Consider the following 72,089-nt stretch of genomic DNA (forward strand, 5'->3'; position numbering starts at 1 on the left):
TATCCTGGTACTCATAGGACTTGGGGAGGGTAAGGCCTTGGCTTAGGTTTCTTGTGGCTTCAGACTGGCAAAGAGGAATGGTCATGGAGTGGGGGACAAGATAGACCTGTTTTTCTTCCTTCATGGGCATCCTTTGAGGAGAGATACAATGAGGGCCCTTTGATTTCTATGTTATGAAATGGGAAGGAAGAAATGGAGAAGAAAGTGGCTGTATGAAATTTGAGGACACTGAGTTGCCCGATTTTTAGCAGGGACTTGCAGAGCAATGAATTTTTGCATATCCAGAAATCAAAATCATAGAATGGTTTAGGTTGGAAAAAACCTTAAAGATGAGCTCGCTCCAACTTCTGTGCCATGGACGGGTGCACCTTCCACTAGCCCAGGTTGCTCAGAGCTCCATCCAAGCTGGCCTTGAACACTCCCATGGATGGGACATCACATTCTCTGGGCAACCTTTGCCAGAGCCTTGCCACATCACAGTAAATTCATTAGATTATTGCCTGTTTCCCCTTTCTGTCAGATTTAAAAAAAGGTGTGTGTGTGGAGGAGGAGGGGTAGTGTTGTCAGCCTGCTTTTAACTGTTTGTTCCTTCAGGCTTGTCTGGCATGTTCACTACCAAAAGTAAGAGCTGTAATTAGAGAAGCAGAAGAAAACAAAGACAAGACAGTGTCCATTTGCTAAACCTCTGTTCCATAAAAGGGAAGCTGAATGTTCAATCAGGACTGGATAATTTCTCCTCTGCCCTACCCCCTTCTTTCCTCACCTCATTCAAAGTGCAAGAAGTCACTTTTTTTGGTTGGAAAGCATATTTGCATTAGGTCATGAGATGATGTGAAAATAAAACACGGGTAGTGTTCCCAGCACAAGGTAGAGATGGGGCAGTGTATTTTAATAAGAAAAATAAGTCGTGCTTTACAAAGAGTTGTACTAAAATATTTTTATTTTTAGACTAACATTCTGCCCAGTATTTAGTTTTTCATTGTGTAATTTGTTCTAGTAATATTCTTCAGTACTCAGAAATTCTATACTCATTTTTCAGCATGTAATAAGCAATTGGCATCTAAAAAGGTATGAAATAGCTGATAACAAGCTATTGTCTTCAGAAACATCTTGCTCAAGCGTTGACACTTGCAGCCAAATGCCATTAGCCTTTCCAAAGTGCTTTATTTTAGAAATTCTGACCATGAAGGACAATAAGTTTGTGTGAAATGGTGTGACACCAGGCAAGTGCATGGATTTGTGCAGAAACCTTCCATTCTTCAGGCCTGCTAGAAAGAATCTCTGGCAGTAGTTTGTGTCCTCTCATTCCTTAATTAATATTCCAGAATGAAGTAACATTATTACTTGGTGTACAGCTGAAAAAGGATTGAGGAAAATTTAGAATCAGGGATCACTTCACTAGTTTGAATTTAGACAGATAGAAGACATTCATACCCTCAAATGTGATGCCTTTATTACTTTGTAAGTGAAAGCAATTAGAAGTAAATTGATGTAGAGTCTTAATATAAGTTACCAGTTGACAACAGAAAAAAATTAATAAAAGCCTTGGAACTTGCTTCTTACTTATTTAAAACTATTTTGCCTCAGTTTTTGTTTTGTTATTATTTTCCACTATTAACTACCATATGTGACTGACATTCTCCAGGATCAAATTTCCTGCTAATAAAGGACATATTTTAATAATCCCTGATTTTGAATACTTGGGTTTACATCCTGTTGTTCTTCCAGTTGGTGGGAATTAGAGTTTAATGCTGGGGTCATGACAAAAATCTTGATTTAGAATTAAAGCATGTGGTTGTACTTCAGGGAATATTGCAGAGCTGGGTGTTCTTTCCCATCAATATATTGAATCCAAATGCTATGAATAATTTGGCATTAACTTTTTAATCCAGAAGTCATTGGTATAAATTTTTACTTCAAAAAACCTCCAAATAAACAGCCCCCACCCTATTTGTCTCAGCTAATTGGGCTTTGATTTTCTGGATTTTAACATACACTTAAAATCTTCAATTTGATGTACTTCAAGTTATTTTAATTTGAAAATAATTTGTCACCCTTGGTTTCTTTCTGTAGAACAAATGCAGTTCTCTGTAGTTACTGCAGCTTCTTTGCTGTCCCAGTTCTCTTGGCTCTTGCTGTCACATGAACAGATCTTTTTGCTGTACACACTGAGACCAGCTAAATATTTGGCCTCAGTGATATCTTCAGGAAACATTTTATTATCAGAGGAAAGGGGTTACTGTGCCCGAGGTTAGCACATCCTTCCTCCTGTTCTGATAGTATTGTAATATAATCATTATCTCACTCTCCTGGAAAACTGATTTGCCATAATGAATGTTTACTATGTATTAAATATGTAGGCTGCTTTAAAAGCATTTATAATAATAAGTTATTCCTACACGTATTAAGAAATTATTTATGCAGGCAGGATAGGTGATAAAATGGAGAATGTCTTAGATTATGAAATTTCCATACAGTGCTTAGTTAAAGTTATTTTTTTGGTGTTGGTGCATGTACAGGATGCTTGAGAAGTGAGAACTCTATGCTGTGCTGTGATCACTCTATCAGTTCTTTGTTTTGATGTGCAAGTCCTTTTGAGGAACTCAATTTTAGAGACTAACCCACCTTATTTAGAAGATTTTAGGGTTTGTTCTGGTGAAGGATCATGTCTAATGCATTAAACTGGGCTTTTTCAAAAGCAGCAAGGATTTCCCTAGTTTTAGAGAACTTTGGTAACCTTTGTAGATCCTTGTTTTGAGTAATCCTGCTGACATTGGTAGGCAGCTGTTCAAGCTAAGGCTACAAATACAACTAAAATTCAGCAGAAGTTGTAGTGTGAATTTGGGTAATGCAGTAATTTGATATGTACATTCTAATAATGTTATGTACTTCAGATTTAATGAAAAGAAGGTAAAATCTAGAGTTGGTTAATAATTTGTATTATGCACATGAACTATCACTGGTATCAAAGTGCCTTTATAAAATGTACCTGAAATTTGATATTCCATTTGTTTTAATAGAACACTTTACAAAAACAGCAAGAAAAGTACTTTTTTTCCCCAGTTTGTATACTTCTCTTGTTGTTATTATATAGTGCTTTAAGTATCTAAATGGGAGACTGATTTTGTTCTTACATTAGGATTATTTGATCCTGGATTAGGGTGGCATGTGAAGTGCAGTTCACTTTTATGTGAACAGTGTTTATAACTGGCAGGTGTTTTGCAAGGTGGACTAGAAGAGCAAGTTAAATTCAGAGATTTACATGACTAGGAGTATTTCCTAGGTATTATGTGGAATACGTTGAATTCACTGTGCACTTCTTAAATCTGAAGTAAACTAGATTTTGCATATAAAAATCTTTATGCCTCCTGGATTGACACAGGAGTGACTAAACAAGTCTGCTGTTTGATGAGCATGTGACCTAGTTAGTCATCAAGTAATTCCAGTTTGACCAGTATCAGACATCTGTGCTGCCTTTGAATGATACTTTGTTCTAAATACAAGTGGATATTACATGGGGGTTTAATTTCACAAGTATTTGCCAGCTATCTACTCAAGAGTAGATATCCAATCTCCACAGCATTGGTAGCCTGTGATTTAATCTATGGTATTTGTGTTTCAGTTTATTTGTTTTTCATTATGCAGGCAGAAAGTATTTCTTCTCTTCTGGAAACCAGCAAAAGAATGCCATAATCACATGAACTGTATTTTAGAATTGGGTAGAAAGGAGGATAGCTATTTTACTTGTGTCTAGAGAAATAATAAAGGTTAATTAGACCTTAGAAATTTAGTCTTCAGCAAAAACAGAGCTTTAAAAAGGTGCCAAATAGTGTGTAGGCTCATTAGAGGTATAGAAGAATACTAGTTACAATAAAATAATGCATATTGTTGCAGTGTATTACTTAATGCTTTGTAAGTCTTGAGAGAAACTTTTTTGCCTAAATGCAAGTCTCCCTGTTCAGTTGTCAGTTTAAGTCCACTTCAAGACAAACAGTATCATCTAGATATGATTTCAGGGAGTTTTTAGTTTCTGAAAGGGAATTTTCTTCCCAGTAAACTGCATTACTTTGTGACACTGACAAGTAAAAGGCATGCAGCATCACCTTGGTAGTACTACAAGTAACCCTATATATTATTATGACATTACTCAGTTTATTGCGTAATGCTTCAGTAGATTTCTGTTATCACTTTGTTAAATATTTTTATTCTTCACATACAGGAACATAGGAATCTGCCTTTCATGCGTGAATTGAGGTACCTGTTTGCACTTCTAGTTGGTTCAAAGAGAAAATATGTTGATCCATCAAGGGCAGTTGAAATCCTTAAAGATGCTTTTAAATCAAATGATTCCCAACAGGTAAATTCCGTATATTTTCAGTCAAGTTTATGCGTGTTTATATATGGTCATATTATAATAGGAAATACTTATGGACAACAGAATTTCAAAATGTTCACAGAAAGCAACTTCTAATTATCACAGGCTTTGACCTTTTCCCATAATACTATGTGATTTTTGGTTACATTTATTGGAAAGATTAAAAAAAAAATCCGGACAACACGACTACTTTATTCAATACTCTTTCTTCCTATTATTTTGGAAATGAACTAATAGTTCAAAATTCTTGCTTTTAGGATTTAATTTAGCTTCTAACTCTGGGGGTTTTTGAAAGAGAACTACTGTTCTGATCTAACAGTACATCCAAGGCCGTACTGTTAATGTACAATCTCATTATACTGCTTGTTTAGATACTGGTTTGGAGGATCTAAATATTCATAGTCAGGATTATTTCCCAAATCTCAATGTGCATATTCTGGGATTTTTTTTGAGAAACATTCTGTTTCTTCAGATACTTTGTTTTCCCCCATGAGGTTATGAGGCAGAGGTGTTTAATTACAACAGCACCCTGTATTTAGCACTTGATGAAAGTAACATTAGTCACTGCTTGCTAGATACCAAAGGGTTTGAACAATGGGATTCATGAGATGCCTTTGGAGACTAGCATGGTGTGAAAGCTGAGCCCAAGTAACAAGGATCACAGAACAGTGTCACTGCTGAGGAACACCAGAGCCACTCATAAAATAAAAAAAATCCATCATCACACAGTCTTAGACATGGTGTGATTTTGGAACACTGGTGGAGGGGGAAGGGAACTCTGCTAAACTGTTCTTGTAAGGTGACACTTTGTTGTGTTCTGTTACATATGTGACCTGATTACTTTATTTTTTAACAGCAAGATGTTAGTGAATTTACACACAAATTATTAGATTGGCTAGAAGATGCCTTCCAAATTAAAGCTGAAGAAGAGAGGTAAGATTGTTTTTCTAGTTCTGCATGTTGAACATTTGGATGAAAGAAAAGTAAACCAAATGACCAAAAAGCCATTTCTCTCTATGGCTGAAAAAAATTTGACTCTGTAGCTTGTTTTAGTTCAAGCATGTTCTTTTTTATACATGGCAATACTTCTGGGTTTTTTTCTACGAGTTGTCTTTTTTCACCTTCTTATTTCATGTTAGGAATTTAGCTCCATTAAGTCCCGAGTATATAAAGATATTTTGTAGATAATCGATTAGGCTTTTTTTATTTTAATGCAATTTTGCCTTTCAGTCCTGTAGTTAAAGTACTTCAAAACCTCTCTCCTCTATCTCATTTCAGAAGTAAATACTCATTGTAAATACTTTGGAAAATCTTTTGAATACATGCTTTTTTTCTATAATTTTTCAAGAAACAGTTTTTACAAGGGTTTTGTACAGTTTAACCACTCTTTATTGAATCTGGTTTGCAGAGATTGTCTTAGAATGTAGCACTTCTGAAAATTAGTTTTTAGAATATAATTTCCCCTGCAAATATCTGAATCCTTGTTATTGTCAATTGTCATTAGAGGAAAGTGCAAAAATAAATTAACTCTAAAATGGGCATCTTTTCTATAATGAATTCAGAATAGTCTGTTCATAGTTTTATAAGTGAAAGGTTGTAGCTTTGACTTGGATTGGTTTGCAGTAACACAGGTCCTGTTTCTCTTAGGGATGGAGAGAAACCAAAGAACCCAATGGTGGAGTTGTTTTATGGACGATTTCTCGCAGTAGGTGTACTTGAAGGTATGCACCAGAATTTAATTGGACTCCTCTGGTCATGTCTGTTCTGTGCTTGGCCAAGGTGTCTGATGCAGTTTTAGGGTTTTATCTGCTTCTGCAGAAGCAGATGTGGAAAATACACATATATACCATATATACATTTGTCCGTAACAAATGGTTGGTCAGGTATGAGGCTGAGGAGCAATGCAGTGAGCTGCATGGATCCACAAAGACTGTTTCCATAACTTTCAGGAGCTGAGTGTATATTCTCAGTGCACCAGAAGTTGAGGTGAGGTGCTGAGGGAAAATGCTGGGAAGAAATTATCGGGGTACTGTTAGCACTTACTGATGGTGTACAGAAGGCAGGATACTGTATTTCACTGAGCTGTTCTCTCATGCCCCCTCTGATTCATTAAATCCAATTTAAAACTTCAGTTATTGCATTTCCTTCTGCACAATTTCTCACATGGAAAACTCACCCTCCTAAAAGTTCAGTTTGTTGGAAAACAAGTCAGTGGAAACCTGCTCAAGGGCAGTGTTGGAGAGAACGCTAAGAAGGTACAACAAGCTTCCCTTTATTTTATCTGTATGTAATTAGTAGATCTGCAGAATTGTACTATTCTCTATTTCCTATGAAAGTATGTTTGAGTAATTTTAATGTTGGCGATTCTGCCTCCCATCCAAGTGAATGACTTTTGCATTTGAATGAAACAGGTATAGTCTTTAAAGTGGCTTCCATGTTATTCCATGACCTTGAACATGTTTCTAAGTTGTTGTCAGACTTCAGAACCATTCTGAAGATGCCTTGCTAGTAGCTAGCATTCTTGCTCCTTTATTTATATTTATATTTCATCCCTTATGTTCTCGTTTTAACAGAGGGGATATGTAAAAATCAAACAAATTAAAAGAAACTAGGAGATACAAGACTTGTTACTGACTTTTAGTTTGAAATAAATTGAAATTATAGGTTGAAATCACTTGTATCCCATATTTCTCCCCATGTTTGCACTGACATCTTTATACAGTGTTACCGAATTATAATCTTTTTTTGTAGTACAGAAGTGAATGTTCGCTGTTGTGTCTTTTTTTTTGTTTTGTAAAATGTACTTATACAAAGGGCTCTTTCAAACCAGCAATTCCACTGACTTTGCTGATGCAATATACATTTGTATTATGAAGCTCCTATTTGCAGGGAAGGACTTTGATTTATATGTGTAAAACTTCCCATATATCTGTGGTGCCAAGTAATTTTGAGTTTTCCTTGTTACCAAAAGATGCTAAAACAATATAAGAAATGGTCTAAAGAGTAAAATACATTCATTTTCTATATTGCTTGAGCAACATTTTTGAATAAATTGTCTTTGGGCATATAATTAAATTGTTCAATAAGAAAATGTGGGTATTGTTCAGTAGAGTAGGTCAATTGACCTAGCATTAACAGAGTATTTTTTCAAGGTAAATGTTTGTTCTAAAACATTAACTGCTTAATTTTTCATGTGAAGGTAAAAAGTTTGAAAACACAGAAATGTTTGGCCAGTATCCACTACAGGTTAATGGCTTTAAAGATCTGCATGAGTGCCTAGAAGCTGCAATGATTGAAGGGGAAATTGAATCTCTCCATTCAGAAAACTCTGCAAAGTCTGGTCAGGAGGTGAGTTAAGTGTTTTTGTGGACTTCTCTTGGGATGTTGTTGTAGTGCCCTTTATTTTTCTTTGTGTTTCATGTCTGGTTTTTATGGTTCATGGCACCTGCTGTATAGATGGGAATCCCCATTTCCTGTAAAGGCTGAGCTACTTTCTCTTCACACAGCTGTTCATGTTTCATCACAGTTATTTTAAGATGAGAAATCTTAGGAGGTTTTTTCCTACTCACATAAAAAGTTCAAGTGTGATTTCTTCCTTGATGTCAATCTTTTGCAGTAATGAAATTTTGTTTCCTTTAATCATATCAAAGTACACATGGGGTTTAATTGTGAAGCCCAGTGACACACACTAAGTTCATCCTCCAGTCTGAAGTTCTGGTGCCAATTCTGCGTTTTACAGCAATTGTTTAATGTAGTCTATTTTACAATGAACATAGTTCCTGGAATATAATCTGAGGAAAACAGAATCTCATAGATTTCTTGGTACAATCCCAAGTTTAGTTTCTTCATGCAAGGTGAGACCTTGTATGTACCTACTACAAGAGCACAATTGTTCATCTTATGAACTAAAGGTTGTCTTGCAGTTATAACCTGTATGTATTCATGCATTCAGTGTAAGTTCTGTTATAAATGCTTGATTAGAAATGTCAGACTTGGGTGTTGTGAGTTTTTGTGTTTTGGTTTTGAGGTTTTTTTTAACTTGTAATACTGGGAAACAGCAGGATAGTGATGTATAGGTCTATACTGCTACTCTTTGATTTCTGTGAAATTGTCAGCCTGGCTTCTTAGCATGTGACAATAGAAGTGAAATAGTCATGTGACAGATTGACAGTGGTGGAAAACCAAGAAAAGTAATGTGATAAGTCCTGTTCTAGAAAAAAAATTTGCTTCGTTATTACCAGGGCCAAGTAAATTGGTTATGTTTCCCTGATATAATCCGTAGGAATATTGTTTCTTTTAGTAGCTATGGTTAAATGTAATGCCTGAAAGATCTTACACTGCATTGGAAGGTTTGGAAGTACTAAAGAACTCTCCATTTCTTGTAGCTTTAATATAGTCTGTCTCAACTGAACAGAGGCTTCAAGTAACTTTTCTCTGAGCTGACTGATATCAAAGCTTAAAGAGAACAATGATGAGGTACTCATATGTGTTGAAAGATCCTCAAAGTAACGTTCTGGTTTTTTTCTCTATTCTCACCATTGACTCTAATGGGGTATTTAGCATGATTAGTAGTAGTAGTATTGTTACCATGATACCTGAAACCCTCAGTTATTGAGCAGGGTGTCAGCAAGTGAGCTAATGTAGGAAGAGAAAAAGGAGACAATCTCTGTCCTGAGCAACTTCAGTCCTTTTTTTCAAGAGAATTTTAGCCATGAGCACAGGAAGAAAAGGCTGTTTGCCAGGTACTGTATGAAAAGACTATTCAAGACATTTGGCTGGATAGCAGAACTTGGAGTGAGCCCTGAGTCAAATGCCACATCTGGGCTATGGCACTGATGACAAATACATGTCAATGGTGTCTGCAGCAATCATAGAAACTTCAGGTGATGGTTAGGCACCCAAAACTTATACATGGGTAGACTGTGGTTGTTATATTTTAGAATGGAGAGGAAAGAAAAAATCTTCAATGCTGGAACTGGAGCTGGATTTGTATTGTAGTTGAGAAACAATGTAGGTTAAAAAAAAAAAAAAAACGAAATTGGGAGAATGGTAGACCTCTGCTGAGTAGTCAAAGACAAATGGGATAAGATGATGATAGCAGTGATTAGAGACATGAGTAGCATCTTTAAGCTGTTAGTATGGCAGAAATGTCAAACACTTGTTGATCCTGTTTCAGGGGGGGTCATTAGAAGCTTTGAATGATATCAGGTGAACTAAAGGATCAGGAAGTTGAGTCTGAGAGAACTATAGCAGGAAGAGCACTTGCTAATAGCCCTAGGCTAAACACTTGCAGTATCATTGAGGAGTTAAGGGAACAGATCAGTTGTCAAGGCAGGTAGGCTCAGCCATGAGCTGATTTTTGTATGAGCAACATAAATGTGATGGAACAAGTATTTCTGCCTCCTCTGCTGGAACACAGATAGCAGAGCTCTTATGCAGCATGGGCAATAAATAATCTGTGTTTACACTGAAGGGAGAAGGTGGTAGCATTGGGAAACTTACTCTGACCCACCCTCTAAAACCAGTTTCTCTCACAGCTGTGTCAGTCTGCAGGTATTTTATCATTATTACTGAATTTCTGCTATTGGAAGGCATTAATTGTGGGGATTTCTTTTTCTCCATCCAGCACTGGTTCACAGAGCTTCCTCCTGTCTTAACTTTTGAGCTATCAAGATTTGAGTTTAATCAGGCTTTGGGGAGACCAGAGAAGATACACAACAAATTAGAATTTCCTCCAATTTTGTATCTAGACAGGTATGGTATAATAATATCAATAAAATCCTAGTGTAAACATAAAATAAATCTTTTAACTTTGTTAAAGTTGATGATGTGTCACATGCTCACTTGAATCATAGTAAATTTACGTTCTGTTTATACAAGTTGGTTTTCATGGGTTTCATCTGTTTCAGAAAATACACATAGATCACAATTTAAGACATACTGCTGCTTTGTGTCAAAAACCTGCTCCCACTTTCATTTATTGCTAGGTACTTGTGTACACAGGCAAAGTACTCTGAAAAATCACGCTGTTTATGGGTCCATTTGGGGAACAGGGTGACAAGTGGGATATTTTGTGGTGTTCCAGATACTCTTCAAACATGCACTCAATTCTCAGTGTGAGTGCATGCAGTTTCTCTGTAGAGCAGAAATATTAGGAATAAAAAAAATATTAGAAATATTAGGCTTTCAGTTAGCTGCTGAATGTTATTTGTGAACCTAAATAATGAGTATTGCTATGTTGTTGCCACTTAAACTACTTAATTTAGAGTCTCTAATAGTGGCTTTCCAATACATGTCTGTCATCCGTGGTATCAACAGAGCTTTTGACACTGGGGAAGAAGCATCTTCTGAAAGTTGTGGAAGGGAAGACTCATTGTCTTTTCAGTTCTGTTTTAGTGCTGAGTATATTGTAGGTTCTAGAGGGTGTGAGTTTTTATTAGTACTAAGCTGTATGGCTGATGGAGACAGACCTCAGTTTCATTTTTGGGGCAATATGGGCTGACACTGTATTCTAAATTTCATGTTTTACAGGTATATGCACAAAAACAGAGAAATAACAAGAATTAAGCGAGATGAAATCAAGAGACTCAAAGAGTACCTCACAGTTTTACAGCAGAGATTAGAACGGTACTACAGATAACTGTAAATGCAAATAGTATTGTGGGCTACATAGAATAACTATTTGCAATTATACTTTGTGTATAATTATTTATCTGAGATTTCCTTTCTGTATCTCTTTAACCCTTTCTTTGGAAGCTGTGTATAAGTGTAATTCTGATTCATGAAACATGCTAAGAATTGCTTTAACGAACTGCAGTCAATCAGAGAAAAATACAATTTTTTTTTCTTTTTTTTTTTTTTTTTTTTTTTTTTTTGTGGTATCTGTGAGTCATGGCATTAATACGTTTTGTGGTTAACAGATATTTAAGCTATGGTTCTGGTCCTAAACGATTCCCCTTGGTAGATGTCCTGCAGTATGCCCTGGAGTTTGCCTCCAGCAAGCCGGTGTGCACGTCCCCTGTGGATGACCTGGGTGCCAGTGCCCCCGCCAGCAGCACACTGCCACCACAGATCCCTCCCAGGTAAGGGCTGCCTCCTGCTCCCCGGGACAGAGGCCACAGCAAAACAGCCTCTGGGAGACAGGGAGCATGTTCAGCTGCTTTGTTCACCAGACAAATAAAACTGGGCATCTCCTAAAGTGGGGGAGTGTACAGTTTCTGCTCTTTTCTTTCAGCACAGCAGGCTTAAATAAACAAAAATGTTAATGACCTGGGTCTGTCTCACGCACTTACAAAAATGTCTTCACAAGGAGATTACCATTTTCAAGCACTGCCCAATTCCATCTACAATTCTAAATAGACAGAAGGTTCTGGTGAGGTCATTGATTCCCATGTGTATTGTTTAAGAATCTGAATTGGGCAGTGTGTATGTGCTGCATAGCATGAAGGTTTCTGGTGTGCAATTTATCTGTTTCTTTTTGCCTGGGAGTTAAGCTCCTTTTCTGCCGTGCAGTTTGCATATCTTACCAAATTTGTCAGGAACCTAAATAATTTGACTTCTTAAATGCAGAGTAGATAAAGTACCAGAGAGATAAATATCCAATAATGTTGTTTTTCTCCCTATTTAAGCTAGTAATGAAGTTTAGAGGCTTGAGTGTACACTCAGTCAGTTTGCAAATGGTGCCAGCGGAAAAGGACCTGGGGGTGCTGGTCAGCAGTGGCTGAACATGAGCCAGCTGTGCCCAGTGGCCAAGAAGGTCAGTGGTACCTGGCTGTACCAGCAATGGTGTGGCAGCTGACAGGACAGTGACTGTTCCCTGTGCTGGGAGCTGCTGAGGACACACCTCAAATCCTGTTTTCAGTTTTGAGGTCCTCACTGCAAGGAAAACATTGAGGGGCTGGAACATGTCCAGAGAAGGGCAATGGAGCTGCGGAAGGGTCTGAAGAACAGGTCTGATGAGCATCTGAGGGAGCTGGAGGGACTCAACCTGGAGAAAAGGAGGCTCAAGGGAGACCTGATCATCTCTACAGCTCCCTGACAGGAGGGTGCAGCCAGGTGGGAGCCAACCTATTCTCCCAGGTGACAAGTGACAGGATGCAAAGAAAGGGCCTCAAGTTGCACTAGAGGAAGTTTAGATGGGATACTAAGAAATATTTTTTCACGGAAGGGGTTTTCACATGTTGGAACAGGCTTCCCAAGGCAATGGTGGAGTCATCCTTGGAGGTATTTAAAATATGTTTAGATGTGGCACTGGGGGACATGGTTTAGTGGTGGACTTGGCAGTGCTGGGTTAAAGGTTGGACTTCATCATCTTGGCTTAAAGTTTTCTGCAGCCTAACTAATTCTATGGTAGTAGAGTATAGCTTTGGATGAGTGGACAGTAACAGTTTATAACGTAGCTTTGTATGTTTTATTTGGACAGTAGGGTTCTGTCTTCTGGGTCAGTCAAGGTTGTTAAATCTGTTATTCTGAGAACTACATGAATCTGAAAAGGCTTTTAAAAGATTTCCCATGCTTTACTAATAAAATGCCAGCAGAAATCATGATGATTGATAAGAGAAGGCAAACTTTTAAAAGTTGCAATTGCTTGCATGAAATGCAATATCAAAAGTAATAAACTGCTCAAAGTCCAGTATAGGAAGTTTGTTCTGTAGAAATGTACTGTGACTTTTTTGTCCATCTGTAGAAATACCACAGCATATAATATGGAGTGACATTTTCAGCTCTCAGTGTTCTCAGAACTTTCTAGACTCCTGAAGAATCCAAGTTCCTCAGGCTGTATCATGATGCTGTACACAAAGTAAAAATTCAGTGGCATGCAAGAAAGGTATTCCGATTCCTCTTATGGAGTGTAATTATATAGAGGTGATCTTGTTGATGGGAAGAGAAAAATCTGTAACAAGTCTTAATTTTTATTACTCTGCTGCTCTTGCAGATTTCTCTTAAGATGGCTGTTGCAGTTTGAGTTAGAGTGGTTTGGAACAAATTTAGATCGGTTGGTAGCACACTTGCAGTGAGGCATAAATATCAGAGGTCCCTTCATTATTACTGTTCAGCTAACATAAGCTGTAGGTAGGACATTAGAAAAAGTATGTCTGCTAGGAATAAGACACATGGAAAGAAGTTATTAAACTGAAAATTTGTGCTTATTGGATTTTATGGTCATTGGCCATAAGATAAACTGCTGTGGTTTCTCTTTCTGCCATTTGGCTTTCAGTGTTTCAAACCATGGTTGTTTACGTGTATGACATGATTTGAAATTGTTCAGTAGTGTTTCAAATAAAGCAAACGTTGTTGTTGTGCTAATATGTAACACACCACAAAGCTTTCAGAATTTACATGCTAATTCCATGTTCATATTATAGTTACCTGTTCTAGATTGCCCTTTAGGAAGTTGTTATCTTTTTAGGTGAAAAGTTTATTTTTATGGTGTAACTTTTAGTCTGTCTATGTGATGATTAAGTCTTTATATTTCATGTTTTAAATTTAATGCAGCACAATAGAGCAGCAAGGGCCTTCATCATCAGATGTCCCAAGCACATCTCCTGTACAAAGATCAGTAATACATAAACCATTCACACAATCACGGATTCCCCCTGACCTGCCCATGCATCCTGCCCCGAGGCACATCACAGAGGAGGAGCTCTCTGTCCTGGAGGGCTGTTTGCATCGCTGGAGGACTGAAGTAGAGAATGACACAAGAGGTAATGCCACACACTGGGGAATGCATTTGCTGTAGGAAAGGATTTGTGCAAGTGGGGGAAATCTTTCATCCAAGAAGGTTTAGCTTTTGGCGTGTAGATAGATGTACCACATGTGGAATGCACCCATTTGACTTTTCATGAGATAAAGATGTAGCCATGTGCAATTATACAGCATTGTGGAAGAGAGGTTCTTTCTTCTCTTTGTCTTTCAGATTTACAAGAAAGTATATCTAGAATACATCGGACAATTGAATTGATGTACTCTGACAAAACAATGGTCCAAGTAAGTACACATTTGGCATTAGCTAATTGAAAATAGATCATTTTTAGCACTTTTAAAAAGTTCTTAGATGCTTGAGAACAGAGCAAGTATACAACAATTATGTAGAGTTTTCAGAAATTTAATTGGAAAGTTATAATGGGTTTTGTAAGCCCTTTAGTTGTGCACAGTCAGATGAAAGACAGTGTTGCAGTATTTTATAGGTGACATGCTTAAATTCAGGAAACTGTGATGAAAAACCCAAATATGTTTTCTCTCCGATCCCCACTTTTTACCTGAATGCAGATTTGCACAACAAAATTTTCTTGCCTTGGTTTGCCCTTGTTGCTCAGTAGCCTTATGGCTTTAAGGTGGTGAAGCATTAGACACAGGAAAGTGCTATTGCATCTTCGTGCCACTGTGTATTGCAACTTCCATGCTAATACATGGAAATTCAAGGCTCCTGATTTTGATTTGTAGTTATTGCTATTGGCTTGGTTTTTGGTTTTGTTGGATTTTTTGGTTTTTTTAGACTTTGTCTAGATTTTATATCAGTCACAACTTTGATTATTAGTCTAAGCTGTCTTCTAGCAAATTCTCATTCTGTGTAATCTGAACAGTGGTTTTAGAATTTTTTACTGTGGAGTTGTGCTTAAGTTGTTAAGTTCACATACTCATGTTCTTTCACTCTGACAGGTTTTAAGGTTAAGGATTACTTCCTCTGTTACTTTTTGTTAGTAAAAAGAACTATTTTCATTCCAAGTAAGAACTGTTCAGCTTACAGTTTTCCTTGAGGTATGTTTTCATTTTGTACATGGCTTCTAATAGTTACTGGCAGCTGAACTCTGATGTTAAGGATTTCAGGCAGATCTACCTAGATGACTTTCTTTAAGCAGGCACTTTTTTCCTTAATACTTGTGTTATAACAAAAAGGCCACAGGCTACATGCCACCTAACAGTAAAGTTAATTAATTTGTTAACTTGCATCTGAATAGTCTACCTGTGTTGGCGTAGGTGTTACATGAGGAAATACCTCTGGATGGGAAGGATGCTAGTCAGATGTCATTACAAAAGGAAAAAGACATTACTTAGTAAAGCACAAAGTAGGTGCTGAACCCATCTGAAATCACAGGCTGGAAGGGAAGCTGCCCTTCTGCAGCTCAACTGTTTTGTCCCTGTGGCTGTTCTGGCACAATAGGAAGGGTGCAGGTACACAGAGCTGTCTACTTTTCCCTGCCTACCTCTGTATCAAGGTGATTTGATAGCTGGTTATTGCCCCATTTCCTGGGAGCAGTTTCACAGTCCCCTCTGCACAATGCAGTGGCAGGATTGCAGTCTTGAAGTCAAGTTCTAGGCACATAAAACTAGACTTGTTTTTAAGATAAATGCATAATTATTTGTAGGATGCTTGCTAGTGTATTTATAAACTATTTGAGAAGCTCTTTGTCTTCTCCTTTTGTCCTTTTGGATTCTAGGGAGATATAATACTCTATAAAACCTTTGTGAAATTGTCATATGAAATGCATTCCCAAAATCTTTGTTTCATTCACCTGAATGAATATTTTGTCAGCTGCTTATTCATTTCCTTCCTTCTGTGAACTTGCTATTGGGAAAGAGACACAACTTTTTTTTTGTGGGAGTTCATCCTGGATATAGCAGCTTTGACATAGCTGTTCTGTAGCTGCATGTGTTTGGGTTGGTGAAGCTCCATTTCTGTTTCATGAGTAGTAAGTGTAAACTAGGAAGTTTAATGCCACTTATGTTTGTGTTGCCTTGTGCTATTAATTACTGTTGATATAAGGGCATATCACAAGAGATGCCTTTTGGCACTGAACTCACCTGTCCCTTGGTCACAGACCTCTGTGGGGAACCTTCCTGAAAGCTCAGTGTGGATGACTGACAGCTGCTTCTTCTGACTTGCAGAAAAGGATGGGGACCCTCAAGCTGACCCAGTTAGCATAGTTTTAAGTAAAATTATTTAAATTCAATGGGGATATTTAGTTCCTGATTTTAGGGTAAGAATTTTTTTTTTTTTTTTTTTTACAAATGCTAAAGAGACAACTTTTTTTAAAATCAGGATCTACATACATTTTTGTGCCTATACATAGGCTTTCAGTCATTTTAAGGAGGCTTTCACACTGGTTTAATAACAGATGTTAAAAAGCCCAGAGCATTCAGATTTAAGGACTTGGCAGGATTTCTTCTGTTTATACTTCTTGTGTTTGGGAGATTTAGAGTGCATTTTGGTCTCTGGAATGATAGACTGTTTGATTCCAGCTGCTGTGCAGTCACTCTGCTTTACAGTTCAAGGGGAGTTGCAAAATCTCCAGCACTTGCATATAGCCTGGAAGAGAATGATCAGGTTAAAAATAACTTCAGGGAGTTTTTCCAGTTACAGTTATGTGTGTATTTAGAGTTGTTGCAGTATTCAAACATTATTTGGGGAAAATACTGAGTACACCTTGAGTTAAAGAGATTGTTCATCTTCAGTCCAGATTGTGACATCAGCACAAGCTGGTTTGGGGTTTTTTCATCCCAGCTGAGCTGTTGTCATTGAGGCACATAGCAAGGAAACTCAGCTTTCCTCTTTATGTTGCATGTGCTATTCCAGCAGGTTAAAATGAGTCAATCACTAAGATGTTTTCAAAAGACTTGCAAGTAAGGAAGAACTCATTAATTCTGCTTCTCTTTCTCCTTCAGCTTCCCAATTACTTAGGTAGAAACTAAATTTCCCATTTTTCTTACTTGTTGGTTTACAGATGTAGCCTGGAATTAATTTTACACTTATCTTAGAGCGTGCTATTGTCCTTTGCCTCAGGAGGAGGAGAGAACCTTTCCAGGTCTTCCATGCTTTATTTAGCTTTTCCTGATGCAGTTAAAATACTGGGAAACAGTTGTATTCCTATTCTAATATAGGAATTGTATTTTGGGGTAACTGAAGCTGATATTAATTTAAAGAAATTCTTTTGCTGTCACACAGAAAATGCTGAGTTTATTACTTTGAATTTGCATGTGTTTTTCCAGACTTTCTGACAGGTTTGCCAGGTTGGAACTGAAGCAAATCGTAGACAGTCAAGGCTGACTTATTTGAGGGTTTTTTGGTTTATACAATGAACGTAGGAATATTAAGGAATTAAGAAAACAGGATGTGTGGCAGTAAAGATAGGAGAGTAGACATTTGTCATACACTAATATTTTTATGATCTCCTGTAACTAGCAATGGTCGGTAACATGGTTCCAAGTCCTTATGCTTAGTGGATTGCAAGTTTTATTTGTTTCTCCTCTGAGTTGTGTTTTGATCCTGATTAACTTTATTTCAGTTATTTTTATTTTATGTAGCAATTATTGCTGGCATACAATAAGAACTAAATGCTGTCATGGGGGGCTTCACATTTGTTTTATGTTCTGTTTTGTTTTTTTAAGGTACCTTATAGGTTGCATGCTGTCCTAGTTCATGAGGGTCAAGCAAATGCAGGACACTACTGGGCATATATTTATGACCACCACCAGAACAGATGGATGAAATATAATGATATTTCTGTGACAAAGTCAACCTGGGAAGAGTTGGAACGGGACTCTTTTGGTGGTTACAGGAATGCCAGTGCATATTGTTTAATGTATATCAATGACAAGGAGCAGTACTTGATACAAGGTAATGTTATCAACAAGATTCTGCATGATATAGAATAGCTGAATACATTGATAAAGCAAACTTCTTTCGGATGATTTTCCAGATTTTTGAAATGTTTTTAATAGTTATTGAAGTTAGATTCCTGGTCCTGTTCGATTGTTTTTGTGGGTGGAACAATTGCTTTATTTTTGCTAAACATTTGCAATTTATCGATCAATAAAAATAACTCCAGTGTTTCAGCATTAATAAGTAAAAAATGGATTGCTAATTTGTAAATATTTTAGAGAAGGAATTGCAGAATTTTGGAGGGCTTACGTCAAGATTAGAAGATATATGGAAATAGAGAAATGAGCCTTCTGACCATAAAATCCTCATTTAGCTGCTTTTTTCCCCCTTAAACTTCAGAGCCCTGATGCACTCTACTGGAGCATGGAAACTTGAAATCTTACGCAGTGAATTTAAATGTGAATAATTTAGCCCTACCAACCACACATCAAACCTAAGTAATACATGGATTGGGAAATTCTTTTCGGGTCATGTAGGAGTGTGTACCTATAAGGCTTTGTATGGAAGTGTTTAAAGAGAGGACCGAGAGCCCTTAGCACAAAGTTTTTTTGATAATGGTGGATAGACAAGTGTCTGTGAAAAGTGTCCAGAGATTCAGTAGCAGGTCATGGAAAATATTCAGGTTCCTAATTTTTTTCCATAGGGTAGAAGACTCAAGTGCTTATTTGCTCAGCTTTTAAATGAGAGCTAATACTACCCTTGACATTCCTAGGTTGCCACGTTGGTAACCCTTACAGCCATAGGGTATTTGGGCCCTGTAGGCTGCCTGTGCCATTCCAGTTAAATCTGAGGCCTGCTCACTGCAGGGAAATTACAGCTGGTGGATCCCTTGGGAAATGGGATACCCCTGCAGAGGTCATTCTCAAAGCAAAAGGAAGATTATTCAGTTTAGCTGGTGTTCTTTCTAGCTGGTGTTCTTATTAGCTGGCTTTCTGAATTCCTGTATGTCCACTCTCCCACTCTCCTTCCCCTTTTCTCTTGAGAAGTTTAGTTGTGTCCAGCTCTCTCTGGCAGTAATACAGTCAAGCAATGGTGAGGATTTTGTGAGTATTCTCTGAATGTTTACATAGAGTGCTCAACAGATAGTAAAACCAGTTAAAACTAATATAGTTTAGGAGGTTGGGTGTTACAGAGTGCACTTGTATTTCACTTGAGGATATCTGTTTAATATACTTTCTGTTTCTTTTGTCCTATTTTTTCTTTTTCTGAAACTTATATTTCATATTACCACAGAGGAGTTTAACAAAGAAACGGGGCAGATTCTTGTTGGAATGGACACGCTGCCTTCTGATCTAAGGGATTATGTCAAGGAAGACAATAAACGTTTTGAAAAAGAACTTGAAGAGTGGGATGCAGAACTTGCTCAGAAAGCACAGCAGGAGAAATTGTTATCTCAGATACCCAGGGCACCAGCACCCTCACCTGCTCCAGGTTAGCTGCTTCTACCTGTTTGGAAAGGGAGTAGGACCAAAAATCATTGGGGCATGTATATATCATTTTACAATGTAACAAAAGAAGAAAAAGTTAATTTCTGTAATCTTGAATTACAGCTATTTACTTGGCCAAGTTAACTATACTTGAAGTTTACCCTGTTGGGGTGGGTTTTTGCATTTCATTTTTATTTAAAGAAAATTATTAATTATTCAGTTTTTCTTCTACCTTTTCCCTCTCTGTTGTCCTGAGCTTCCCCCCCCTCCCCCCCATAGAAACTGAGGGTTTTTAAGATAGGTCTCACCAGTCTGTTTCAAGGATTTGTTAGTCTGTAAATGATGTATTTCTTCTATTCAGGATGATTTATTGTGAGACCTACTTTCACATTTTAAATTAGAATGGCATTTAGATTTGAAGAGCAGAATAATATATTTGGTGCAGTGCATTCAATAGATTTAATTATCCTAGGTCCTGCATAAGAAATTGCTATGTGGAAATGAGGGTGTTAAAATTGTGGAAATGAGGGTGTTAAAATTGTGGAAAAGATTCTGACCAGCAGCTGGGAGGCTTGTAGGAACCCAGCTAACAAGGACCACTGGCAATCTGATTATAAACCAGAGCTGCCAGGTTTCTGGTAGCATCCACTTTCTTGCTCCATTGCAGTAGGCTGTGTATGTTATGTGAGAGATGACATGATGAATTTTCTGTCCAGATGTTCTCATTGCTGTATTTGAGTCCTAAAGATTAAGCATACATGTCTCATAACTCTGTGCGACTGCAAAATGAGTGTAAGAAGTGCAGTGATTTAATGGCATTGTTTGTTTTGCAAACTCTACCGACAATTGCTTCATCTTTTTTTATGAGTTCACAAACACTTTGAGATTCATGCTATTTCTTTTGTTAATAGTGGAAAGTACAAAACGAATTTTTAGTCTGTCAGAATTTGGTTTCATCATGTAAGGAATATGAGACACTGTTTATATTAATCAATTTATTGTTCTCAAGTGGAGGAGACTGAGATCTCCCTTAAGGCAGAAAAATATAGTATGTTTATTATTTTACAAAGTAAAAATAAATCTTGCTCTCAGATGGCTGGAGGTCATTCCATATGTAGTTCCTGTATCCCACAGGAACTCCAGCTAGAATCTCACCTTGGTTCTCAGTCATCCCTGATGATTGATGAACACCCCTCACTCAAGAGCCTTAATGGGTCTATAGACAGGACAGGTCTATTGTTCCTAATGTAGAATCAGGGGTGCATTTGTAGGGAAGTGTTTAAAATGACATGAGACACAGACTGGTGTAAAGCTGTGTTTGTGAATTGTGTGAGCCATCTTGCATTTTGTGTGCTTACCTTATCTCTGAGACAGTGATCCAAATAAAACTAATCTGTTTAAAATTCATGCTTATATTAACACACAAAATTATTATTTTATTTCTGTCACTAAGTTCAAGCAGGAGAACCAGAGTATTTAGAGCAGCCATCAAGAGCTGATATTTCAAAGCACTTAAAAGAAGATTCTGTTCAAGCAATCAATAAAGCTTTAGCTGAACAAGAAGATAGAGGTCCAGAAGCTATAATGGATACGGTGAGGATATTTTGAAGCTTGAAATATATCTTTTGCTTTTATTTTGCAAGTGAAAATGATAGAAAAACTGATAAAAGGGTGTTAGTCTGCAAACTTTGAACTGAAAATTGCTTTTTCTTCAGGGACTATCCAACACTAAAGTCCACCCAGAAACTGTGTACAACAGTAATGGCTGTAGTGAAAAAATAATACTAAGATCAGGGTTCTCTATGAGATTAAAGTGCTTGTCAAGAGTACAGCATATTGTTCAAATTACAATCAGCTGTTTGTGCCCAACATCTTTTAAAAATGCTAGATGGTCCTGTGTATTTTTGATGAGTCAACATTGGCAATCCATTTAAAAGACTTGAAAAATATTGTTTTAGACGTTCAAGTTTTTATCTGGGAAATATAAGAATATAATTGAGTTCCTTTGACAGACCTGTGGAGGTTGATGTAGCTTTCAGAAATAAGGGGTTTTTTTTAACAGCATTCTGTAGCTTTAATGCAGATTCATAACTTGATGAAAATATTTTTTTGTGATTCATAGGATGTCTATATTAACTTAAAATGTCTATAATAATCAGCATTGGGTGTTTCTGTTTTCACTTTGTACAAAGTATACTAAGAGGAATGGGACATTAACTATTTAATGCATTATTAATGAAACTAATAGTTGACATTTTTTCTTTCAGCAAATATTTTTTTCCTTCCCTAGAAGTATGTAGATAAATGATAAATGTGTTTGCCACAAAGCTAAGTGCCATTAAAACAATATATGCGTCTGTCTTGGAATTATATCCATAAATGTACAGTGTGGCTTCCTTAGGCATCCCCAGTAACCACTAAGGATATGAGCAGTTTAGATCAGTGCAAAATGCTTCCTAAGATCAGATGTGAATCCTTATTAAACAGAAGCAGTCTGGCCCCAGATACCTTACAATCTTTGAAAATTATGTGACAGCTTTTTGGCACCCTGTTGACCTGCTGTGTTTTCCACCCCTCCTGTTGTGTCAGGAAGGCAGGGAAGCACATATCCTCTGCTAAACTGAAATCCAGGCTAACACGGAAATTCATCTAACTCTGGATGAAAAGTTGCTCTGCCACTAAATCCTTAGGCTGCTGCATATTGGCCTTTTTGAGTTCTCAGAACAGTTTAGTGGGAGGCTGTTTAATATGTGCTACTTCAGCTGAGAAGGTGGCTATGAAGATACCAACATTCATGATAAAACGTCCTTCATAAGGCTGTCCTCCTTCCAGGGTTTGTGGGCACTGTCCCAGTGGGATGTGAAAGAATCTTAGATTTTTATTTTTTTTTTCCCATGGATCAAGTGTTGTAGCTCAGGATAATGGCACTTGGCACAGTGGTCAGTCTTAGGACTTCACAAGACTATGTTTGGGGAACACCACCGTCTGTTTAATGAGATAAAAGGAAAAAAAAAATCATGCAAACATTATTTAAAACAAATGTACTTCAGCTGTTGAAATGTAAATTTTTTAGTTAACCTGGAGGTACTCTGTTAAAATTTAAAAGCTCTTCTCTGTATTCTCAAATTTCACTTGCAGAATTGTGTTCCCTTCTCAGTGCAGGCATTACTTCACTTTTAGTTTATCCATTTTTAAGAGAAGGAAAGCCGACATCAGCACTTGTAACAGGATTGTAGGTTATTCACCACATTTCATTTTGTCCATTTTATGCCTTTTGTCCTTTTTTTCTGCCCTGTGATTGCACAGCCTTCCTTTGTATTTATACAGTGTTGGCTGTAAATAGATACAGAGTATGTTTTTGGGATCTTTTTTAAAAGGTGAGGCTATTGTTACAGTTTCAGAACAAGTAGCATAGCACTTTGCAATTGTTTGGAATAGAGTCAAGGTTTAAGTTGTGCAAATGTTGCAAACTGCCAGTTATTCAATGATAGACTGTAAGAGCCAAGATTAGTCTCCCTTGTTTAAAATTTAGTTTAACATACCAAGAATTTTACTGACTAGGATTATTTTCTCATTTTCTGTTTAATTACTCTTCTAAAAAATAAACCGATTGAATGCTCCTTTAAATATTCTTTAAAACATCTATCTTGATGTTTATATTATTTTTTTGTGTTTTTTTTTTTCTCCTAGAACATCAGAAAATGTTAGCTTTTAGTTTTGTTTCTATCCTTTAGTGTAACTTCATCGGTATTTCAGATACGAAGTATCTGAGCTGGCTCTCTTCAAGGCTAGACTGGATGGGTCCCCTGAGCAACCTGAGCTAGTGGGTGACATCTTTAGGACTAGATGATCTTTGAAGTCCTTTCCTAAACTATTCTGATGTTTTAGGATATGCTTGGTAATTTTGGGGTGAAATGTACAAAAAATGGTGGTTCACAGACTCATCTCTTGCCAAGGGACTTAAAATTATAATGGATATCAGAGTTGTAATACTGGTATACTAACCTGTAAAGATAGAAATAGTGACTAAAGAACAAATGAAATAATTTTAGTAATTACGGCTTAATTTCAAAATGTACTGCTTAAAAATTATAAGTATCACTTATATTCTCTAATTAGATACAGTTTCTGAATCCTTTCAGAATTTCAGCAGTGGACATCATTGTACTGGAGATCAGCCTGTCAGTTTGCATCTCTCCATAATTTTGCTGTATTTTCTGATGATGATGATGATGATGATTCTTTTTTTTTTTTTCCCCAAACACGTACTGATAATGGTTTTCTTCTGCAGAGCTCTGATAATGCCCCAGCTCAAGCAGCTCCTACCCAGCGAGTGGTAGAGGTGGCGATCCCTGATGTAGGGACTTTTGTGATTGAGTCAGAGGAGGGGGGTTATGACGATGAGGTACCTCTGATTGCAGTTGTGTGCACCGCTCCTCCTCGGTGCTTCCTTGTGCTGCCTGATGAGACTCATTGGCATGTTTGCACACTGTGACACCTAACAGTCTTCTGCAAAACTAAGTGCTTAGTGTTTTTTAATCTTTAACAATGTCATAGTTGGTCGTGAAATGTGGAAGGGAAAGCACTACAAACTCTAATTGGGCACGCTTTGCATGGTATCATTTACACTGGAGGTTCATTTGTCTCTTCAGCTGTGGAGGTTGAGTGTTTGTGTTAGGCCAGGTAGCCTTCAAAATGCTGGTGATAGACTGCACGCTGCTGCATTATTTAAAAGGTGACAGGACACCAAGGGATGTTCTTAATGTTTGTGCTTTCTTGTCAGCCCAGTAAAGCTCGTGTTCAAGTCTGATCTCTTATTTGCCAAGGTTAAGCTTTTCAGGCTTTGGGGATTAAATTAGCCGTGGAAATAATCTGAAACTGACATGAATGGTAGAGCTGAACCTTGCAATTCTTAAAAATAATTCAGCCTCAAGGAGTAACTTACCTGCTACTACTGGAGAACTAATCGAGGGGCCCTGTTGTTTTTCTGACATTGTTTTTTGCTGCCCAGTTTCAGCACTAGAAAGCAACACTGCTGGTCATTAAACCAGCCTGCCTTGTCGCTGCTTACTCCGTGTTTGTTTGGGTTGGGAATAGGGTTGGTGCAGCCTGTATTCTCAGGGGTCTGAACATGGATTCTCGGGGGGCTTTAGCTTCCCTAGGCAAATGGATATTTCAGGTCATTCTGCCCTGGAAGTGTGATCAGTTATAACTGGACGGATGGGGAATAAAATGGTTTAATTGACATCATCACACTGAGTTAAGCTTTTTACAGGCGTGTAGTCTCCAGCTTGAAAGAAATGAGGATTTAACCTCACATAAGGACCTGCTTGCTTGTTTGTTTTTACTTTTGTCCCACTGCCATTTGCTTTCTAGAGGATAACTTTCTTGCCTATTTCTCTGTTCATTTTGTGCGTGTATTCACCTTTTTAAAATGTTTTTGTTTTTATGCTGTGCCAGCAATAACTTGGGCAGGGAGAAGAGAGGGAGTGTTTTCCTTTGCTTACAGATAAAGGAGAAAGGCTTTTCTGAGTAGCTTGGCTGTATCAAATTGTGTGTAACTGATGTCAATAGCAGTGAGAGATGTCTTGTGTTTGTTAATTGTTTTGGGTTTGATGTTTAAGAAATTGTTTACAGATTCTTCAGGAATTGATTGCCTTTGCAGCAGTCAGTCTTAATTTGACCTTGAAATATGCATAAAATACAGGTTTTAATAGTTTACCGTGGTTTTCGTGCAGTATATCTGAAGTGTGATTGGATGTATTTTTGTTTTTCCTACTTGGAACTCTTTTTTTTTTTTTTTTTTTTTTTTTTTGTGATAATCCTTAGATGGCCATGGCTAGCACTCATTCAGTATGCAGTTTATGCTTGGTACTAATGCTGAACTGTGCATGATCCTTTCCTGGAAAGTTTGGTCCATGTAACATTTTTGACACAGTTTTCCTGCTCCTTTTCCTGCTCCTTTTCCTGCTCCTTTTCCTGCTCCTTTTCCTGCTCCTTTTCCTGCTCCTTTTCCTGCTCCTTTTCCTGCTCCTTTTCCTGCTCCTTTTCCTGCTCCTTTTCCTGCTCCTTTTCCTGCTCCTTTTCCTGCTCCTTTTCCTGCTCCTTTTCCTGCTCCTTTTCCTGCTCCTTTTCCTGCTCCTTTTCCTGCTCCTCCCCAATATTCCTTTAATGTTGCTACAGTAAAACTATACATACACATGCCATGATTTGATTTGCAGAATATGCTCACCAGATCTGTACTGAAATGTGCCATATCAATGTATGCATGCATTAAGTTGCTTTTTCATCTTGCATGAGGCTAAAAGCATATTGAATTTAGTCATTAAGATATTAATCATTCAAAAATTTTACCTTAAATCCCTTGTGGCAGGTCATGCTGACCCCGAACATGCAAGGTATTATCATGGCTATAGGTAAAGCCAGGAATGTTTATGACAGGTGTGGGCCAGAAGCAGGGTTCTTTAAGGTACAACTAACATTTTCAACTTTTTCTCCTCTGACTCTTCCTGTTAGATATGCTGCTCCCTCTATCCCTTTCTGGATATAAAGTCTTTTCCAGCATTTATACATACTTGTCTATATCAGTCCCTTATTTAGATATTTCTTCCTTGAAAAATAGACAGATATTTTTGCCCTGTTGATATAAGTAGCTTATATACCTTTCTGCATTTTAGCTTCTTAAAATAGTAGCAAGTAACACAATAGACATGAAACCTAGATGTGTAATCAATAAAAGTATATGGGTTTTTTCTCCTGTTAGTAATAAAACCTATGCCTTTGCTAGACTGTTGGACAAGGATTTTTATTTTACCCAATGGTTTTTAGTCATTTGCTGTTTATTTCAAAGAGACACTCTTGATTTGTATTCCTTCAAAGATTTTTTAAAAAAAAATTAAATAGCTTGCTTTTGTGTAACCACATGGGTGTCAATGCTGCTTTTTATGGTGATTAGTCTTCACTGTGACACCAGATTTAAGAATGTGTTCATTTTCTTGAATACATGAACTTCTGAGCAACTTTAGCTCGTGGCCTTTTGAGTTTTCAGTGTATTAGGAAGGCAATTGCTTTGACATGATGTTAAGTGTAAAATCCTCTGAAATGTGATTTGGAGAGGAGAAAGAAGTTTCTTGCTTGTCATTGAGTAGTGGTCTGTTTTCTTCTTAATTGTTATGGTGTACTTTCACTAGAAGAAATTTAAGTGTCACAAACCCTCAAACAAGCAGCAAACAAACAAAAATCCCTAACATCAACGAAAAGTGCTGCAACCCCTTGGTAAGGAAATTGAAACCTCATGGGTTGGTTTGTCTGTTTGTGTGGGTGTTTGAAGTGGGTACTTAGAGAAGGGTTATAACCATAATGTGTTTGCAGAGCTGTCTCTGTTAACTGAGCCTGATCTCAGGGAAGGGAGAGACACCTGCCATAGCCTCTGTTCAGTGAAACTGGGTTTGTTTGGGATTCAGTGCTGGTTGCCTTTATTTTTTTTTCCTTCCCCAAATTTTTTAATGAAAATATGTAAATTATTTTTAAGTTAAAAAAATCCTCTTACCAGAAAAGTGCAATTATATCTAAAATTATATCTCATTATATCCTTAATATGAAGGGAGTTTTGATAATTTTAAAACAGAAAATTACTTCAAAATAAAATTATATGTGATGCTTTGGAGTTATCAAAACAATGCTCAGTTGAAATTATTTTCAGTCTTTTATTTTGAATCCTTAAACATTTAGGCTTCATGGGGGTAGAATGTCTTTGAGTGAGAAAATGTTTTGACAAAGTAGAAAACTTTCCTCACTCATTTTCTGCTGAATCATGTTTGCACTAGATTAGAAGAGGTGAAACATGGTTCATTTTGAAGGAATACATTTGTATGATGAACAGATGCAGATGAAGTGGGGTTGTTTTGGGATGCATCAGATGAAATCTCACATTTCCCAATAACTTACCATAAAAGCTGCTGTGATGATTTTTAATACTGTTACTGTATTCCTTTATGTGTTTGCTTTTGATGGAATGGAATTGTTTTCAGAAAACTGGAGGAGGGTTCTATATATTTGTTTTAATGTTACTCAGGTGAAACTGATTTGGTGTGGGTCATTGTTACTGCCACAGTTTTACTCCCCCTCTAGATCTCATGTTTAAGACATGACTAGCATTCAGATATTTCTTGGTCAGTGATCTTTTCAAATTATTGTTCTTTAACCTTTATAGACACCTCCTTGCAGAATGTTCCCTTTAAAGTCTTTATATAATATCCTCATTGATAAAAATCAAAGCATATAATATTTCTACTGTCCCTTTTTCTGTGTAGAGAAATATTTTTTTTTCATTTTCTGAATATGTAGAATACCACATCATTTTAAAAATTATTATAGAAGTAATAAAATTATTTTCCTACTTATAAGTCATTATATGAAGAAAAAAGTCTAGTAGCAGTTTATTTTTACTTTCTTAGTAAGCAAGGTTTAATTGGTAGCCATGTTGACCTTCTAATGGTAGAACTTCTGATGTAGGATAATAGAAACTCTGTGGCTTTTGGCATTTATAATGTTGTCTCAGCATCCTTTTTAATTGTAATGCAATTCATGAGTATTTAACAATATTGATGCAGAACATTCTCCTAAGTTTTAAAAGTCTCCACATGCTCTGTGTTTAAACCTGCATGATTATTACCCTGTATGTTTAGTACTGAAACAAAATGTGAATTTAGCAGAAGATGGGAGCCCAAATTTCTGATAGTTACTGATAGTTCTGATTGTCTGCTGTTACAGCATAAAGGCATTTGAAATACTGAACAGGGGGTTTTTGGTGACTGCCTTAGTGCTTTATTTTGTGCATACATTGTATTGAAACTTTGCTAGTGTGTTAGGAAACCATCTGGTCATCTCCCTGTTTTCAGAGGCAATTTATGGAATGTGTGTTAACATTTGTCACCATTTTTCTAATTATTTTTCTTGTTGTTCCTGTTCATGATGTATAGTTTCAGTGTATAAAATCGAATGAACGTATCAGATGATGTTCATTAAAACCTAATGTGCTGGCAAAGCTGGAAAAATAAATTATTCTGATGACCTCTAAAATTTCTCTAAAATATTTAGTGAGGGCTGCATCCTGTCATATAGGGCAATACTCTTCATATTGAATTATTTTTTTCTTCAGAAATCCTACAATTCATTTTTCATTGAAAGACATTTTTCGTTCCCCCTCTGGTGTTTTCCAAATCATTCATGTTCACTAAACTTTCTGTAGGATATTTTTTATTCATGTCTTTGAATTTAACCATATATTAGAGGTACCTTTTTACCTTATGAGACTTCAGAAAATTTCTTAAGGTCAACTGTCTGGGATTTTATGCTTGTCTTGGGCTTAAAGAAACCTCTCTAAGGATTGGATAAATCTCCTCTCAGGGAGACATAGCACAGGATTGGAACTACTTTTGAAGGGAAGGTTTACTTGGGATTTTGTCAAGCTTAACTGGTGAGAGAAAGTACCAACTTGACAATTTATCAGTGATTTTGTTTGTTTTCTTTTTAAAAACATAGTTTAGACTTCTTAGAAGGGTGGTCTGTGGAACTGTTAAAAATTTTTATAGGCAAAAAGCCATGACACATAAAGTATCCTGTGTCTGTGGTGTTTGAGTTAAAAGCCATAAGGAATAATATCTTTTTTTCTTGATTACATAGGCAATTAAATTGGAATACACACGTCTGCTAAAATTAGCTCAGGAAGATCCACCACCTGAATGTGATTATCGTTTGCGTCATGCAGTTGTTTACTTCATCCAAAACCAGGCACCAAAGAAGATAATTGAGAGAACATTACTGGAGCAGTTTGGAGATCACAATCTCAGTTTTGATGAAAGGTAATAAGATCTGCACATCTCATTTCCGGTGTTCATTCATGTTTTCTTATGTGTGGAAACAACCCCTTCATATTTGGCTGGTGTGTTTGGCTTTATCTCCTAGTAAAAGCTTGCAAGTTTACTTTGCAGAACAGATTATCTTTATAAAAATCCCTGTTAAAGGAGTTATCAAGAAGTTGAGTTTCTACTCATCTAAAATAAGTAGAAATGCTCAGTGTTGTTCATAATTGTGGACATAGATTTCTCCACTTTCTTTCACCGTGTTTCCTCACTACCAGCAGTAGAGGGCAAATCCTTTCCAACTGGGTGAGTGACTGCCTTGAGAGCAAGACAATGTCTCTCTTCAAAATTCCATCTACTTATATAAACAGGTACATTAATAGTTAGAAAACTGTCTGACTTCTGTGTAAGGAATAATCTAAACTTCTTCAAAGTAGTTGTCAGTAAGCTTCAAACTAATGAAATTTAAAATTAAAAGGAAGAATGATCAATGTGGTAATTTAGCAAAATAAAAGAAATAATCCTTTAAATAGCACAGGCCTCCATCACACATACTTCAAAAGTATGCCCTCTCCTGCTGATTATACCATGCATAATAAAATGTACATTTTCCACAGAATTTTCATATTGGTTTGCATAAAGCTGTAGCTCATACTATTTGAAGCTCCTGTCTTTGTAAGGATAACATCCTCTGAATTTCCAGTAATATTTAATTATATTTTTTTATTGCTTTTTTATAAGGTGCCGTAACATAATGAAGGTTGCTCAGGCCAAACTTGAAATGATAAAGCCAGATGAAGTAAACATGGAGGAATATGAGGTCAGTATTTCTCATGCTTTAAATGAAGTTGTAATGTGAAAGAGTTATCAATAAGGCTGAATTGTCTTCACAAATTTCCTCTTGTCTCAGACTGAGGAGCTAAGACTGGCTGTTCATTTAAAGACCCCTCATTTGTCCAAAGGCTGCTCTTGAGCTAAAGCTGTTTTTTCCACATCTGTAATTCCAGTGTTTGAGCCATAAATAAGTGCCAGGTTGAAATTTGTCCTTATTTTGTTAATGAGTCTTGACGTCACTAACAATATTTTGTAATTTATCACCACATGAGCCACATGGCTTTCTGTAGGCAGACACAGCTGGCAGGGAAGGAGGAGAGTGGTTTGTGCCTCAGATGAGCTTAGCAGGCACAGTCCCATTTGTGCTTTTCCTCCACTTGTCTCTGCAGCCATTCCCATTTTCTTATGAGCAGCAGATTCTTTTCTTTGCTGAGACCATGCATAACCAGCTTATGCATTTAATTTTTCCTCCTGTGCTGTTTAGAAAAACTTGTAGGGAAAGTGAGAGTGAATCTTGAATTAAGTAATCGTGACTAATAGTTGCTAAAATAATTTCTCACATTTAAAGCTAACCCTGTAGCTGACTTTCCAGCATCAGTTTCAAGTCTGAGTAATACTGTTCATTAAAACCTCTTAACAGTGGGTATTTATGTCCTGGGCAGATTCCAGTGCACTACCTATAGCTCCTTACTGTGCTGGTAGGTCCAAACAACTTGAACAAGAGGATAATGGGAGTAATCTTTTCCTCATAAATCCAATGAAAAATATTTTAATTGCCACTTCTCATTACCAGGTTTAGGACCTACAGTAGATGCTACTGCATTACAGTGTGCCTCCCTGGTTACTAATAGGGAAGGAGCCTCAGAGTGGCATTTTAGTTGCATTTTCATGGCTGTGCAGGCTTTTACCATTTTCTGAATGATGCTTCACAGAGAGAACAAACAATTCTGGACTTAGCTGTAAGACTGGGAACTGGGGGTATCTTCTGTTTCTCTGCAGAAAAGTGTCACTTCCTAGCTCCTGCAATAGGTATTTGGGGGTTTCTCCATAGATTGTGCTAGTCCAGTATAGTGAGTTGGCATTTTATGGATGCTTTCTCAAGCTCTTTCTGTTGAGTCTGCTAGTAGCTGTGTCTTATAGTGTGCTGACCCCTATTTTATCTTTATTGAATAATTGAAAGTCAGCAGTTAACCCTCTGTAGAGAAAGGTACTTTCTCACCTGGAGCATTTACCTGTAAAGTGATCCAGGAGTTACTTGGTATGAATGGTGATGCAATAAAATAAATGTTCTGCTCTTGCACTAACATCTCATCTGAGTTGCATTTGGGTTTTTTTTTTTGAGAACTTCCCATGTTCAGGCTTTTTCTATGTCATTCTTCTATTGAAAATTAAGCTTAATATCTGGCATATGAAAAAGCTTTTCAACACTTTCTGAGCAGGGAAGAAAAAACAAGATCTCATGTAATTTCACCTGTGGTTCTTCTAAGATGCTTTGTGTTCCTTTCAAATGGTAACATGTTTTGTAAGAATAAGCTCATCTAGAAGTGTTTTAGACATTAAAGAATTTTCTTTTTATTGAGGGAGGATGGATTCAGGTGGACTTTCTACATAAGCAAGCCTGCTGGTCCTTAGTACTTACTGTTACTGTTGGACACTAAATTTAAGTGGAGGGGGGTGTGTGTTTAAAAAAAATAAATTATGTTTAATTTCTGTGGATGAAGTTCTATTTACCCTTTCTTACATGCAGAGATGGCATCAAGACTATAGACATTTCAGGGAAACAACCATGTTTCTCATGGTAGGATTGGAGTTTTTCCAAAAGAAGAGGTAAGTGGTAGTATAGAACTCAAATGCAGTAGAACAATGTGAAGGCAAAATGTAATATTGATAAGTAAAGCTGTTTTTTAAGAAGTGTTTAATGTATTCTTCATCTCAGATAAGCCTTTATTCAGTCTACTTACGTTTTCAGTCTTGCATCTTCCTATTCTTAATTCCCATTTCCAAGTCTCTTACCAAGCCATGGGTTCTTTTCAGAGCACCCTCCACATGCACCCCTATTCTTTCTTCTCTTCTATTCTTAAGTGCTCTGGGTATCACTCAGCCATGAAAGTCCTCCTTCTCTGGCACCACCTGTGCACATACATTTATTTGCTTTCATAAGCAGACACAATTAGTCAAGTCCATGTCTTTCCTGCTTTTTGACTGGGTCTTCCCACTGAAGTGGGTTTGCTTTCTGCATTAGTCTGAGCCAAAACTCCACCTATGGTGGGTTCTAAAGGTCAGGAAAACAGAACAGATTTGAGAAAAACTATCATGCATAGCTGTCATAGTTGTAGCTGATTGTCCTTAACTCCATGGTGATTCATTCCCTTCTCTTTCTGAACCAAGTCAGAAATTGTGGCTGTATAAAATGGGTGACATTTATGTACTTAATTCAAAACAGCTCAAATTTATTCTGATCTACGCATGCAACAAGAATGGTGATTAAGTATAAATGGAGTCAATCACTGATTTTTCATGTACAAAACAATAAGTAGAGAAATCTATAGCAGGAGTCAAATTTAATTCTTTGTCTCTGTTGTGTAGTAAATTGCTCTGTATTTCTCATCTTGTATCTTCCCAAAAAAGAAAGGCCCCAAACAATACAGGAAGATTGATTGCCAAAGACGCAGCTTTGCCTTTGTGAGTGATACCTCTTTATACTGGCTAACACAGTGAGCCCAGAGTCCTGGGTTGCCTTTGGGTTGCCACCATGTAATAAACAGTAAATAAACAACATTTACTAGTAATCTAAATTGAAATATACTACACTGTTGGTCTTAAGCTTTGTGTACAAAGGTTAATCAGAAGATTGCCTGGCTTATTTGAAAAACAAACACCCTGGTGTTGCTTCATTCCTTAAAGAGGCAAAAATGTCGAACCCCTTCATGCAGTCTCTAAGATTGCAGGCAGGGGTGAAACATCTTTCAGTTCCTTGGAAATGGGACTCCAGAGTGGCACCTTCAATTGTAAAATACCAATGTTTTCAATAAATTCCTTCTTGCCATAACATTCTGGTTATGCCATGGAGGAGAGAGGGAAGCACAGGTTTCTGCTATGTGCTAAACAAAGTTCTCCATTATTTATAATGACTTGCAAATTAGGGTGAGGTGTTTGTTGGAAGACATCTTCATAATTTACAAAACAAGCCTATTATCACCAATCTTACACTCTAATATAGGTCAGAAATAAAAGGTACAATTTCAGAAGTGCTTAATGAAGTGTTTGATACAAAGACAGCAGGACTATAGTCAGTGGATGAATGAAATCTGGGTGTCCAGTGACCTGCTCCGCAGGCATCTTGTGCAAATACATACCTGTATTTCAGCTTCAGGTTCCCAAAGGACTCAGGTTTACTGAGGTTGCTGCCTTGCACACTTGAGAGAGCAATGGTACCATCCTTATTCTGGAAACGAGACTAAACTGCTCACTGATCCTTGTCAGTTCATTTGACACTAAAACCATAAAAATATAACTTTTAAAATATTCAGGAAAGGATAGACTTTCATAATAGAAATATGATCTTCATGAGTAGGACTGTTTAAATGCCTTTTTTTTCCCTGCAAACCCACCTCTCTGTTGACAAACTTTTCTTAGCTTCAGTAACACTGAGTGATAACCAAGCAGCTCTTGATGGAGCCAAAAGTTGACCGTTATTCAAACAATATTTATTTCTTTAGTTGTAATGTGTTGAACAAACGCAAAAATCAACATTAAAGTAGTTTGGTTTATCTTTTTCATGCCTGCTTTCAGTGGTCACTTGTGATCCCTTGATGGTGTGTGACAAGGCCCACTTTTCATTGCAGGTGGAGAATTCAGGAGTCTTTCAGGCAGATCTCCTCTTACTGTAGTGTGGAGTAGTAAACTGCTCTGGCTGAGGTGAACCCAGCCAGCTAATGAGCCTTGGGTAGGAGTTTTGCCTGCAGCTCACTCTTGTGGCAGTAACTTAAAAGTGACCATACTGTAAGCTTCAGCAGTTGCCTTTTAAGTTTCTTGCTTTTCAGTTTTGACTGAAATGCCTTTTTCAAAGCAGTGCTGAAATTTTGCCATTCTGTGTTTTTGTGTCTTTTCCAAATCCTCGACCTAGTGAGCTCCAGAATTTTGTAAGCAGCTTCAGTGATTTTAGGCTTAGGCTAAACATGTTTTGAGCTTATGTGCAGTTCAGCTGTTGAGAAGGCAGAAAACCAACCACGTGTCCTGGGCTGCATCCAAAGCCATGTGGGATTCTGCCCCTCTGCCCCGCTCTGCTGAGACCCCACCTGCAGGGCTGCATCCAGCTCTGGGCTCCCAGCACAGCAAGGACAGGGACCTGCTGGAGCCAGCACAGAGGAGGCACCGAGGGGATCAGAGGGATGGAGCACCTGCCCGATAAAGTCAGCATGAGAAAGTTGGGACTGTTCAACCTGTAGGAAGGGAAGGTTGCATGGAAACCTGAAAGCAACCTTTGAGTATCTGAAAGGAGCCTACAAGAAGGATAGAGAGAGACATTTTACAAGAGCATGGAGTGACAGGACAAGGGGGAATGGCTTCAAACTGACAGAGAGGAGGTTTGGATTAGTTATCAGGAAGAAATTATTTACAGTCAGAGTGGTGAACCACTGGAACAGGTTGTCCTGAGAAGCTTCCATCCCTGGAGGTGTTTGAGGCCAGGCTGGATTGGGCTCTGAGCAACCTGGTCTAGCGAAGGTGTTTCTGCCCATGGCACAGGAGTTGGAACCAAATGACCTTCAAGGTTCCTTTCCAACCCAGGCCACCTTATGGTTCTGTGGATCTGTTTGCTAATTTTACTGGAGTCCCACTCCTCAGACTCAAGATTTATAAGGAGTCTGAGCTTGGATAAACAGTCATGATAATCTAAAATAACTTAGCTTGGTGTTAAATGGTATCACATTTGTTTCCGGAAAGGGTCACACGAGTGAGGGAAGGAGCAAGAAGAGGATGACTGGAAATACGGACACTACCACCACTGAGTTTTAATTTGCATCAACAGAGCTGTTGACACTCTAGCTTCAACCTGCAGTTTCACAAATAACTGCACTAAGAACAGAAGAAGGTCCTCCTCCTCTGGCTTTATAACCAGCAGTTTCAGTTTGTGTAATCATCTTTTCTTCCCCTTTCCTCCTACACTAAGTTTTCAGCTGTCTGGTCAGTTTTATCGGTGACCAGCGGTATGAAGAGTTTTCATGGCTAGGAAAAATGGACTTCAAGTAGCCCTTTCCCTTATTTCTATATTGTTTCATTGGGAGATTTTACTTTACATCTGGAGTTTTTGACTTCAGGAAACTCTTGACTTGTGTTCGGGTACACTCTGTGTGTGCACATAATTTTTACCTTTTTTCAGTAGCTTGGTAGTTTGATTTTGGTAGTTTCAACTTGAAACGCATGAGCTTGTACACTCATTAAGAGGGAGTGCACAATTTCATGTTCCTATAACCACTCCCTTAGGAAATTCTTCCTCCTAGATTTTTTTTTTTAATTTGAATAAAAATGAGATATCAAACTGCCTATTTTTAAGGTAACTACTGGAACTGCTTTCAGTACTTGTCTGTCATAACTGGGTCTTTGTAAATCAGAGAATTAACCATTTGAGGTGTTCACAAGAGATTGTTCATCTGTGTGTGAAGGGTTCTCTGTCAATTATTAACTGACAGGTTCTTGGGTGCTCTCTTATTCCTTCTCTACCAATTAGCCTTGCATTCATCTTCTGCATTCACATTAAAGACAGAAATATCAACAGTCTAACAGCACTTCTGCTTTTGAAATGCTGTGATGGCTTCTTCCATCACATTAGATATCAAGTAACTTCGAAGAACTTGCAGTTAGTGAAGCTTAAATATTCACAGTTTTTTCTTTTAGAAATAAGGTGACAGTTTTAAATCTTATTTGCTGAGATGTAGAACACTATCAGGATATTTATGGCAACGGAAGCTCAAACCCAATAATGACATAAATGCAGTCAGGAAAAATTAAGTTTTCATGGATACTCAAGGCTAATTTAAAGCTGGTTAAGTGAGTGAAATTATACCCACTGATTTCAGTGAGCTTTGGATCAGACTTCATGTATAATGATATAACCGAATAATAAAATAATTTGTTCTAATGTGTGTCGAAGACAACATTGTATGGTTTAAAAATAAATTATTAAGAGATTGCTGGGGAGGGGTGTACTTGCCATCCAGCAAATGGAGTTACCTGTCCTTTGAGGAACACAGTAGTTACCTTGAAGCAGGCGGTATGTGGATGTTGCACCTAATACTTTTGTTTCTTCACTTCAGTTACATGGAAGCCTTGCTGTACCTTATCTATGCTTACCAGAATAACAAAGAACTCTTGTCCAAAGGCCCGTACAGAGGGCACGACGAAGAGCTGATATCTCACTACAGACGAGAGTGTTTGCTAGTAAGTGAAGGGGCAACTATGTGTGTCAAAATGCTGTTTGCTGCATAGCTCTAATAAAATTAACAGAAAAGCATTGCTGTCACGTGCAACAAACCCAAAACCTCCCTGCATTAAGCAATTCAATACTGAGGCTTGTAAGGGGGGAAAAAAGCAAAAGTAAAAAACAAAACTTTTACCCCCCCCCCTTTTTTTTTTTTAATAGCCAGTCACCTTCTTTATGATTATAGTGGGCTCAGTGCCATCATGTCTGGGCTAGTTGGGAGCAGTGGCTGACAGTGTTGGTGAGCAGACTCATCCTGCTGCCATGGTTTGACAGAGACAAATATTGGGAAAGGCATCAGCAATGATGCCCTGCCTGAAACAAGGTATTTTTGTCTTGTTATGTCACTTTTAACAATAGTGAAAAAATAAAAGCAGGTGATAGAATCTCAGTCTTAAAAAAATAGCTGCAAAATTGGAATTGGCAGGTATGAAATTAAGTGGCTTGAGGAACTGCACAAGTTCAGGTGGATTAGTAGAGCATATGCATCATGGAGTAAATGATAAAACACAGCTGTGGTTAATACAAATTGCCAGGTAGTTCTGTAGGAAGACTGTGCTTTAAAACAAACTGATAATGATTCATGGTAGACTGAAATGCTGTGTACTTAAAGGCTTTCCTTTTTTGTGGTGGTTTCTGAAGAAACTAAATGAACATGCTGCAGCACTGTTTGAATCAGGAGATGATCAGGAAGTAAACAATGGCCTGATCATAATGAACGAGCTTATTGTCCCGTGTTTGCCATTACTACTTGTGGATGAAATGGAAGAGAAAGATATTGTTGCTGTGGAAGATATGAGAAACCGCTGGTGTTCCTATCTTGGACAAGAAATGGAACGTAAGTCATTTATTATTAAGGGAATAGGCCCTTTTGCACCTTTTTTATAAGTATGTTATTTTCAGTGTCGGGAATTAAACCTGTACTTTGGTAATGTGCCTGTGCCTTTTTTGAGCTACCCTGAGTTTTGAATAATCCTGTACACATTTAAATTAAAAATTATGCCCTGGGTATCAGACTGTAAAGGAAACGTGCTCTATGAATGGAAAAATATTTGTGCTGTTAGACCATCTAAAGGGGAATTTATATCAACACCTTACTAGGAATTGATATGCCCTAGTTATTGCTGGTAGGTCTAAAGAATCTGAATTATTCCAAATGAAACTCCTCCTCTTCTACCAACTAATCAAAAAAAAAAAAAATTCAACATTGGGCAGAAAAAGAACAATTCTACATAAATGGACATAAATGCTTATGTTTGTTTTTCTGGTTTGATTTGCAGCCAACTTGCAAGAAAAACTGACAGATTTCCTGCCAAAACTGCTAGATTGTTCTACAGAGATTAAAGGTTTCAATGACCCGCCAAAGTTACCCTCCTACTCCACACATGAACTGTGTGAAAGATACGCCCGAATCATGTTGTCACTCAGTCGAACTCCAGCCGATGGGAGATAAATTCTGCAGACCTTCCTAAGCACATTGTATAAACTTGTTTAGTTCTTAAACCTTGCCTTCCTGTCACAGGGTTTGCTTGTTGCTGCTATAGTTTTTAACTTTTTTATTTTAATAACTGCAGAAGAGAAATGACTGTACAAACTTTAGCCAGACTGCAAACGATTAAAGCTGAGAATCGCATGGCGCTCAGTCGTTTCAACCACAATTGATGCAACATGCAAGTCTGATCATGATGGCAAAACCGCTTTTTTTGCCATTTATCTGTTACAGTATTACTTTGCTTTTACCTTAATAAGATCCTTTACTTTATCAACAGCTGTCTGGATCATTTTGTGACTGCAACTACTTTTAAGTGTCCAGTGCTGTGTAAATACATGGTACTTGGTAGCTTGTAAATGAAAAGAAAGAATAAAGTTTTATTTATGGCTACTTCTGTGTTTGCAAGCAGATACCTTGTATATTATTGTAAAATACGGGTATTTTTAGAAGAGATACAGTATATTGATGGGTTACTCAATTTTATAGATAAGGTTCTTCAGGATTTATGGCCAGTTTCCTTTCAGGTACTCAGCGATTACTGTATGTGAATATATTGAAAACTGTCACAGTATTATACACAATGGTGTTTTGTATATTCTTCACTGGTCTGTATGATACTGCACCTGAGCACTTTAGTGTGCGTGTGAATGGCCATGCCAAGTCTTTTCTAATAGTATGGACTGGCTTCTGAAGCAAAACAATAATGGCACCTTCCTTCTAAGAGAAAAATTGAAGTTAAAAAATGTAAAGTATTTTCAGTATAAATATATTACACCATCTAAACAAAACTTCTAAAAATTGATTTAAGTAGAGAAAATAAAGGTTTTAAAAAACTGAATTTATGAAGCTTAAGGATTAATCCATTTTGAATTGGTATTTGAGTAATGTAAGTGACCAGAAATAAAATCTTAATTTTAATTCTTTACTTGAAATGGGTTGCTATTGTTGCAACAAAATATCTCAATCTTTTTTTTTATCCTAATTAAATTTCTGTTGGAAGTAAAAGAACACATCTATTGGGCTTGTTTTATAGAACTGAAATACTGTCTGGTTTTAATGAAGAACTTAATTATTTTGTGGAAAAAGAGATTTAATGCGTTCTTAGGTAATCCTGTTACCTGACACTATTTGATTTCTTCTCTTTTTAGAGAATGTTTTGTGTTAGATGAGTAAAATATGTGAATATTTATTTGTATGTTTTTATTGGAGCGACACAACTTTTCCTTACAGGCTTGCAAGTGGTGTTTGAATATCTGCTAATAAAAGGCCACAGAGGAAAGGGAAGGAGTGATGAAATTCAGACCACCTAGAAATGCAGTGGGCAGAAATATGGGCATCTCTTATGCAAAAGCAAAGGTCAGTCTTAGCACATACCAATCTGAGAATTTGTTCACTCTGGAGAGACACTGGATCACAATGTACAGGGAATAGCTTGTGGCCTTCAATTCAAAATCTGTTCAGTGCTGTTCTCCACTCCTCTTTTCAGTATTGCAGTACTTGACGCTTTTTTAAACCACCCATTTATTCTATCAAAGGCTTTAAAAAAATAATTGACCTTTTACAAGTGAAATACTGCACAGGAGCATTATTTTAGGTCTGAGACTGTCAATGTGTGAAATACCCCTCTTAAAGAAAAAGGGTATGCTTGCTATGACATGGGAGAGGATGTGATTTAAAAGCTTTTACATTTTGCACCTGTTCCACTTAGATTTGAAACTCAAGAATATGCCTACTTAGCACTGTATTTTTAAACAAGGCTTTGAACAGATCAGACTGCCTACTTTTTTAATAATAGTACAAAGAATTAGATGTGAAAGAGTAGCTTTATTTCATTATGGCTAACAGGTTTTGATTTCGAGCATTTGTGGAAGCTTTTAAGGAAATCTCTCCCCTTACCCCAAAGGAGCCAGTTACCCTCATCTGTTTAATCTTTCACAACAGACACATGGGGAAAGGCACTCTTTCTAAGGTAAAAAGAGAAATAAATTATTTCATTTGGGAAGAACGCCTAAGATATTTAAATTAAAAGGAAGAAAGGAAGGATGAGACTTGGTTTTTGGTTCGGGTAGTTTTGTACTCAGTTTCTGAAAGTATGAAAATAATCCATTGAAGTTTGTAGTACCGAAGATAAATGTATATTCCTTTGCAAAGACAAATTTTTGAGTTGAATTGAGAAGGTAGAAGAGCAGAAATAAATATACGTGCATTTTGCTATTTTAATCTATTTTAAATATTTGAGTTTAAACCGTCAGTGAAATCATTAATGATTATGTTAATGTGAAAGCATTAATAGTTACATTATTTTTGTCTTTAAAGCCTTGCTTTCCTCACTGCAGTAAGTCAGTTGATAGCTTGGATTCACAATGCCCAGCACAAAACTTCTACAAGTAGCTGTAAGGTAGTAAAGCACACAGTCCCTTTGGCTACCTGATAATCTGTAACTGAATTATGTAAGGAGGTATGGTCTCTTCAGCATAGGGATTATGAAGGGTTTTATCGGGGTTTTTTTCAGTTAATATAACACAAAAGGTTAAGGAAATTTAACCAGAATTCATTTACGAAGTTCCGTGTACTATCAAGTAAAAGGTGGAGGTTTTTCCAGATGTTGCTTCATAGTGAAAAACATCCTGAGCTTGACTTTTTTTAGTTACTTTCCTTTTTTTATTTTTTTTTAATCTCTCCCAAACATTTATCTTCATTTCAGTCCTATTGCTTTACTTGAAATGGTATCTTGGTAGTATCAAGAATCCTGTTGTTTCTAGTTCACGCTGCCATAGCAGGCCTGTCAGCCTCAGCCTAGCAGAAAACCATGAACAGCAGCAGAATTGAGCTGAACAAATGAGGAGGATGGATGGAGTCAGTCTGTACTTCTTAGATGTGGGATATTTGGAATCACACCAGACACCCAAAACTTGACTTCTGCTAGTGAGTCACTGTTGCTTTGTGGACAGTCTGAGCTTTACTGCAGGGAACAGGTTTGCTCGAGAAAACCTGAAGTATGAGCAGAATCAGAAGCATATGCTTTGTGTTCAGACATTAACATACCAACATTTCGTAATATCTGCATTAAGTATCTTTCAGGTTATTCTTAGGCCACTCCTGTGAAGACTGCAGCTCCTGAAAGGAACTGAACACCACCAGTAGCACACAGGAGACAGCTGGATACTGTCCAACAAACATAAAGGTTCATAAAGGGAGACAGTGGTTGCTGCCTGTATTCTTCGTTTTGTCATGTTTCCTTCTCTCAATCTCCAGTGAGTCCAGATCTCTGTGGGAGGCCTTATATAAGCACAAGGTAAAGAATTTCGATGGAACAATGCACCACTCTAGGTCTGCAATGAGTCACCTCATCTGTACAGCATTTCCAACATAAATGCATGTTTTAAAAAAAATCTATTCTAGGTCTGAGTCTATAAGAATGCAGGAAAAGTAAGTATCAGTCTTGGCAGTGAGAGGAAAATGGCTGCATCTTTCCATTTCTCTTTTCTGGGGAGGACAATAATACAGATACGAAAATGCTCTTGCCTAAAGTGATCTTTTAGCAAAATGCAGTAGGTAGAATTCCAAAGGGGAGTGATTCAAGTGAAACAATTATTTTTTATGTGCTTGAGATCCAAGGGTTTTTTATGTATTGTGTCCTTGAAGATTTTTTGAGGTCCTGGTCTCGGTGGGTAAGTTATTAACTGGAAACACTTCCAACTCCTAAAGAGCATCTTTCATTATATCCAAGAATCAGCAGAACATTGCTGCGTGGTTCCGCATTTCTTGTTTCATTCTGATCCATATGGGAGCAAAGCCTCTGAACTTTTGCACACATGTCTGTTGCTGCCATACACGTGTGCTCCAGCTTTATTGTCATGCCCTTAAAATCCTGGACTTGGCCACGGAATGTTCTCAGTTATGACTTTCGGATCTATGCTGTTAGTAGCAGGAAAGGACTCATGCTTCTCAAAAACTGTTTCTTGAGGTAGCACTTTGAAAGAACAGCTTGACTTGTTTTCTGGTGGTGGGGATCAACCCAAATCCCCTTCTCACAGGCTGGGAAATGCGTAGTGGGAAACACTTGTTTTCAGGATGATGGTCACGGGATGGATTAATCATGAATGTTAGGATATGGTCACTCTTCATCACTCTCTTCATATCCAAACTAAAATACCTCTTAAAGTTTGGGCTCCATGGTTCATTCTTTCACTTTTTATTTCCCCCTCCCCTATTGTTCCCCAGTGAAGTCACTTGAGTGTTCACTTTTCAGGCTCTGTAGTTGGTTAAGTCTGTGATTCACCATCAGTTTGAACTAACCACTGTACCTTCACCACCAGGATACAGAACCAGGATTTTTCTGCTTCCATCTGATTAGTGTGGGCTTCAGTTTCCGTCTTGCTTTTCCTGGAAATGCCTGTGCATGATCTGCAGGTCATAAAACACCATCCACACACATACTGTCTGACAGCTAAGTATTTGAGAGCCTGAAAGAGGGAAGTTATGGATAGTTAGCCAAAGCTAACTACACTGCAGAGTTTTTCAGTACCATGTCTTGGCATATCAAGGAAGAAAAAAAGAAAGATAAAAAGGAAATAATTTGTTGGAGCCTGACTTAACTGAGCACTTTAGGAGTGTGAGGTGTGTCTTGTGCACTGTATCTCAGTACTGTCCTGGTTTATGAAGGTTGTAGAGGTTGTTCCTCTTGGGTTAATAATTTTCAGTTTACCCTGATCTTTATACTTTGTCTTGAATCATTAAAACTGCATTCAAACTAACTTCTGGCAAAAAGCAGCTTTTCCTGCTGTGCTGATTTCAGTCTTTACCCATGCCTGTGTTCTGTGTCTGAGTGTTGTCTATCAGTTTTGAGGACCTTATCCATGTTGCTGTGTTAAAGTTCCCTGGACCCACCCATTTGTACTATGTGGATATACAGACAGTAGGGGAAGGGCAGTAATTCCTGTAGGTATTATTCAAGGAACAAAATTTGCATTTTGTCTGTGACCTTTAGTCTGTAACAGTAAAGCTTTCAGTTGAATGTGGACTGAGGTCTTGGGAAACCTGTGGGAGTTTCGGGAGGGGTTGCTTTCTTGAAAAATTATCGATAGTACAGGATCACAAGATGGAGGGAATTGCTGTATAAACATAGTAAACTTTTACGTGGATTAGCAAAAAAAAAAATCATTATTTGTAATAATGTGTTACATAATGCAGTTTGAAGAAAACTTCCTGTGTTCTTAGGGAACAGGTTGGAGTGCTTAGCTCTTGTAAGGAACCTTAATCAGTGAAACTGAAAAACTTGTAGTTTTTAACGCGTAAGATAATACATTTTTGTACTCTGCCTATGAAGCTCTTTTTTCTGGAAAGTAAAAACTGTCTCCACCAAATTAAGTAACACCCCCAGTTCCTCCAGGAAGATAACATTGTTCTGTGAAGTTCAAGTTGAGTATGGATGTTAAAAAAACTTATTTCCTCCCTCCCTTGCTCAGTCTGTTTGAACAAGCACATTATGTTTTGAAATACATATAATTTCTCTTTGAATTCCTGAAGGAAAATTTTTCATCTCCAATACTTTTCAAGGCGAGATTAAAACCTGTCATTTCATTTGGCACTGGCACTTGCTCCACCCTCAGATGATGGTGATTTTTAGTTATGTGGTTGTTGCAAGAAGCTTGAACAGATGATCTGTCATTTCAGCTTCCTTCTGTAGGATGTAAGCCTCAACATTCTTTACATACAAAGGTTTATACTGCTGTGTTTTAGGAATTTACTCCCCTCCCCCTTACCTTTGTTCAGTTCAAGGCTGTTATTCAGATCTTTGCATTGAGCAAGTGAAACAGCACTTATTCTTGTTTGCCAGTGTTCTCCACTGAAAAAAGTGACATGACTGTGCTACTTGGACTTCCTAAGAGATTTTATGGTACTTTGTGCTCTGTGAATTTGTTTGAAATGGAAGGTGACGGAGTTAATTACCTGTTGGTTGCAGTTGACAGAGAAGAGCCATAATGCTGTTTTCTATTTAATGACAAGTAAAAAAGTAAACAAAGTAAAATGAAATAATTTCTTCCTTGAAGCATATCCCCACTAGATTAAGAAAGCTGTGTATCTTTTCTAAGGAAGTAGAAGTTCCTAGTTTAAGATCTGGTAAGTGTTCAAACTGGTCACAATCCCTTCAGGAAGGCACTTGCATATAGTGTGTTCACCCTGTCTTAGTTCTAAACATACTGATTTAAAAGTATTTATGGTGGGTTTTTATTTGCTCTGCAGCAGTTGTATATGTTTTCTTTGGGTAGGCTTGTTTTGTAAATGCCTAATGTCAATTCTTGGTGTAAAGCAAGAAAGTGTGATGCATTCCAATGGGAATTTTCTGTCAGTTCAGTAAAGCTGTGAAACTCTGAATATTTACTGAATAATTACTGAATTATTGTCAGTTAGGTCTATGCTGTTACCTGGCTAACTCCCTACTGTCCCTAACCAAGGCACTTCTAAGTAGTGGGTTCAGGGAAAACCATAATTTTGTTGATTGTTTGGGTTTGTTGGTTTTTTTTCTTGCTTTGTTTTTTTTTCAAGGAAAAGACCACTTGTGTGGCAAAGACTGCTACAAGAGGTTTAAGGTAGATACCAAATACTGGTAAGCTCTGGCTAAGAAAGGAAGAGACACAGGTAATACAGCCAGGTTTAAACTTGTCTGCTTCAGTTATTTCTGCTATTAAGACTGAATAATATGGAGTGGTTGCAAATGCTGGTCACATGCCATGTGTAAGAGGGTGCTGTGCCAAGAATGTCTACAGAGAAGTGCTGGACAATGAGTAAATGTTGAGGGCTTCTAAGTACTGTAGTCTAACACATCTTTCCAGAGGGAGAGTATTGTGGAGTTTGATTCCTGCAGAGTTCAGAAAATACAGGACAGGTGGTGTCAACTACAGAGACACTCAGCGGTCTGAGTGGACAGAGATATTCTGTCAGGATTTCTGCAGGTAGCTTCATTCCCACTTCCTGTGTTTGATTAATCACAGGCTCTTTGCCCAGAGGAGACTCGGTGCTTCTTAATAATGTAGGCAAAGCTGGGTTTGTCCCTGAGAAATGATGGAGTGGGGCATCCTACTGTAGAAGAGGGGAAACAGGTGTATTTCGGACAGTAACCTTAAGGGTAAGGCACCCCTTTTTTTGGAATAGGGACAGCTGAACACAGGTGGGCAGAACCCCATCTTTTCCACTGGAGTCATTATCTGCACACTGGCTGTTCCCCTCCTTGTCACCAGCTGAGTCTCAGCTGTCTGCTTCTTCAGCTGAGTGCCAGCTTTGCCACACTCCTGTGTAGTGGCACACCTGAGAGCTCATTTTTACTTCAAGTCCCTCCTGAGCTTCTTTGTAGGTACAAGCCCTGTTGGATAAGGGAAGGATGGCCTTACTTTCTAAATAGTGAATAGCACATCCTATTTTAAACCTGCACTCCTGAATTCCACTCACTGAGTACTCGGCTACATTGTGACTGACTGACTGACTCAGGGCAAAATGTATCCTTCAGGGTTTTCAGATTTCTATAGTCATTGCTTATATTTCAGCTCCCCGATGGAAAAGTCTTTGCAGGATGTGACTCCTTCCCTTCACTAACAGTGCTTCCTCTGGAAAGAAGTTCTCAGTAAGAAGAAACCCCTTCTGTCATGACATCACAAAAATGTCTGTGGAATAAACAAAAGAGTTGTGAGCCCTGTAGCCAAGCAGGCAAATGGTGTCCTGAGGTACATTGGGAAGAGCATTGCCAGCAGCCCTGGTGAGGCACATCTGGAGTGCTGTGTCCAGTCCTGGGCTCCTCAGGACAGGAGGGACATGGAGCTCCTGGAGTGGGTCCAGTGGAGGGTGACAAAGATGATGAAGGGCTGGAGCATCTCTCTTATGAGGAAAGGCTGAGGGAGCTGGGGCTGTTCAGCTTCAAGAGGAGACAGCTGAGAGGGAACCTCATCAATGTCTGTCAGTGCCTGCAGGGAGGGATCAGAGCATGGACCAGGCTCTGCTCTGTGGTGCCCAGCAATGGGACAAGTCAGGAATTGATACACAGGAAGTTCCACCTGAACATGAGGAAGAACTTCTTCACTGTGCAGTGACCAGGCACTGGAACAGATCACCCAGGGAGGGTGTGGAGTCTCCCTCACTGGAGATATTCCAGAAACATCTGGATACAATCCTGTGCTGTGTGCTCTAGGCTGTCCCTGCTTGAGCAGGGAGGTTGGACCAGATGACCCACTGTGGTCCCTTCCAACCTTACCTAGTCTGTGATTCTGCAATAAAAGCCATGAGATTGTATGGGGGAAGCTCCTCTGGTGATCAGTGGTCTCCCCAAAGGGAATGATGGAGCTCCATGTACAGCTGGACTTGGGACTAGGCTTTCTTTGACACCAGCACAGTGTGCTCTCACAGAACAGTGTGCACAGGTCTGCAGTGATAGCAAATGTTCCAACAGCATGTACAGCAGGACTGCATGTGGGAATCTACTTTTACATGTTAAAACCCAGAGTTAAAAATTCCAGCATCAGTCCTACTGATTCAGGCCTCCTACACTGGAGAAAGATAAAAAGGTTAAAATGACATCAAACACACTGCAAATGAACACAGATGAGATGAAACTGAAACCTTTGCTGTTTGGAAATCTTACATGGTGAGAACCTAATGATGAGGAACGCAGCTAAAATACTTGAAGTTCAGTTTTGACCTGAAGCTTAGTTTGTATTACAATATTTTAAAAGTTTCTATTTCTTATATTGCCCACCTAGTTTAATAGGAATCTGGAAGTTTTCACTGGAGTGCTCAGTGGCAATGTAAATTTTTTTTTTTTTTTTTTTAACTTGTTGAGCTTTTCCTCTGACCTCCACAGGAAATTGTTTAAAATGGATGCATTAATTTGGACAGGTTTTCTTCTGTAAATATATAGAATATGTGTGCTACTGACAATGCTTTTATATTGGATTTTTCAGAGCCTGGGACTTTGTCTGGGCTGGGGTTAGTTTGCTTTTAAGCTTTTTTTTTCTGTTGTCTTCTGAATAGCCTAATGCTGGCAGTGATCCCTTCAGAGCCTCTGATGCTGCACTGTCCCAGGGAATAGGGGCTGCCGAGGGCTGAAGTTTATCTCTGCCATGCTCTATGAAAAACATGAATGCTGTCCTCAGCCATGGACACAGCTGCCATCTGGGAAGGCTGCAGCACCTCCAGATTGAAAGGATTCTGGAATACTCTGAATTCATTCTACATATATTTATGGAGAGTACTGAAGTCTGGATTTGGGTGATGAGAACTGTGGACTGCCCAGGCAGCTTGTGCATTCACCATGGCTGGCAGCATGCAGGGCCAGGCTGGATGGGGCTCTGGGCACCTGGTGTGGTGGGAGGTGTTCCTGTTCCCTGCCTATGGCAGAGGTTGGAACTGGCTACAGTTCCAGTTCCTTCCAGCCCAGGCCGTTCTCGTTAGGATTTAGAGCAGGGTGCAGTTCCAGTCCCTTTCCCAGGCCAGTCCCGTTCCCATTCCCATTCCTGTTAGGATTTAGAGCAGGGTGTAGTTCCAGTCCCTTTCCCAGGCTGTTCCTGTTCCCATTCCCGTTCCTGTTAGGATTTAGAGCAGGGTGCAATTCCAGTCCCTTTCCCAGGCTGTTCCTGTTCCCATTCCCATTCCTGTTAGGATTTAGAGCAGGGTGCAGTTCCAGTCCCTTTCCCAGGCCGGTCCCGTTCCCATTCCCGTTCCTGGCAGGATTTAGAGCAGGGTGCAGTTCCAGTCCCTTTCCCAGGCTGTTCCTGTTCCCATTCCCATTCCTGTTAGGATTTAGAGCAGGGTGCAGTTCCAGTCCCTTTCCCAGGCTGTTCCTGTTCCCATTCCCATTCCTGTTAGGATTTAGAGCAGGGTGCAGTTCCAGTCCCTTTCCCAGGCTGGTCCCGTTCCCATTCCCATTCCTTTTAGGATTTAGAGCAGGGTGCAGTTCCAGTCCCTTTCCCAGGCTGTTCCTGTTCCCATTCCCATTCCTGTTAGGATTTAGAGCAGGGTGCAGTTCCAGTCCCTTTCCCACGCTGTTCCTGTTCCCATTCCCATTCCTGTTAGGATTTAGAGCAGGGTGCAGTTCCAGTCCCTTTCCCAGGCTGGTCCCGTTCCCATTCCAGTTCCTGTTAGGATTTAGAGCAGGGTGCAGTTCCAGTCCCTTTCCCAGGCCGGTCCCGTTCCCATTCCTGTTAGGATTTAGAGCAGGGTGCAGTTCCAGTCCCTTTCCCAGGCCGGTCCCGTTCCCATTCCCGTTCCTGTTAGGATTTAGAGCAGGGTGCAGTTCCAGTCCCTTTCCCAGGCTGGTCCCGTTCCCATTCCCATTCCTGTTAGGATTTAGAGCAGGGTGCAGTTCCAGTCCCTTTCCCAGGCTGTTCCTGTTCCCATTCCCATTCCTGTTAGGATTTAGAGCAGGGTGCAGTTCCAGTCCCTTTCCCAGGCCGGTCCCGTTCCCATTCCCATTCCTGTTAGGATTTAGAGCAGGGTGCAGTTCCAGTCCCTTTCCCAGGCTGTTCCTGTTCCCATTCCCATTCCTGTTAGGATTTAGAGCAGGGTGCAGTTCCAGTCCCTTTCCCAGGCTGTTCCTGTTCTCAATCCCATTCCTGTTAGGATTTAGAGCAGGGTGCAGTTCCAGTCCCTTTCCCAGGCCGGTCCCGTTCCCATTCCCGTTCCTGGCAGGATTTAGAGCAGGGTGCAGTTCCAGTCCCTTTCCCAGGCTGTTCCTGTTCCCATTCCCATTCCTGTTAGGATTTAGAGCAGGGTGTAGTTCCAGTCCCTTTCCCAGGCTGTTCCTGTTCTCAATCCCATTCCTGTTAGGATTTAGAGCAGGGTGCAGTTCCAGTCCCTTTCCCAGGCTGTTCCTGTTCCCAATCCCATTCCTGTTAGGATTTAGAGCAGGGTGCAGTTCCAGTCCCTTTCCCAGGCTGTTCCTGTTCCCATTCCCATTCCTGTTAGAATTTAGAGCAGGGTGCAGTTCCAGTCCTTTTCCCAGGCCGGTCCCATTCCCGTTATCCCGGGCATGGCGGGCCCACAGCGCCACCTCCCGGGCCGGGCCCGGCACTGCGGGCAGGATCCCGCGCTCCCTGCGGGCTCGTGCTCCGGGATGCTTCCTGCGGGACAACCGGAGCCCTGCGAGCCCAGATGTCCAGGTAAACTTGGGCGCTTGGCGTTTCCCGCACTGGAAACTCCGCTGGGGCTGAAGGCCTCCGGAGAGGTCCCGTGGTGCTGTTTTGTCGCTCACAGCAACTCAGACAGCAAGGGGAAATAACTTCACACTTTTAGTGGCGTGTTCGAGTGAATCAGAATGATTCTTCTCTTGGGCTAGAAATGAGGTGCAGATTTTACCAGGAATTCTTTTAGGACAGGCAGCTTCTTGCAGTAGTTTGTTCTAGTGGCTGAAGTTCCTGTGGCAGATTCATACTAAGCTGCTTTCTGAATTTAAATCGACTTGGGGTGGCATTCGTAGCAACTGGCCTTTTCTCTCTGCAGTTCACTTTGTCATTGGTGCCACTGCCATGGCTGTGACAGCATGTATCAGCTCCCACAAAGCATTCCTAGGAAAATCAGTGGGGCTTACTGAGACTCAGGTGTGCCCGTGAACAAGAGAATTTAGGATAGTTTATTAGCAGATGTTTAAAAAAATAAATTGTAAATTTAGCCTTTCTACCTTTAAGGTTGTATATAAATGGGAGATTTGGGATAGCCACACACTGGAAATTTTCAGGAGCTTTTGTTGTAGATAATTTTGGTTAAGTTTGGCTTAAATGTCTATGAAAATAGTGATTTTACTTACTTATTCACTTTTTATGACTGCTAATGATGTCTAGCAGAAAAGAGAAAGAAATAATGAAATAAGTTTTCATTTGGATGCCTAGAGCAGGTTAACTACTAATTAGTGGGTTAGTAACGAACTGATGAGTTTCTTGCACGTTTGCAAATGTGTGCATGCAAAGAAACAGGAGTGCGTGCAAGATGACCTGGCTTAGTTGAGGTCACAAAGGAAAAGTTCCACAGAGATACTTGAGAGAGAAATAAAATTGCTGAGTATTTTTTGCTGCTACTTTTCCTAACAAATCAGATAATTTTGACCTCATGTGCCCAAGAATGGCAAAAGTAGCATGTGTGGTAGAGCTTGTCATGATCAAAGTATCAGCATCATGATATCATGACAATGGAAAACAAAGTTTGTGGCTTGAGCTTTTCTGCTGGGTTTGAACTTGTTCCTGAATTCAGACCTGAGCTTGCTCAGATCATTCCAGTGCCCGCCTGAGAATCGAGGCATTCAGGGGCTCCAGCATCCTCTTTGCTGCCTGCAAAAGAACGACGAACAGATTAATCTTTATTGTGCTCACCTATTTTGAGATTCAGTAGGCAGACCAAAGATTGCTTTAGCTAATTAGGCCCTCTAATTGTATTATAAAAGTTATTAACCTTTGAAATGGGCTCTCCGGAGTGGCATGTCAGCATGTTCTGAGCTAATGTGCAGCCAGCTATTGGTTCCACTTGCAGGGCTGACAAGCAGAGGGCAGGCAGGGTTGAGTTGCTCCTTGGGGAAGGGAGGGCAGGGAAAACTCTGTATCCCTGCTCTGCAGTGGCAAGGGTGCAGGAGAGGAAGGTGGTGCAAGTTCTCAACATGCCCAGGTAGCTGCTGCCTTACATTCTCCATCACTTCCTGCTCATGGAACCAGCTGAGATTTTACAAGCAGGCTCAAAGAATAAATAAAACTCTCAAAAAGGAAAGTGCTTTATTTCCTTCTTTGATGCCCTCTTGCCTTTGTGTTTGCCCCTCTTGTAGCATGTATTGCATTTCTTCATCCCACAGACTGTAAGGGGCTCCCCCTGAGATGCACATTACAGAGTACTGAGAGTGGCTGGCCAAACTGGAGGGTGGGGTTTGTGTGTGAAAAGCTACAAAATAGAAAAATATTATTTTCTGGGGTTACTGGAAGGTATGATTAATCTTCTACAATTTTTTGGACCAGGTCTGTTGGTGGCTTTTTAATTCTTGATTAATTTAAGTGGTCTGCAGTGTTTGTGCTTCTGTGGCAATCAGTCCCATGTGTGCAAGGCCAAAATAACCCTCCAAGAACATGTCAGGGATAATCTGAGATGTTTAGATATCGTGACTCTTGGTTAAAGTTATAGAGATGGATGAGTTTGTTTTCCTGTAGCATGTTTACAAGAGCTTACCTGCAGTAATTTCTCCTTAGCCAGTGTGCTTTAGGACTTGTGAAATTTTCTTTATTTCCTAATGTGCAGTGTATGAGGTCATACAGGCAAGAAAGAAGATAGATGTGTGTTTACTCAAAGTTGCCCTGTGAAATAGGAGCCAACATACAGGAGAAAGTCTCTCTGATATTCAGTTTTCATATAACAAGGAGTTTAAATCCCCCAACTCTCCAGACTCATTGCATTTTTCTTTCTTGCCATCATAATTACTTTTCCATGGCTTGTAAGTTACTCTCGCAGAGAGCTGGAGACCGGAGAGCCAGCACTGAGTGATTTGTGTTCATGCTGAAGTGCTGCCATTTGATAGATTTAATTAACACAGCAGCTGCTCCATGCTTTCTGCTCCCCTTCCTGCAGTAGCAGGAAGCAGGAAGGTAGGAGCAAAGGTGGTGCTCTACCTGCTTCAGACAGCTCAGCCTGCTTCCCAGCCAGGTCACACTGTGCCTTGCTGGCTGCACATCACAGGGCTGCCAGCCTGGTGACAATGGAATTCTGTCAGTGCTCAAAGCCCCAGACAGCGGCCTCCAGCTGCCAGCCTGCTCTCCAGCACAGAACAGTAAGAAATGTGTCATGTTTCTGGTGCTGAGCTTTTTCCATGGTACCACTTCCAAATGCTTTGTTGAGAAGCATCAGGAACTTTCTTCAGCTGCACACCGTACTCACTGTGAAATATTCAGAGAGAAGACTGCCAGAAGTCAAGGATGGAGATAATGTGTGCAGTAGTAGCACTCAGTGATAATGCTTGGTTCTTTTCTCTTTGTTCTTTTTCTGCAAATTTGCCACATTCCACCTCGAGTGAGAAAGGTGTAGCTATGGAATTGCAGGTTAAGATATGGATTTTTTTCTTAATGGAGTGCCTACAGTAGGGGAGGAAGTAAAATAAAAAGGGAAATTTTCTTAATATAAACTCAACCCCCCCAGTGCTTTGCCTGCCCTTACATTATTTCCATATATTGGTGTCTTGTTGCTGAACCAAAACACGTAGTAAATTGGGCTTTTTTGCCATTATAATCCTTGTTCTTGCAGTTGCTAAACTCTTTATAGAATATACTGGGAGATTTCTGAACTGATTAGTTGTACTATGTGTTAAAACTAACATAGTGCAGTGCTATTCCCCCTCTCATATCAAGGCTTGTAAGTTTTCTGTGTGGTTCATTCAGCAGAGTTTGTGCTGTAATGGAAACATTCACTGGGAATATGTAGCTGTGTCCTGTACAGTCTGAAATGACACACACTTGGAAAAAATCTTAATGTGATATGCTGTCATGAGGGGTTATAAAAGCATGAAAAACAGATTGCTGCCCTATTCGTCCTCTGAAAGATTGATTATACACTTCTTGGAAATGTGGTTTTGATTTTGGAGAGCCAAGTCGTGGTTTATGAGCAGGTACCCCAGAGCAAACCCAACCCTTCAGCAATTGGACTTGACACTCACTTGAGGTGGGGAGGGACACAAGACTTGGGGATGTGTAGTCTCATCATCACCTTCTGGTTTGTGTTAGAATATGTTCTTGAAACCCCAGCTGAGAGAAAAGTTCTGCTGCTAGTGTAGTGAAATCAGTGATGGTAAGAGTGAAAAATGATCTTGAACATCTTTAAATTTTGAAAGACAGAGTGGAGAAAGATGTGTCCTCCCCAGTGTAGAGAAAGGAAGTTGAGCAGAAATAAAATAAAGATAAGGATGGGCCATGTGTTTGAGGACTGTATTTCTATTTGGAGTGATGTCTCCCTTCTAGAACCACAAGGGTTGAATGTTCCTTCTTTCCCACTCAGGAAAACTGAAAATATGTTTAAAACCAAAAAGTCTTGAATACATGCTGTAAACTCAGTATCCATCTGCTCCTCCTAAAGATCAGACAGAGCAGTTGCTGTCTATAATCTGGGATTGGCACAAATAAGTGTGTATGAATAGACATGTATGTATGCATGTGTTTGTGTGCTTATCGGGATTCTTTCTCCACAAAGGGAAAAAGGAATATGCTGTCTGCTCAGGAAAAGGCAAAACCCTTCAGACTCACATTTTAACAAGTCCTGGATGGCTGTAGGCTGCCACTGCAGTGGATTTGTTTGCAAGGGCTTGGTAGTTCTACCTTGAAAGCTGATAATCAATATTTTAGTTCAAAGCTACTCGAACTTCTGCAAGAACACAGCTTTAAAATAACCTTAAAGTCTTTTTTTTTGTTTGTTTTGACTTCTGAAAAATTTATACCCTTAAAAACCACCTTCAAAAGTAATGAACCATATAAAAAGCATAAAAGAAACTGAAAAAAATCTATAGAGATCATAGGTCAAATGAAAGTGTCCAGGTTTTAGAGTATTGTGGGGAGTTAACACTCTCTAGAATCTTAGTACCATGAGTATTTGATATGTTCATATCACAAGTCTTGAATAATATTCTCCCTTTATAAAGAAAATGTTATTTATGATTTAGTTGAAACAGAATAAGACTCATTACAGGGTAACTGTAACATCAAAGTCAATTAAAATTCAACTTTATTATGCTGATATAAAAACTACTGGAGTGAGTGCACCGTAGGGAATTGTTCAACTATTAGCCAGTTCTGTGCTAAATGGAACTTCAAGAAAGCTATTTTTGGGGGCTAAATGCTAAAGATAAAAGTGGACTTATGCGGTCATTTTCAGCTTCTAATTTGTACCATTTTTGTTTCTCTCTGTTAAAACCTTTGTGTTCCAAGTGAAGTAAGATTCTGTTCTGCTGTTCTAAGATTCCAAAGGTCAGAAGTGTTTTGTGTATGGCTTTTTGCATGGCTACCATGGATCACTGTTTGCACAAACAGCAGCAGCCACTTGGATACCAATGCAAAACACCCTTGCTCAAATGACCATTTAGTGGCAGCTCATCCTAGGATCCAGCTTTTAGTCCTTATTTAGTTGTACATCTCCTGGAGGGAGAAGAGGGGAAGAGGCTTTCTGTCATCACTCATCTCAGAATGAGCTGCTTTCCAGTCCTTTCAGTCCTGTTTCAGATTGCACAGAATATTGTGAGTTGGAAGGGACCCACAATGATCAATCAGCAAGTCCAGCTCTTAGGTGTATTGCTTGGACTGGGATCAAAACCACAACCCTGGTGTTATTAACACAGTGCTCTGCCCAGCTGAGCTACTCTCAGGGTCTCCTAGTAAATCAAACCACTGTGCTAGCTCCTCTTGGGAACATGTGGAATAAAGAAATCTGCAATAAACAACTCCCATCCCATGCTCATTGGGAAGTTGAGGGGAAACAGAATTGAATGGAGAGTTGCTGGCATGGTACTGATGATGCTGCAGAAACCAGAGAGGCTCACAGGAGATACTTTCACACTTCCTTGCAAAAATCTTCAGCACTGTGCTGCACAATTGCTGGTAGCAGTGTTACAATCATAGTAATTGCAAAGGCCCATTGCCCCACCAGGACTCCAGGGACTGATGAGTAAGGAGGATGGGCCTTAGCAGTCTTTAGCCTGTATGGTTTTTAGTGCCAAGTGCTCCTTGTAGAGTAATAGTAGTAATATTGACAAAAGTTATTACCATTTTGCTTTACAAACCAGTGTTGAAGTTACTCCTTTGAATCCCTCCTCCAGTCTTCAAAGATAAATGCCTTGCTTGGTATGGAAGTGGAGGAAACAAGAAGGGTTTTAGTACTAGTTTTGGAAATCCTGTTCTTTCTATAATCATGGCAGGCAGAGAGCAACATTAGACACATATGTAAAACATTATTTTTCTTTCTCTGGTGCATTCTCAACTCTTCTTCTAAAATCCTTTTAACACTTTGAGGAAAAGTTTTGAGTGTCAGAAAAATTCAGGCACAAGGTAAAAAGTGATTATAAAAGGTTTGCCAAAACTGGGAAAATGTGTTAACAGCAGCAATATGAAACTATGGCTATATTGCTGTTGTGTTTTCTATACCTGGTACTCTGATTACTATTACTTGTCACTTATATGAGACTATATTCCTCTCTGTACGCAAAGTTAATTAGAAAAGAAATGCTATTGCTTGCTATTAGAAGTGAATGAAGCACTGAGGTTTTTAATTCTCATTTCTGCAAAATAATGTTGATGCCCAGTCATACCTCTTTTGTTATTGTTGTTGTTTTGGAGTTTTCTTGGGTGGAGATTTTTGGTTTGTTTTTTGGGGTGTTTTTTATTTGATTTGATTTTGGATTTTACAGCTGCCTGTCTCCTAAGTATAAATTTTTATGTGATCTGGTTGATTTTGTTTGGCTTAGGCATTTAAGTACTGTGAAAAAGATGGAGAAAAAATGGTCAAGAATGAGTACTAATGATTGCTACATCTATGTCTATGCCTTTCACATTTTCTTTTTAATATGAGCTGAGTTTTCAAAAGAGACACTACTTCAGTAAACACCTTAGCATCATTGACATTGGAGAGCAACACTGAATTTCCTTAAACCTTTGAAAATCCAGATGTTTTCTAGGAGATGAAGTGTTTAAGCAATAGGATGCATGAAAACTATTTGCTCTTCCTTTAAAAGCAGGTCTATAACTGTGGTCTATAACTGCTTTCATGACTTTGTTCCTCTTATATAGATCTGCAAGTTTGGATACCTAAACAATGTGGGTTGTGCTGTTTTATGGTGTTCACGTGAATGTACCTATCTTATAACAATAATGGAGTGCAGAGATGCTTCTGTACTGTTTTAAATACTGGTTGGGTTTTTTTAACTGTTCATTTGGGCATCTGAATGTCAGACTTGAATTACGCTTTTAAATATTGACTTTTCAGAGTCTCAGTCAATCGTTAAAGACACTGAGGAATTTTATCACATAGGCTTGGAAAACACTGTACTCTTAATATGTCTGCAATATTGTGTTTTACTATTAGTTCAAAGATGTGATAATCTTATTCCTTAAGAAAGAGTTTGTGGTGGTTTTGTTTGTTGGGGTTTTTTTTGTTTGTTTGTTTGGTTTTTTTTATGTTGTTGTTTTGGTTTTTGTCTTTCCCCCCCCCCCCCCCCCCAGAGGACTGAGGAGACACTAGGAAAAAATTGAGCATTTTTAATAGAGGGAAGCTTGCTCTGCTGATAAATATATTTTCTTGCTCATCTGATATGAAGCAAGTGTTCATTAGCAGTGTAAACAGGCAGTTTTTATTCTCATATGCTTCAGGTTAAATATCTCATGGATTTTTTTTTTTTTTTTTTTGCCAATGGAAGATGAAACTGGGCATTCCTTGATCCCACATTATAAAACATTTACCTGTTCAACAAACTGAGACCTCAGAATATTCCTGCATGATTTCTGGGAAGTTAAAACTGCTTCAGAGCATTTGCAGTGAATCAGTGAAACTGATCATGGTATTAAAATAGCCCAGCTTGGTTAAGCTTTTGCTATAAGCAAACATTTTAAAATGTTTTTATTACATCATCTCAAGGCTTAAGATTGTATAACATATAGTCACAATTGTTTAACTGTTGGCCCTCCACCAACTACTTCATAAGGTGTCACATGCTTTGGTCCAGTTTCCAGAAAAAGCCTCTTCCTAAATGTGTTAGGTGGTGATGAGATTATGTGATCTAATTTCTCCAGTTTTTCTCTCCAGCTGAATTGTTTGGTCTATGAGGTACTTTTCTTGTTGAGGTGGAGAAAAGAGTCCTATAAAACCAGGAGAGGTTTAGTCCTGCTGTAGCCCTGGAAAGAAATACCTGCTGACTCTGTAAGCCATGGGCTGCAGGGTGCTGGAAGCTGGGAGCAAACAGTAGAGCAAAAATCATGGCGTGCTTGCCTCTGTTACCCCTAGGACAGCATTTGGGACAGGGTATGGAGCTGGAAGAGCATTTGACTGGCCAGTAGAGCCCTTTTAATGTTGTTGTTACCTGAGGGGTCTGAACCCTCTTGCCTAACTTACCCTGCAATGTGCACTTTTGTGGCAGGTCCTCTGACACACCTTGGAATCTCCCTGGAAGGGCTGGGGTGGGAAGCCTCCCTGCACCTTCTGTGGCTGTTCTCTGCCCATTTCTGCGAGAGCAAGTGCACCTGTTCTCAGTCTTCCATGCAATTTGCTGACCCTCCGTCAACAAGCGAAAACCAATCCCAGCAAGGTGCTTGGATAGGGGAAGAACAGAAAAGTAAATAAATTGAGAAACTTCTGTACCAGCTGTGCTTTGCAGTGCCTCTCAGTAGAAATTATTTTTATTTTGTCTTTCTCCTGTCTAAACTAAGGCTGAAACTTAATTTGAATATCTTCTGGTCATGCAATAACCTGGGAATGTAAAACAGCCAGTATCAGGCCTGTACAAATTATAAACCTGCTTAGTCTGTATGAGCTTTAACTTCATTATGTTAGTACAGAATAATTAGCAGAAAACCCAAATGCAATTTTGTCTGAAAGAATGGTAGTTCTGGTCTTACCTCACCTATATCCTTGCAAGGCTTTTAGTGTCCTGTCAAGCAATACATTAGAGCAGGAATGTTGAGTGCTTTCATTTTTTTACTTCAGTTCTTTTCTTACAGGAGCTCAAGTGACTCCACTGAAATTCTGGCATTTATCACTGACAAAATTAGGTCAGGAGAGAGCACAGAGGTAGTGAACTGAAAAGAGATAAATTCATCTTTAGAAGAAAACAGGAAGTCTCAAACTGCAAACTTGGGTTCAATTTGTCTCCTCCATGTAAGGTAAGGCTTTTCCTAAGGGATTTTCCAGCCAAGCTAATGGTGTCTTTGATATAAATGTACTATTAAGCAGGAAGAATATTAATAATTTTTTTTTGAGCTATATAACATAAAGTAACTGAAGAACATTATTTTTCCTAAAAGTAAACAAAAGCAGCCTAGGGAAGACTGTCCCAGTTTGGTCTTGTGGTTGGTGTCCAGTCATGGAAGTTGGTGAGCATGTTTCGGTAGCAGCAAGAGTGGTGGGGTTTATTTCTCATCATTAATTGCAGAACCCAAATAATTGTATTCTGGTTACTGCCATTCTGGTGATAAAGCTGATAAAATCTGATTGCATGTATAACTGATTTGTGGTGTGGCATTATCTCATGTGAAAAATTGCAGCTTTCTAACTTGCATTTAAGGAAATAAATTTTAGCATCTTTGCTATAGACCATGTTCCTTGATTGCATAGGCTGTTACAATGAGATAAGATAAAAAATACAGTTGCATTTTTTGCTGGGCCTGGTGGAATATGTAAATACAGAAATACACTCCCAGGAAACAGCCTCTTGAAGAAGATGCCTCTAGTTTTACCTAAATATCTTTCAGAACACATTGGTGCATTTACCACTTGCTCTTCTTCTCATGTAAATCTGATATTACCCAGATTTTTTTTTTTCTGGAAGAATTGTTCTTGTCTAAAAACTTTTGCAAGCAGTTAATTCTCCTGTGAATTCACTGTCTAAAGCCACAACACTATTGCCTCTATCCATTAAACTGAGTGAGAATGGGTAACTCCAGATTTATCAGTTATTTATGATACAACCCCCCCAGTAATTATTGAAAACTTTTTTTGGCAACTAACCTACAACTCTCTGCAAGGGGGGAATCGTGGTTCACACTGTACAGCACTACAGCTAACATTTAATAGTCCTGGTGAATCAGAGTCTTTTGTAGCAGAGGGGATGTGGGGAAGAAGATTGGAAAGATCAGGCAGGATATTTGAATGAAGATATTGTTTTCCCTTATCTCTTAACAAAACTGTGTGGGAGTGTACTGCTGCTATGCAAAATGTTTTTGACAAAAGCAGTAGGCGTCTGTTTAAGAGCTTCTCTTATTACCAAGTCATTTCTAATAATAGCTTAACTTTTGATACTCCTGATATTACAAATACTTTTCATAAATGTTTTATAACAAATTGTCAAATCCTTATGTAAAAGCATTTACTCTATTTGCAGCCATATCTTGGGGTGCAAGACATTAACTTTTTAACCTAATTTAAGAATTATTATTCTCATTTAGCACATCCCATGGTAAAGTCAGATTCTGAAAGGTAAGGACAGACTTTTTATAAGGTTGGTAAATCAAAGTTAGTCTGTCAAGATCCTACTGTTATTGCTAGAACATTTAATTGACTAGCTTCTAAAGAATTACCACATCTGCATATGAGAAGAATAAATCACTGAGGTAGAAAGCACAAGACCTTCTTAATGTCCTTGTAAATAACATGGAAAATCTGAAGATTTGCCTGGAAGCTGTTGTAAAAGAAAAATCTAGTTTAATGTGCTGACCTGATTCTGTTCCTCCTGGTAACCTTGCTATAAGGTTTTAAGTCAGAGCATATCTGAGGACATAATAGAAAGCAGAATAGATAATGAAGGGTTTTAAAAAATGCAGAGAAATATTGGCAACCTTTGGTTTGGAGTTGGGATTTTATTCTTCTTGTTGGGGTTTTTGGCCTTTCAAGTGTCGTAAATGATTTTAGAAAATAAGTATGAACATCAAAGTGTGTTTGTTTCTATATGCTGTCGCTTAAAATTGAAAAAGAAAAACCTGTGTTTTTATGTATTGGCATACATATGTATGAGTGTACACACACATTTTATTTCATTGAGATGGAAGATGATCGTTTTCTTAAGGATAACAGATTGCATTTTAACACAAGCTTTGAGAACTTAATGATGTTTTTTATGTATTCCTACCCAAAATGGATGCAGCTATTATTTTCTTCAGATTTAATGACAATAAATACATTAAATTATCTTTGCTTCATCTTAATTATCAGCCTTGTTAAGTACCAGAGCCTAAAAATAGGACTGAGAAAATTAAGCTATGTGTCTTACTAAGCAATAGTATATTTTTGAAGAATATGATAATGGGGAATAACAGTAGCTCAAACTACTTTTTCTGACACCAAAAGGTAGAACATTTCTCTTTGAAATGCTCCCGAAGCTGCAGTTGCTCAAGGGCTACGAGGGGCAACCATTTGAGACAAGGACAAGTCAAATGTCTCTTTTGAAGTTGGAAATGGTATTTTTTCAAGCAGTTTTCTCAAAATGGAAGATAAAAGTTCAGGTTCTTTTGCAGGAGAGCTTCAGTGCAATATGCACTTCGGAAGAAAGTCACTGTGGTTTAAGTGTGAGTGATAAGGGCTTTTTGCTGTACTAAATGAAAGAACAGGACTTCAAAGTTCAGTGTTTGCCTTGCAACAATTGCCAGTTTCTGATGTCCAGACTCTGAAGTGAGGATGATCTTTGCTCTCAAAATTACTCATTTTGTCTCAGAGGTTGAAATAGTCAGAGAGAAGCCAGACCCCCCTAAAGCTGAATTCTGGCTTTCATTTCAGAAGACTGCTCCCAGGTAGGAATTGTCAGCATGCCTGCACAGCTCTGCCTTGTACGAGTGGAGCCGATGGGAAATTTTCTGGTTTAAGAAACCTGATCTGATTCATAAGAAATGTTCCTTACCACCCTTTGAGTGAATGAAAGAGGAGAAGAGAGAAAGATTGGGCTGTTGAGTAGCAAGTAACACCATTGTGAAAGCTCCTACCAGGAAGCTGAGGTTCATGTTGAGGTTTCTGCCTTGCCTGCATGAGTGGAGGGGCTCCCCAGCCACCAGCTGTCCCGGCAGAGTCTTTCTTGCACTGTTTATACAAAGTGGGATAGCTCCAACAGAGCCAGAGGTGCTTTCTCTGAAATTACTGGTGATCAGGTTACAGCTTTGGGATCTTGGACATCAGAGTTCAAAACCTGCTTCTAAATCACTGAGAAGAATTAGCTTTTGGTACAGCTGGAACACTATGATTCTCTGTCAGGTAAAATCACACTCTGAGCAAATCAGATGTGTCTCTGTGCCCATGTTTCAGAAGGCCAAATGAACCCTGAGAGCCAGGATGTTCTGAATCTGGGGCCATAACTGTGAATGAATAACAAAATTTGAAACTCCTTGATTTCTGTCCTGATGAGACTCTTGTTGTGGAGCTGTCGACCTTCCACAGGATTTCTGTGTTAGTTTGTAGGGCAGTCTGTAAGAACGCCCCATGGGTATTGCTGACAGGGTGAAAGGGGCATGTGTGGCCACATGAGCCTCTCTTACCTCCCTCCCAGCTCTTGCAGAATGCTTGCTAAATGCCAGGCATTGCTGCCATCACCTGCTAGGAGTGAATCAGGGTTGTGGAGGGTGTTAGATTGTCTGTCTGTGAAATCTCAGCTTTGCCCTGAAAGGTATGGAGGTAAAGAGGGAACTGGAAAAGGAGGGAAGTGCAAAAGAAGGCAAAGTACAGATAATTTAACTGTTATCCCACATATAGTGAATTAAAAATTCCTGCCTAAAATAAGGGTGGTGCCCACTAAGTGAGCCACAAATTGGCTGATTAAATGGAGGATGTCTGCATGATAGTGGGTTTCTGTGAACTGATTCTTCTTTCAGCAAATGGGACCCACTGTCTTCCTATAGATAATTGTTGTGAGACATCCATGTGACTTTAGCCTTGTTCTCTTGCCTTCTTCATTGCATCGTCTTTGCTTTATTCCCTTACTGTCCACTCCAGACCTCAGATCAAACTGCTGCCACCTGCTCCTTGTGTCCTTGTCTGCCCTGCCTGGGCTTTTAAGGGCCACCAAGTGGATCAGGGGGATGCAGTACCTCTCCTGTGCAGAAATGCTGAGTGAATTGGGTTTGTTCAGCCTGGGAATACTCTGAGATGATCTAATTTCAGACTTCTGCTACCTGAAGGGAGCCCACAGAAAGGATGAGAACTATTTGCAAGAATGTGTAGTGACTGCACAAGGGGGAATAGCTTCAAACTGGCAGAAAGTAGGTTTAGACCAGATATTAGGAAATAATTCTTTGCTGTAGGGGACTTGTGGATGCCCTGTCCCTGGAAGTGTTCACAGCCAGGTTGGATGGGTCTCTCAGCCTGGGGTTCTGGTCTAGTTTCAGATGTCCCTCTCCCTGGCAAGGGAGGGGTGTTGGAACAAGATGAGCTTTAAGGTCCCTTCCTACCCAAACTATGAAATCAGACTGAGCAAGATTTGCCCATCCTGTACCTTGGTGTGTGTTCAGGCATGCTTCAGTGATTGCAACAAAATTAAATTAAATTATTGCACTTTAAGTTGAATAGAATTTATAGACCAGTTGGGCTTTCTGTCTTGGTGAGGAAGACCTTTTTGGAAAATTACCTCTAAATATTTTTAAATGTCACTTAGACACTTTAAATATACACTTAGATGAAGCTTGAATGTATTCCAGAACATACTGGGGGAAAAAAAACCAAAACAAAACAAACAAAACTGGTGCAATAAATCAATAAATGCAGTTTTCTGGCATATGAGGATAAAGGCAGCAGTGTTAACTGCACATGCAGTGTGTGTGTGGTTGCAGGACTGTGACCAAGGTCCAAGATTCCTGGGACCACAGAGCCCAGTGTTCCATCCCTACCAGTCGCCAGCACTGGCTGCTGAAGGAACAAAGTGTAATTTATCAGCAAACAGTAAAACTTCCCAGGAATATTTTCCTAACCTTCAACCATTTGTAGTTCAGGAACTTTATGAACCAAGGGTGGTGACTCTGCAGCGAAAAACCAAATAGCTATACATTGAGTATTTGTAGTGAGGGAGTGAACACTCATTTAGCAAATGTTATATGAGCACATAAAGAAAGTCTGTTCAGTCTGCATATATGAATGAGATGACAAATTAATTTCCACATTTCCTGCCTTATGAATGTTTTACTTAAGAACATTCATACTATTTTTAGTGAAGTTCTGAAAACAAGGGTGAAGTCCCATGGTAACGAGCGATTTGATAGGGGAAATCAGAGAGTCATATATATTAAAAAAAAAAAAAAGTTAAGAAATGTTCTTAGTATTGTGAACAGTGTTTCCTGTCCCTGTTGCCACTCAGGTGTTTAAAGATGAGCAAATTCTTTTAGATCTTGAGGCCTGGTCATTCATTTATAGGTGAATTGGTTTAGCACTACTAGGACATTTAATCTGTCATGTAAGACAATAATACAGAAGTGAGGGTGACCAATTACTTTGTGTTTGATTGTAGGCCTTGATACACATCTCTGGAGAATACTTTCAGGCATCTTGAATAGCTGTTTCATGCAAAATTTCCTCATGTGCTGTCTCTAAGAATCTTCTGACAAATAGGTGTCTATTTTTAGTTCACTACTGTTCAAGCTTTTATGTAAAAATATTCAACAAAGAACTGTTTCTTTGTTGTTATTGTTGTTATTGCAGAGATGCAATGAAAAATAACAAGAAAAGATTAATTTTTTTTTTGTAGAGCAGGACGTATAAAATGCATGTAATTTAATTCCTAAAGCAAATATTTTTGTATATTTATAATTTAATAATTGTGTAATTGCAAATCTTTCTGTATATCAGTGCGTGATCACTTTTGTGATCCAGTTTAAGACCATGGTCCTTAAAATTCAACCATAAAAGATCATAGTAAAAATATTCTGGAAATCTGGTGCTTTCAGCTCTAAACAAACACTTGGAAAGTCTGTTGAGGAATTTTTTTTTTTTTTTTTTTAAGAGATGCCTGGAGATCTTTCTAACTTAGCCTATCTGAAATCTAAATCTTATGTAGCAGGAAGGAGGTTTGCTCCAGGCCTCACTTCAGTGGTGGCTATTAATACATTTGTCTGTTGTCTAAAAAGTAGAAATAATAGTGGAGTTTAAATGAGTTTAAATTATCTTTCCTTCCTGTGCAGAAATGGCAAAAGGCCAGGTTCTCCTGCCAGCAATCCTTACAGATCCACCAGTTTTCATCTCCAGACTGCACACTAGTGCAGGATGGAAAACACTCCTGGTGGGAAGGGTGTTCACTTGGATTGTAAGAGTGTATTGTAAGATGTGTGTGTCTGGAATCCAGTTGTTTCAGTGCCTAAGAAAATGGTCTAAATGTGATTCCCTTTCCACGAAAGAAAGATGCTGTTGGCTTCCACTTCTCTGAGTGGCACAGGTAGGGATTTAAGTGTCTGTTCAGGTTTATTCCTGAATCAGCCTTTTGAGCTCATGGGTGCCTCAATTCTAGTTCTTGATTTTTTTTTTTCCTCTCTCTTTAGGTGCCTAAATTGTCAGTAGATTTGGTCTTCAGTCTTCTGAGATAACTCTTGTTCATGGAGTCGTTTTGTGAACTTGTATAGATGTGATTGATTGATGTTAAATTTGTGTGGTTAATTTCTGTATTACCAGAACCTCTTGTGGCTGTTTTTTTTGTGTCTGTTAAGCTTCTGTAAATGAAGAATTTTAGACTAATACAGGAAAACCATAACACTTGGAGACCTGCGAGGTGATGTGGATGGTCTGAGGCTGTAGGTTCCCATTGCCATGGTTGTTTGCCAATCTCCTATCTTCTCTAATTGGAGCACAACAGCCCTGGCCATTTATCATTAAGCATTGCAACATCAGTCTCTGGCCTTTTGCTGAACTCTGAAGAATTGTGACTTTTCTTTGAACTCTCAGCTTTTAGTTCCACTGACCCTATGGCCCATTTATAACTGCTTTGCCATTTATCACTCTGAGGCTTAGAAATATGGCTGGGGGAAAGACTCAAGTGCAGTCATTCACACCTATGGTCTCTGTATTTGGACTTCACAGTTTCTGTGTAGTGTAACTGATACGGAGAGATTAGTTACAAAACTGTAATTCCATTGAAGGATTGTGAGAATACCCTACCATAAACTGTATATGATGCTCAAGAGGTTTGACATCATTGGGGTTCTGAGATTAAGTTACAGCATCTACTATTAGTCTCTGTCAGTATCTATTTTAGGGCTTTTGCAACCTCAGTGTGAAATATAGGGTATTTTCAGAGTTAGGAGACTTTCTGCTGTACTAATCATCTCAGAGTCCTGTTAATAGTTAAACTATAGCATGACATAAAACAGATTTGGTACAAAAAGACAGAAATATTTATTTTAACAAGATACAGTAGAATTCTCTGTACTGACTACTAACAAGGTCTTGGGGATATCAGTTTAAATCAGAACTTGTTTGGCAATTTAACTGTTTTGTGTTCTTAGGGAAAAAAACACGATCAGCATGTAAAACTCAGAAAGAGTTACTGGTGAGCCTGAAGAATCATTTCTGGAAAGAAATCAGCATATATTTTACAAGCAAAACAAACTGACTCCTTTTTGTTCTTTACATACGATGGCTTCCCCTTCCTCCCTTCCTTAAGCTTTTCTTTACATCTCTTATCTGATTTTATTTAATTTCTCCCTCCCTCTACCTTTTATTGTAAATTTTTCCATCACTTATCAGAGAAACTACTGAGTAGGCTGTGCTTTAATGTGATTTTGGCCGAAGAATGCTTATTTTTAAAGTGATTTGCCCTTGTGTAGAAGAAATGAGGAATTTAAAACTCCATCAAAGTATGAAGTTGTGCATATGGGTGAGAGATCTTTTCATAATTCATATGAGGGAAACTAGATAAGGGAAGAGTTCAGACAGATTAATAGCTCCAAAACTTTAGGACGAACTTTCTTCTTCTGAGAATGACTCTCCTGATATGAGAAAAAGATCAGGATATAATATCAAGGTTTGGAATTTCATACCGTGAAAAAAAAAAAAGTTTTATTTTTAATGAGAGAAATGTTTATTTCTTCACTACAGTGTGAACCACTCAGAAGGAGAATGATTAGAATAATTATTTCACTTGGCATTCTCTAATCAAAAACTCCCATTTTTGTGTAAGAATGAACAAGTTTATTCACTGTTCTTCCTTATGCTTCTTTTTTTGTCTCTCATGTCCAGACTTCCTGGTTGGGTGGTGTCTCCTGCCATTCCATCCCTTTGTGAACACAAAATTCCTGTGCCATGTTATGATGTAGGATGGAAGGAAGGCTGCACAGGTGCCTGAGCCCTTCTCCTAGTGCCTGCATTCAGTGAGCTTTTTTAGGATAGAGAAATATGAAGTTCTTACAAAGATTTCAGTTTATGCCCAAAGAGTAATAAAGTATTTTGAGATCTATGTCAAATTTCACAATAGAACTGTGCCAAGGCATCTGACAACTTTCCTTGCATTTTAACTCCACCTTTCTCTTTAATATAGAACATTACTCCCTCTCTGGTGCAACTTGGTTTTAGTATGAATTTTACATATATTTCCAAGGTTATTAGAACAAAAAAGCAAGTGATAAGAGATGAGCTATCAAAAGGACCAATTATCCAGAAATTCTCAAGGCACAAGAAAAAACTCAGGAAAAATTGTGAACATAATTTTATCTTTTTTTTTTTATCTTTGCATTCCAGTGCATATAGATAATTCCTTGAAATTCTGATTAAAATACTTAATGCCCAGGTGAGACATAAGATTGGAGAGATGGGGCTTTTTGTTCAGTCCCAGCACTTCTTGTTACTCAGTGTAAGTAGTTACACCAAACTTTGCCTCCTTAGCCTTACAATAAGCTTTGCAGTGATTACCATTTAGAATAAAGTAATGTTGTGGTATCCCAATGAAGCCATTGCTTAGGGTGCAATGCCAGTTATATTTAATTAGCAGATAGTTGGTCATTAGTAATTGTAAATGTTGTATGTACTACAAGCCCTTTCTGTGTTGAAAGGGTTTCAATTTTCACTCATTCAGGACAAGGCACTTAAGCACTTTTGTCTCAGTATTCAAAGTTAGTACTCAAATGAAGCCCTGTAAATCTTTGTTCCACTCAATGGGGAAAATGTAAATGACACATACCAGTCACCATGAGATATTTTAGTGCTGGCCTGTTCAAGATGATGTCGTTTATACAATGTTTCATAAATCAGCTGGGTTTTAGTGTCATTTAAAATACTCAATTTAATTTTAAAACGAAACTGAAGCAGAGACATAGAAGAAAGGGAAGGTTATTCTCATATAGAAAAACAGGTCAGTTATTTGATTCTTGCATTATTTACTGGAAGATTCTCTGGCACTTCCTTTAGTTGGTTCTCTTAAGTATTATTCATCAGTATTTAGTTCATATTTTTAAAAATTTCTATTTCACAAAGATTGAGACAAATTTGTTGAAGCTTCAGTAGATTTGTTTTGGATCTCATGTATTATGTGTAAAACAGGGTTAGTATTACTCCTCTTTTCTAAATAATAAGACACTGTGACCTCTCATAGAAACAACACAGAAGAAAATAAATATTCTTCTTCTAGAGTTTGGAAAAGGGATTTTGATTTATTTTTGTGGACAATTGATTGAGGATTTGATTTAGTTACATAAAAGTTGGCTTTCCACAAGAAAGCTGACTGCATAACTCTGCCTCAGTAACAAAAAAAAATTGTCTAAGAAGTAAGTGCATGTGTTTTAGAGCTACCTGGGTGAAATGAGTTTTAGTTTTTCCTAAACAGTTCAGAGACCATTAAATATTGGTCTGTGTATCACAGTGATCCAACATACTTTTCAGATGGCCTCCACACATGCTCTTCTGTTTTGGGGAGTAGCATTAACTTTTTTATTCCTGGGGCAGTAAACCCCAGGGAATTTCCCTCCCAAATGTGTGCAAGGAGAAATTGGGACAGTTAATTTGCTTGTATTTTTAGTTAGTTTTTTTCTCAGTAGTTTATGAAAGATGGAATAATTAAGATTGGACTATGAATAATATACTGAGCCTGCTCTGCTGAGAGGCACAGTGTTGTCCTCAGCAGAAGGACAATTTATACTGTAAATAAAATGATTTTGCTCAGTTGTCCAGGTACTGAAGGGGCAATTGGGAAAGGAAGGACCAGCACAAGCTGCATAGTGGTAAGACTCAACTTTTAATTCACCAAACCTATCCTTGCTTCTGCAGTTCCACACAATTTAAAGAGTTGGGTGGGCTTTTTTTTTTGTTTTTTTTTTTTTTTTTTTTTGTATAGGGTTTTTTTTATGGTTTATGTGATCTGTAATAGTTAGTATTGCCTCTCCCCCTCAGATATGAAAAAAATTGTAGTGGCTGCTGACGCTGTTTTGTAATGTGCTTTTTTAACATCCTGTTCTTCAAATGTGAAGTTCAGGAAAAAATCTTTTATTTTAGTGGCAGCAAAATGCCTGCAGCTTGGATTCCTTGAAAAAGTGAAAATACATTGTGACATGAATGCAATTTACCCCAACATTCTCTGTACAGTATTCTCTGTTCTGTTTGCTTCCCATGTACTTTCAACCCCACTGAAAACGCCTTAAGGTCCCACTTGATAACACTCCTGAGCCAAAGTGTGCAGGACTTCTGGAAGATTAGCAGAATGGTCTGCAAAAATAATCAGTCATGCACCTGAGTGTTAAAAAAAGCTCGTGAGAGATTGCTTTCTTCCAAAGCTGCCTTGCAGTTTCAGATTTGGTGATGGTTTCCCTGCTTGGATTTACGTGTACATGTTGAGGATTCATTTTTGGCAGGTCTCTAATTCTGAATATTACTGTACATGCAAATTCAGACATGAAAATATATTTTCAAAGGTGGTATCTTGATTCATACTTCCTTGAGTTAAGCTATTGTAGGAGAGCAAAAGGAAGAAGGGAAGAAGAATAATGATGAAGCAAATATGATCCTACAGCTTTTATGTGCAAAGTTGTATGGTGGAGATACTGACTCAAGAGGAAAAAGGGAAAAGAAAATCTAGTAATGGTGCACCTGATTTTGGGTCTTTTTGTTGTGTGGTTTCTCTTCTTTGGTGGTTGTTGTTTTGTTTTTTCATAGTTGTGCAACTTGGTGTTATGTATGAGCTTGCACATAATTTTTAGTTATTTTCATGGAAAAATTAGAAAAGTTGGATAATTTTTCTTTAGTCAATTTCTTTAGAAACAACCTGTCCTAATTCCTCCTGAGGAGGAAGCAGATGCTGTAAATGCAGTAGCATATGTTTAAATATAATACATCAGGGAAGGGTGGCTATTATGTGGGCAATAACCTTATGTAGAAATAATAGGCAAGACTGTCCACTTGAAACAACTTGAGCACTGACAATGTTGTGTTGCCCACAGATTTGCTCTTAGGACCATTTTGTGCTTACCTTGAATGCTCTTAGAGCTTATCATAGGCTGTGTACCATGATCTACCCCCAAGTTCAGCTATAATTAGAAAGGCTTTTGCTCCCCTCTTCAAGGCAGTTACATGTATAGACATATTGTCTAAAAGATACATTCTGTAAACAGTTACAAATTATTCATCTTTTGTGCTGAGAGTGAAAGAGTTTATCAATGGCCACTGTCAAAACATTCTGGTTTACTACATGCCTTATATGATTTCCTTCATACCTAGAGACCTTTAAGAAAAAGTATTAACAGGAAGGACTAGAGTGTTTTCTGTTTGTTTTGTTTTTTTTTATTGTACTTGTGCTTGAAAACTGCAACCACGATTATGGTTCAGCTGTCTCATTTTATGTGGAAAGAGGAAAAACTTGATTTTCTTATAGTCCCATTACACAAGACTCTGAGGTTAAAAAAAATAGTATTGCTTATTTTGCAGAGAGAATAGAATGAAACTGAGAAACAAAAAAAAAAAAACACACACAGGAAGGAGATTTTCATGGCGTCAACACAAGGAGTTCAGATTATTAAAATTTTACAATTTCAGATTCTGAGCAGTCATAATTAAGTGTCCCCATGGCAGTAGATGCCTTAAACGTATCTTCTCTGTATTTCAATCACCAAATAATTACTTGATTGATCTTGAAAGATTTTGAAGGTGCTGGCTGAGGATTTTGAGTTTTGGATATTGGGAAATCTGCTTGTTCTTGATTTTAAAAGGGTAACATAAGAAATCTTTGGCAGAGGTAGGAAAAACCTCACTGAGTTTCAGTGCGTAGTTCAAGACATCTCTGTGTACCCTTTGTTTTCCATGCAGTTTAAATCTATGGCATGATCAGTGGGTTGTTGGAAAATATTTGTTCTGTTTGGAAGTCCTACTGGTAGAGGACCACTCTAGAACATAACCCTCATCTTATTTTAGCAGCTGGTACATAAGGAATTGCAGCTTGGCTTCCAGCTTTGGATCTTACTGTTTTAACTTGAAAGAAACTTCTCACATTTTAATACTATATTCTGTTCTTTTTCAAAGTTGTTTGTTCCTTTCATTTAAAGTATAAATAGTACTATTTAATTAAGCTGTTCTGGTCTAGAAACTTTATTTGCACCTTACCTCAATCTTACTGTTAAAAATAAAAAATAAAAACCACTTAACCCCATCTTTGGAAATAAAGGACATGACTTTGAAATATTTGTTAGGCCTCAAAAGTGTGTTAATCTATTTTCCATTAAATATGGATTTTTGGCACAATAGTCAGAATAACTTTCATGCCAATATCATAATGAATAACAGGAATTCACTGTGTTCTGTATAGTCACAGAAAGGCATTATTTCCTTATAATCTTCTCTTCCTTTTTATGCTCACTCTTTTTCTCTTTGCTCCTGTAGAATACCTATCCTTTAGGCTATGTAAATCTTTTCTCCACAGTACCCATGTGCAGTGAGTTGGCTGCATCATGTTTATAAATAGGGACGGTTTCAGCACTGTCTGTGAGTGTCCTGAGCTTCTGTCTACTAATGTGAGCCTTGGCCATCATCACTTCTCTTCCTTCTTATCCCTTTCTCCTTATCAAACACTTCCACTGGATTTGTAAATTTTCAGGGGAAAAACTGTTTCAGTTCAATAAATAGTGCAAAATTGGTCTGAGACTTAAAAGATTTTTTTTCCCTTTCTTCTCTTCTTTGCTGCATGCAGTGAAATTTTACTGTGTGTATATTTTTGAGATTATTCAACTTGCAAAGTCTGAAAATGGGCATGAATGCTTTGCTGTGAGAGGTGGTCCCTCTACGAGGATGAAGGAGAAGTGGTCCCTCTCCTTTATGAGGATACCAGAATGTCAATCATAGAGATGCTTGGATAGGCTTCAAGTAATAACATGTGAAAGGCACCACCACAAACATGCATGTTATTAAAAATATGGATTTAGCATCTGCTTGTTCTCCATTGGAAATCTGGTGCCTGAGCATAACTTGTGTGGCCAGCTCACACTGAACCTCCTGGATCTTCCAGATCCCCACCTCCAGCTCTGTCCTTAGTGCATCACCATGCAGGTCCTTTGGGAAAGTCATGCTTGGCTGAGTCTCCTTGTATTTAACAGTGGGTGGAAAGTGGAAAGCTTCTCTTCTTGCCTGGCTCGGCAGGAATGCCGGCTATGTGGCCATGGATGCACATCAGGAGTCTGCCCTCGAGCCTTTGGTGCAGCACATAGAACTGCTCCCAGATCTATTCCCTTCCCTCAGCACCAATACCTGTGCGTGGTGCCCTCTGGAGTGATGTGTGGTTCCATGGAGAGCCATAGTGTTCCTACTCTTCCCTCAAAGGCCAGTATTTGGCTTTGTTGTTTCCCACTGGGTTCCCAGAGGAATCACTCCCTCTGGAGCATGAGGAGGAGAGGAATGCAGAGCAGGCCATATCCTCAAGGGCATGGAGCTCCATGGGTTGCTTAAGGCATAGTTTTCTGTAATAAATAGCTATTGTGAATGAAATTAACAGATATAGAAAGAATGAAGTCTGAACAGTTTTCTTTGTTTCCTTGTCATTTGTTGTTTGCTTTTCCACTATTGCTAAGCCAGTTAGAGAAACAAGGATCTCTCTGACTTTCCTTTATGGATATATTTATATAATCCATCAGACCTAAAGTTGTGTTATTCTAACATAAGAATCACTTTATTTTTCTGTTTCACATCATTTCCCATGCTTTCTTTTAAATGAAATCTGAAAATTTCCAGATTTAGATGGCAAGACCTGCAGTGAAGGAGCTTGTTAAATACAAAACAAAAGTGCTACATATATTATTTTGAGGCTGAAGTAACCAAACACTATAATCCCTATTTATGTGATGA

At 38.5% G+C, this 72,089-nt stretch overlaps 1 protein-coding gene across 4 annotated transcripts; it reads left to right on the plus strand.

Annotated features, from left to right (window-relative positions):
* The first annotated feature begins 4,225 nt into the window (after positions 1-4,225).
* Positions 4,226-38,105, plus strand: USP25 (ubiquitin specific peptidase 25). 4 transcript variants are annotated; one of them, XM_062511592.1, is made up of 20 exons: positions 4,226-4,357; positions 5,232-5,308; positions 6,023-6,096; positions 7,575-7,723; positions 10,002-10,129; positions 10,907-11,002; positions 11,296-11,457; positions 13,871-14,079; positions 14,292-14,362; positions 17,762-17,990; positions 19,269-19,466; positions 20,916-21,055; positions 23,754-23,867; positions 25,836-25,931; positions 29,147-29,325; positions 30,067-30,145; positions 31,907-31,986; positions 36,474-36,597; positions 37,280-37,475; positions 37,918-38,105. In XM_062511592.1, the coding sequence occupies exons 1-20, from the start codon at positions 4,241-4,243 to the stop codon at positions 38,088-38,090; spliced, it is 2,691 nt and encodes an 896-aa protein (XP_062367576.1). In that variant the 5' UTR covers positions 4,226-4,240; the 3' UTR covers positions 38,091-38,105. The 4 variants fall into 4 exon arrangements, with proteins under 4 accessions (XP_062367576.1, XP_062367595.1, XP_062367584.1 ...); XM_062511611.1 differs by lacking the exon at positions 23,754-23,867; XM_062511600.1 differs by lacking the exons at positions 23,754-23,867; positions 25,836-25,931.
* Positions 38,106-72,089: the final 33,984 nt, after the last annotated feature.

This window comes from Cinclus cinclus, chromosome 2 (genome assembly GCF_963662255.1).
Source record: "Cinclus cinclus chromosome 2, bCinCin1.1, whole genome shotgun sequence".
NCBI classification, from domain to species: domain Eukaryota; kingdom Metazoa; phylum Chordata; class Aves; order Passeriformes; family Cinclidae; genus Cinclus; species Cinclus cinclus.

Excerpts from the sequence above, each read along its gene's own strand:
- USP25 (XM_062511592.1), top strand. The coding sequence starts at position 4,241 with ATGCGTGAATTGAGGTACCTGTTTGCACTTCTAGTTGGTTCAAAGAGA. Across the intron at positions 5,309-6,022 it reads ATTAAAGCTGAAGAAGAGAG|GGATGGAGAGAAACCAAAGA; the intron begins GTAAGATTGTTT and ends TGTTTCTCTTAG. Across the intron at positions 11,003-11,295 it reads TTACAGCAGAGATTAGAACG|ATATTTAAGCTATGGTTCTG; the intron begins GTACTACAGATA and ends TGTGGTTAACAG.